Raw genomic sequence first — 72,089 nt, forward strand, 5'->3', positions numbered from 1 at the left:
AGATTCCGATGCTTCACTTGCGGTTTACTGTATCCCATGGACCTTCCTATTGACGATGAAACACAGAGCTTGCATCCCAATTTAATACAAAAGGCACAATGCCCACTTAAGTACATGAGGACTGACACTCTCACTTTCTATGATTTGAACCTCCCCTGTGAGTCCAGTTTTAGATTCCGATGCTTCACTTCAGGGTTACTGTATCGCTTGGACCTTCTTATTGACGATGAAACACAGAAATTGCATCCGAATTTAATACAAAAGGCACAATGCCGACTTAAGTACAAGAAGACTGTCACTCTCCCTTTCTATGATTCGAACCTCTCCTGTGAGTCCAGGTTTAATTTCCGATGCTTCTCTTCAGGTTTACTGTATCCCTTGGACCTTCTTATTGACGATGAAACACAGATATTGCATCCGAATTTAATAGAAAAGGCACCATGCCGATTTGAGTAAAAGAGGACTGGCACTCACCTTTCTATGATTTGAACCTCTTCTGTGAGTCCAGTTTTAGAGTCCGATGCTTCATTTCAGGTTTACTGTATCCCTTGGACCTTCTTATTGACGATGAAACACAGAAATAGCATTGCAATTTAATACAAAAGTCACAATGCCGACTTAAGTAAAAGAGGACTGACACTCTCTCTTTCTATGATTTGAACCTCTCCTGTGAGTCCAGTTGTAGATTCCGATCCTTCACTTCATGTTTACTGTATACCTTGCACCTTCCTATTCACGATGAAACACAGAAATTGCGTCGGAATTTAATACAAAAGGCACAATTCCGACTTAAGTACAAGAGGACTGACACTCTCACTTTCTATGATTTGAACCGCTCCTGTGAGTCCAGTTTAAGATTCCGATGCCTCACTTCAGGTTTACTGTATAACTTGGACCTTCTTATTGACGATGAAACACAGAAATTGCATCCGAATTTAATACAAAATGCACAATGCCCACTTAAGTAAAAGCGGACTGACACTCTCACTTTCTATGATTTGAACCTCTCCTATGAGTCCAGTTTTAGATTCCGATGCTTCACTTGCGGTTTACTGTATCCCATGGACCTTCCTATTGACGATGAAACACAGAGCTTGCATCCCAATTTAATACAAAAGGCACAATGCCCACTTAAGTACATGAGGACTGACACTCTCACTTTCTATGATTTGAACCTCCCCTGTGAGTCCAGTTTTAGATTCCGATGCTTCACTTCAGGGTTACTGTATCGCTTGGACCTTCTTATTGACGATGAAACACAGAAATTGCATCCGAATTTAATACAAAAGGCACAATGCCGACTTAAGTAGAAGAAGACTGTCACTCTCCCTTTCTATGATTCGAACCTCTCCTGTGAGTCCAGTTTTAATTTCCGATGCTTCTCTTCAGGTTTTCTGTATCCCTTGGACCTTCTTATTGACGATGAAACACAGATATTGCATCCGAATTTAATAGAAAAGGCACCATGCCGATTTAAGTAAAAGAGGACTGGCACTCACTCTTTCTATGATTTGAACCTCTTCTGTGAGTCCAGTTTTAGATTCCGATGCTTCACTTCAGGTTTACTGTATCCCTTGGACCTTCTTATTGACGATGAAACACAGAAATAGCATTGCAATTTAATACAAAAGTCACAATGCCGACTTAAGTAAAAGAGGACTGACACTCTCTCTTTCTATGATTTGAACCTCTCCTGTGAGTCCAGTTGTAGATTCCGATCCTTCACATCATGTTTACTGTATACCTTGCACCTTCTTATTCACGATGAAACACAGAAATTGCGTCGGAATTTAATACAAAAGGCACAATTCCGACTTAAGTACAAGAGGACTGACACTCTCACTTTCTATGATTTGAACCTCTCCTGTGAGTCCAGTTTTAGATTCCGATGCTTCACTTCAGGATTACTGTATCCCGTGGACCTTCTTATTGACGATTAAACACAGAAATTGCATCCGAATTTAATACAAAAGGCACAATGCTGACATAACTACAAGAGGACTGACACTCTCCCATTCTATGATTTGAACCTCTCCTGTGCGTCCAGTTTTAGATTCCGATGCTTCACTTCAGGTTAACTGTATCCCTTGGACATTCTTATTGACGATGAAACACAGAAATTGCATCTGAATTTAATACAAAAGGCACAATGCTGACATAAGTACAAGAGGACTGGCACTCTCACTTTCTATGATTTGAACCTCTCCTGTGAGTCCAGTATAAGATTCTGATGCTTCACTTCAGGTTTACTGTATCCCTTGGACCTTCTTATTGACGACGTAACACAGAGTTTGCACCCAAATTTAATACAAAATGCACAATGCCGACTTAAGTACAAGAGGACTGACACCCTAACTTTCTATCATTTGAACCACTCCTGTGAGTCCAATTTTAGTTTCCGATGCTTCCGATGCTTGTCAATCTCTTGGACCTTCTCATTGACGACGAAACACAGAAATTGCGTCCGAATTTAATACAAAACGCACAATCCCGACTAAAGCAAAAGACGACTGACACTCTCACTTCCTGTGATTTGAATCTCTCCTGTGAGTCCAGTTTTAGATTCCGATGCTTCACTTCAGGTTTACTGTATACCTTGCACCGTCTTATTGACGAAGAAACACAGAAATTTCATCGGAATTACATTCAAAAGGCACAATGCCGACTTAAGTACAAGAGGACTGACACTCCAACTCTCTATGCTTTGAACCTCTCCTGTGAGTCCAGTTTTAGATTGCGATGCTTCACTTCAGGTTTACTGTATCCCTTGGACCTTCTTATTGACGATGAAACACAGAGTTTGCATCCGAATTTAATACAAAAGGCACAATGCCGACTTAAGTAAAAGCGGACTGACACTCTCACTTTCTATGATTTGAACCTCTCCTATGAGTCCAGTTTTAGATTCCGATGCTTCACTTGCGGTTTACTGTATCCCATGGACCTTCCTATTGACGATGAAACACAGAGCTTGCATCCCAATTTAATACAAAAGGCACAGTGCCCACTTAAGTACATGAGGACTGACACTCTCACTTTCTATGATTTGAACCTCCCCTGTGAGTCCAGTTTTAGATTCCGATGCTTCACTTCAGGGTTACTGTATCGCTTAAACCTTCTTATTGACGATGAAACACAGAAATTGCATCCGAATTTAATACAAAAGGCACAATGACGACATAAGTACAAGAAGACTGTCACTATCCCTTTCTATGATTCGAAACTCTCCTGTGAGTCCAGTTTTAATTTCCGATGCTTCTCTTCAGGTTTACTGTATCCCTTGGACCTTCTTATTGACGATGAAACACAGATATTGCATCCGAATTTAATAGAAAAGGCACCATGCCGATTTAAGTAAAAGAGGACTGGCACTCACTCATTCTATGATTTGAACCTCTTCTGTGAGTCCAGTTTTAGATTCCGATGCTTCATTTCAGGTTTACTGTATCCCTTGGACCTTCTTATTGACGATGAAACACAGAAATAGCATTGCAATTTAATACAAAAGTCACAATGCCGACTTAAGTAATAGAGGACTGACACTCTCTCTTTCTATGATTTGAACCTCTCCTGTGAGTCCAGTTGTAGATTCCGATCCTTCACTTCATGTTTACTGTATACCTTGCACCTTCTTATTCACGATGAAACACAGAAATTGCGTCGGAATTTAATACAAAAGGCACAATTCCGACTTAAGTACAAGAGGATTGACACTCTCACTTTCTATGATTTGAACCTCTCCTGTGAGTCCAGTTTAAGATTCCTATGCTTCACTTCAGGTTTACTGTATACGTTGGACCTTCTTATTGACGATGAAACACAGAAACTGCATCCGAATTTAATACAAAATGCACAATGCCGACTTAAGTACAAGAGGACTGACACTCCAACTTTCTTTGATTTGAACCTCTCCTGTGAGTTCAGTTATAGATTCTGATATTTCACTTCAGGTTTACTGTATCCCTTGGACCTTCTTATTGACGATGAAACAAAGAAATTGCATCCGAATTTGAAACAAAAGGCAGAATGCCGACTTCAGTACATGACGACTGACACTCTCACTTTCTATGATTTCAACCTCTCCTGTTAGTCCAGTTTTAGATTCCGATGTTTCACTTCAGGTTTACTGTATGCTTTGCACCTTCTTATTGACGATGAAACACAGATATAGAATCGGAATTAAATTCAAAAGGGACAATTCCGACTTAAGTACAAGAGGACTGACGCTCTAACTCTCTATGATTTGAATCTCTCCTGTGAGTCCAGTTTTAGATTCCGATGCTTCACTTCAGGTTTACTGTATGCTTTGCACCTTCTTATTGACGATGAAACACAGACATTGCATCGGAATTAAATTCAAAAGACACAATGCCGACTTAAGTACAAGAGGACTGACACTCTAACTATCTATGGCTTGAACCTCTCCTGTGAGTCCAGTTTTAGATTCCGATGCTTTACTTCAGGTTTACTGTATCCCTTGGACCATCTTATTACCGATGAAACACAGAAATTGCATCCCAATTTAATACAAAAGGCACTATGCCGACTTAAGTACAAGAGGACTGACACTCTCACTTTCTATGATTTGAACCTCTCCTGTGAGTCCAGTTTTACATTCCGATGCTTCAATTCAGGTTTACTGTATACCTTGCAATTTCTTATAGACGATTAAACACAGAAATTGCATCTGAATTTAATACAAAAGGCACAATGCTGACATAAGTACAAGAGGACCGACACTCTCCCTTTCTATGATTTGAACCTCTCCTGTGCGTCCAGTTTTAGATTCCGATGCTTCACTTCAGGTTAACTGTATCCCTTGGACATTCTTATTGACGATGAAACACAGAAATTGCATCCGTATTTAATACAAAAGGCACAATGCCGACTTCAGTAAAAGAGGACTGTCACTCTCTCTTTCTATGATTTGAACCTCTCCAGTGAGTCCAGTTTTAGATTCCGATGCTTCACTTCAGGTTTCATGTATACCTTGCACCCTCGTATTGACAATGAAACACAGAAATTGCATCGGAATTTAATAAAAAAGGCACAATCCCGACATAAGTACAAAAGGACTTTCACTCTCACTTTCTATGATTTGAACCTCTCCTGTGAGTCCAGTATAAGGTTCCGATGCTTCACTTCAGGTTTACTGTATACCTTGCACCGTCTTATTGACGAAGAAACACAGAAATTTCATCGGAATTACATTCAAAAGGCACAATTCCGACTTAAGTACAAGAGGACTGACACTCTCACTTTCTATGATTTGAACCTCTCCTGTGAGTCCAGTTTTAGATTCCGATGCTTCACTTCAGGATTACTGTATCCCTTGGACCTTCTTATTGACGATTAAACACAGAAATTGCATGCGAATTTAATACAAAAGGCACGATGCCGACTTAAGTAAAAGAGGACTGACACTCTCTCTTTCTATGATTTGAACCTCTCCTGTGAGTCCAGTTTTAGATTCGGATGCTTCATTTCAGGTTTACTGTATCCCTTGGACCTTCTTATTGACGATGAAACACAGAAATTGCATCTGAATTTAATAGAAAAGGCACAATGCCGACTGAAGTAAAAGAGGACTGACACTCTCACTTTCTGTGATTTGTAACTCTCTTGTGAGTCCAGTTTTAGATTCCGATGCCTCACTTCGGGTTTACTGTATACCTTGCACCGTCTTAATGACGAAGAAACACAGAAATTTCATCGGATTTAAATTGAAAAGGCACAATGCCGACTTAAGTACAAGAGGACTGACACTCTAACTTTCTAAGATTTGAACCTCTCCTGTGAGTCCAGTTTAAGATTCCTATGCTTCACTTCAGGTTTACTGTATACGTTGGACCTTCTTATTGACGATGAAACACAGAAATTGCATCCGAATTTAATACAAAATGCACAATGCCGACTTAAGTACAAGAGGACTGACACTCCAACTTTCTTTGATTTGAACCTCTCCTGTGAGTTCAGTTATAGATTCTGATATTTCACTTCAGGTTTACTGTATCCCTTGGACCTTCTTATTGACGATGAAACAAAGAAATTGCATCCGAATTTAAAACAAAAGGCACAATGCCGACTTAAGTACATGACGACTGACACTCTCACTTTCTATGATTTCAACCTCTCCTGTTAGTCCAGTTTTAGATTCCGATGTTTCACTTCAGGTTTACTGTATGCTTTGCACCTTCTTATTGACGATGAAACACAGATATAGAATCGGAATTAAATTCAAAAGGGACAATGCCGACTTAAGTACAAGAGGACTGACGCTCTAACTCTCTATGATTTGAATCTCTCCTGTGAGTCCAGTTTTAGATTCCGATGCTTCACTTCAGGTTTACTGTATGCTTTGCACCTTCTTATTGACGATGAAACACAGATATTGCATCGGAATTAAATTCAAAAGACACAATGCCGACTTAAGTACAAGAGGACTGACACTCTAACTATCTATGATTTGAACCTCTCCTGTGAGTCCAGTTTTAGATTCCGATGCTTTACTTCAGGTTTACTGTATCCCTTGGACCATCTTATTACCGATGAAACACAGAAATTGCATCCCAATTTAATACAAAAGGCACTATGCCGACTTAAGTACAAGAGGACTGACACTCTCACTTTTTATGATTTGAACCTCTCCTGTGAGTCCAGTTTTACATTCCGATGCTTCAATTCAGGTTTACTGTATACCTTGCAATTTCTTATTGACGATTAAACACAGAAATTGCATCTGATTTTAATACAAAAGGCACAATGCTGACATAAGTACAAGAGGACTGACACTCTCCCTTTCTATGATTTGAACCTCTCCTGTGCGTCCAGTTTTAGATTCCGATGCTTCACTTCAGGTTAACTGTATCCCTTGGACATTCTTATTGACGATGAAACACAGAAATTGTATCCGTATTTAATACAAAAGGCACAATGCCGACTTCAGTAAAAGAGGACTGTCCCTCGCTCTCTTTCTATGATTTGAACCTCTCCAGTGAGTCCAGTTTTAGATTCCGATGCTTCACTTCAGGTTTAATGTATACCTTGCACCTTCGTATTGACAATGAAACACAGAAATTGCATCCGAATTTAATACAAAATGCACAATGCCGAATTAAGTACAAGAGGACTGACACCCTAACTTTCTATCATTTGAACCTCTCCTGTGAGTCCAATTTTAGTTTCCGATGCTTCCGATGCTTGTCAATCTCTTGGACCTTCTTATTGACGACGAAACACAGAAATTGCATCCGAATTTAATACAAAACGCACAATCCCGACTAAAGCAAAAGACGACTGACACTCTCACTTCCTGTGATTTGAATCTCTCCTGTGAGTCCAGTTTTAGATTCCGATGCTTCACTTCAGGTTTACTGTATACCTTGCACCGTCTTATTGACGAAGAAACACAGAAATTTCATCGGAATTACATTCAAAAGGCACAATGCCGACTTAAGTACAAGAGGACAGACACTCTAACTTTCTAAGATTTGATCCTCTCCTGTGAGTCCAGTTTAAGATTCCGATGCTTCACTTCAGGTTTACTGTATACCTTAGATCATCTTATTGACGATGATACACAGAAATTGCATCGGAATTTAATACAAAAGGCACAATGCCGACTTAAGTAAAAGAGGACTGACACTCTCACTTTCTATGATTTGAACCTCTTCTGTGAGTCCAGTTTTAGATTCCGATGCTTCACTTCACGTTTACTGTATACCTTGCACCTTCTTATAGACGATGAAACACAGAAATTGCATCGGAATTTAATACAAAAGGCACAATGCCGACTTAAGTACAAGAGGACTAACACTCGCACTTTCTACGATTTGAACCCCTCCTGTGAGTCCAGTTTTAGATTCCGATGTTTCACTTCAGGTTTACTGTATCCCTTGGACCTTCCTATTGACGATGAAACACAGAATTTGCATCCGAATTTAATACATAAGGCACAATGCCGACTTAAGTAAAAGAGGACTGACACCCTCACTTTCTATGATTTGAACTTCTCCTGTGAGTCCAGTTTTAGATTCCAATGTGTCACTTCAGGTTTACCGTATACCTTGCACCTTCTTATTGACGATGAAACACAGAAATTTCATCGGAATTAAATTCAAAAGGCACAATGCCGACTTAAGTAAAAGAGGACTGACACTCTAAATTTCTAAGATTTGAACCGCTCCTGTGAGTCCAGTATAAGATTCCGATGCTTCACTTCAGGTTTACTGTATACCTTGGACCTTCTTATTGACGATGAAACACAGAAATTGCATCCGAATTTAATACAAAATGCACAATGCCGACTTGAGTCAGGAGAACTGACACTCTAATTTTCTATGATTTGAACCTCTCCTGTGAGTCCAGTTTTAGATTCTGAAGCTTCACTTCAGGTTTACTGTATCCCTTGGACCTTCTTACTGACGATGAAACACAGAAATTGCATCCGAATTTAATACAATAGGCACACTGCCGAGTTAAGTACATGAGGACTGACACACTCACTTTCTTTGATTTCAACCTCTCCTGTGAGTCCAGTTTTAGATTCTGATGCTTCAGTTCAGGTTTACTGTATCCCTTGGACCTTCTTATTGACGATGAAGCACAGAAATTGCATCCGAATTTAATACAAAAGGCACAATGCTGACTTAAGTAAAAGCGGACTGACACTCTCTCTTTCTATGATTTCAACCTCTCCAGTGAGTCCAGTTTTAGATTCCGATGCTTCACTTCAGGTTTAATGTATACCTTGCACCTTCGTATTGACCGATGATACACAGAAATTGCATCGGAATTTATTACAAAAGGCACTATGCCGACGTAAGTACAAGAGGACTGGCAATCTCACTTTCTATGATTTGAACCTCACCTGTGAGTCCAGTTTTAGATTCCGATGCTTCACTTCAGGTTTACTGTATCCCTTGGACCTTCTTATTGACGATGAAACACAGAGTTTGCATCCGAATTCAATACAAAATGCACAATGCCGACATAAGTACAAGAGGACTGGCACTCTCACTTTCTATGAGTTGAACCTCACCTGTGAGTTCAGTTTTAGATTCCGATGCTTCACTTCACTTTTACTATATCCCTTGGACCTTCTTATTGACGATGAAACACAGAGTTTGCATCCGAATTCTATACAAGATGCACAAGGCCGACTTAAGTACAAGAGGACTGACACTCTAAATTTCTATGATTTGAACCTCTCATGTGAGTCCAGTTTTGGATTCCGATGCTTCACTTCAGGTTTACTGTATACCTAGCACCTTCTTATTGACGATGAAACACAGAAATAACATCGGAATTAAATACAAAAGGCACAAACCCGACTTAAGTAAAAGAGGACAGACACTGTCACTTTCTATGATTTGAACATCTCCTGTGAGTCCAGTTTTAGATTCCGATGATTCACTTCAGTTTTACTATATACCTTGCACCTTCTTATTGACGATGAAACACAGAAATTGCATCCGAATTTAATACAAAATGCACAATGCCGACTTAAGTCAGGAGAACTGACACTCTGATTTTCTATGATTTGAACCCCTCCTGTGAGTCCAGTTTTAGATTCTGATGCTTCACTTCAGGTTTACTGTATCCCTTGGACCTTCTTATTGACGATGAAACACAGAAATTGCATCCGAATTTAATACAATAGGCACACTGCCGAGTTAAGTACATGAGGACTGACACTCTCATTTTCTTTGATTTCAACCTCTCCTGTGAGTCCAGTTTTAGATTCCGATGCTTCACTTCAGGTTTACTGTATCCCTTGGACCTTCTTATTGACGATGAAACACAGAGTTTGCATCCGAATTCAATACAAAATGCACAATGCCGACATAAGTACAAGAGGACTGGCACTCTCACTTTCTATGATTTGAACCTCACCTGTGAGTCCAGTTTTAGATTCCGATGCTTCACTTCAGTTTTACTGTATCCCTTGGACCTTCTTATTGACGATGAAACACAGAGTTTGCATCCGAATTCTATACAAAATGCACAAGGCCGACTTAAGTACACGAGGACTGACACTCTAACTTTCTATGATTTGAACCTCTCATGTGAGTCCAGTTTTAGATTCCGATGCTTCACTTCAGGTTTACTGTATCCCTAGCACCTTCTTATTGACGATGAAACACAGAAATAACATCGGAATTAAATACAAAAGGCACAAACCCGACTTAAGTAAAAGAGGACAGACACTGTCACTTTCTATGATTTGAACATCTCCTGTGAGTCCAGTTTTAGATTCCGATGATTCACTTCAGTTTTACTATATACCTTGCACCTTCTTATTGTCGATGAAACACAGAAATTGCATCGGAACTAAATTCAAAAGGCACAATGCCGACTTAAGTACAAGAGGACTGACACTCTAACTCCCTATGATTGGAACCTCTCCTGTGAGTCCAGTTTTAGATTCCGATGCTTCACTTCAGGTTTACTGTATACCTTGCACCTTCTTATTGACGATGAAACACAGAAATTGCATACGAATGTGGTACAAAAGGCACAGTGCCGACTTAAGTACAAGAGGACTGACACTCACTCTTTCTATGATTTCAACCTCTCCTGTGAGTCCAGTTTTAGATTCCGATGCTTCACTTCTGGTTTACTGTATCCCTTGGACCTTCTTATTGACGATGAATCACAGAAATTGCATCCGAATTTAATACACAAGGCGCAATGCCGACTTAAGTAAAAGAGGACTGACACTCTCACTTTCTATGATTTGAACTTCTCCTGTGAGTCCAGTTTTAGATACCGATGCGTCACTTCAGGTTTACCGTATACCTTGCACCTTCTTATTGACGATAAAACACAGTAATTGCATCGGAATTTAATACAAAAGGCACAATGCCGACATAAGTACAAGAGGACTGTTACTCTAACTTTCTATGATTTCAACCTCTCCTGTGAGTTCAGTTTTAGCTTCCGATGCTTCACTTCAGGTTTACTGTATCCCTTGGACCTTATTGACGATGAATCACAGAGTTTGCATCCGAATTTAATACAAAAGGCACAATGCCGACTTCAGTACAAGAGGACCGACACTCTCACTTTCTATGACTTGAACCTCTCATGTGAGTCCAGTTTTAGATTCCGATGCTTCACTTCAGGTTTACTGTATACCTAGCACCTTCTTATTGACGATGAAACACAGAAATAACATCGGAATTAAATACAAAAGGCACAAACCCGACTTAAGTAAAAGAGGACAGACACTGTCTCCTTTCTATGATTTGAACATCTCCTGTGAGTCCAGTTTTAGATTCCGATGCTTCACTTCAGGTTTACTGTATCCCTTGGACCTTCTTATTAACGATGAATCACAGAGTTTGCATCCGAATTTAATACAAAAGGCACAATGCCGGCTGAAGTACAAGAGGACTGACACTCTAACTCTCAACAATTTGAACCTCTCCTGCGAGGCCAGTTTTAGTTTCCGATGTTTCACTTCTGGTTTACTGTATACCTTGCACCTTCTTATTGACGATGTAACACAGAAATTGCATCGGAATATAATACAAAATGCACAATGCCGACTTTAGTACAAGAGGACTGACACTCTAACAATCCATGATTTGAACCTCTCCTGTGAGGCCAGTTTTAGATTCCGATGCTTCACTTCTGATTTACTGTATACCTTGCACCTTCTTATTGACGATGAAACACAGAAATTGCATCGGAATTTAATACAAAAGGCACAATGCCGTTTTAAGTACAAGAGGACTGACACTCTCACTTTCTATGATTTGAACCTCTCCTGTGAGTCCAGTTTTAGATTCCGATGCTTCATTTCAGGTTTACTGTATCCCTTGGACATTCTTATTGACGATGAAATACAGAAATTGCATCCGAATTTAATACAAAGTGCACAATGCCGACTTAAGTAAAAGAGGACTGACACTCTCTCTTTCTATGATTTGAACCTCTCCTGTGGGTCCAGTTTTAGATTCCAATGCTTCACTTCAGGTTTACTGTATACCTTGCACCTTCTTATTGACGATGAAACACAGAAATTGCATCCGAATTTAATACAAAAGGCACAATGCCGACTGAAGTACAAGAGGACTGACAATCTTCCTTTCTATGATTTGAACCTTTCCTGTGAGTCCAGTTTAAGTTTCCGATGGTTCACTTCAGGTTTACTGTATCCCTTGCACCTTCTTATTGACGATGAAAAACAGTAATTGCATCCGAATTTAATACAAAAGGCACAATGCTGACTTAAGTAAAAGAGGACAGACACTCTCTCTTTCTATGATTTGAACCTCTCCTGTGGGTCCAGTTTTAGATTCCGATGCTTCACTTCAGGTTTACTGTATACCTTGCACCTTCTTATTGACGATGAAACACAGGTGTTGCATCCGAATTTAATACAAAAGGCACAACGCCGACTTAAGTACAAGAGGACTGACAATCTCCCTTTCTATGATTTGAACCTTTCCTGTGAGTCCAGTTTAAGTTTCCGATGGTTCACTTCAGGTTTACTGTATCCCTTGGACCTTCTTATTGACGATGAAACACAGTAATTGCATCCGAATTTAATACAAAAGGCACAATGCTGACTTAAGTAAAAGAGGACTGACACTCTCACTTTCTGTGATTTGAACCTCTCCTGTGAGTCCAGTTTTAGATTCCGATGCTTCACTTCAGGTTTACTGTATACCTTGCACCTTCTTATTGACGATGAAACACAGAAATTGCATCGGAATTAAATTCAAAAGGCACAATGCCGACTTAAGTACAAGAGGATTGACACTCTAACTTTCTAAGATTTGAACCTATCCTGTGAGTCCAGTTCTAGATTCCGATGCTTCACTTTAGGTTTACTGTATACCATGGACCTTCTTATTGACGATGAAACACAGAAATTGCATACGAATTTGGTACAAATGGCACAATGCCGACTTAAGTACAAGAGGAGAGACACTCTCACTTTCTATGATTTGAACTTCTCCTGTGAGTCCGGTTTTGGATTCCGAAGCTTCGCTTCAGGTTTACTGTATCGCGTGGACCTTCTTATTGACGATGAAATACAGTAATTGCATCCGAATTTAATACAAAAGGCACAATGCCGACTTAAGTAAAAGAGGACTGACACTCTCTCTTTCTATGATTTCAACCTCTCCTGTGAGTCCAGTTTTAGATTCCGATGATTCACTTCAGTTCTACTGTATACCTTGCACCTTCTTATTGACGATGAAACATAGAAATTGCATCGGAACTAAAATCAAAAGGCACAATGCCGACTTAAGTACAAGAGGACTGACACTCTAACTCTCTATGATTGGAACCTCTCCTGTGAGTCCAGTTTAAGATTCCGATGCTTCACTTCAGGTTTACTGTATACCTTGGACCTTCTTATTGACGATGAAACACAGAAATTGCATCCGAATTTAATACAAAGTGCACAATGCCGACTTGAGTACAAGAGGACTGACACTTTCACTTTCTATGATTTGAACCTCTCCTGTGAATCCAGTTTTAGAATCCAATGCTTCACTTCAGGTTTACTGTATCCCTTGGACCTTCTTATTGACGATGAAACACAGAAATTGCATCCGATGTAGTAATAAAGGCACAATGCCGACTTAAGTAGAAGAGGACTGTCACTCTCTCTTATTATGATTTGAACCTCTCCTGTGAGTCCAGTTTTAGATTCCGATGCTTCACTTCAGGTTTACTGTATCCCTTGGACCTTCTTATTGACGATGAAATACAGGTGTTGCATCCGAATTTAATACAAAAGGCACAACGCCGACTTAAGTACAAGAGGACTGACAATCTCCCTTTCTATGATTTGAACATCTCCTGTGAGTCCAGTTTAAGTTTTCGATGGTTCACTTCAGAATTACTGTATCCCTTGGACCTTCTTATTGACGATGAAACACAGTAATTGCATCCGAATTTAAGACAAAAGGCACAATGCTGACTTAGGTAAAAGAGGACCGACAATCTCAGTTTCTGAGATTTGAACCTCTCCTGTGAGTCCAGTTTTGGATTCCGATGCTTCACTTCAGGTTTACTGTATCCTTTGGACCTTCTTATTGACGATGAAACACAGAAATAGCATCCGAATTTAATACAAAATGCACAATGCCGACTTAAGTATAAGAGGACTGACACTCTCACTTTCTATGATTTGAAGTTCTCCTGTGAGTCCAGTTCTAAATTCCGATGATTCACTTCAGTTTTACTGTATACCTTGCACCTTCTTATTGACGATGAAACATAGAAATTGCATCGGAACTAAATTCAAAAGGCACAATGCCGACTTAAGTAAAAGAGGACTGACACTCACTCTTTCTTTGATTTGAACCTCTCCTGTGAGTCCAGTTTTAGATTCCGATGCTTCACTTCAGAGCTACTGTATCCCTTGCACCTTCTTATTGACGATGAAACACAGAAATTGCACCCGAATTTAATACATAAGGCTCAATGCCGACTTAAGTAAAAGAGGACTGACACTCTCACTTCCTATGATTTGAACTTCTCCTGTGAGCCCAGTTTTTGATTCCGATGCTTCACTCCAGGTTTACTGTATCCCTTGGACCTTCTTATTGACGATGAAATACAGAAATTGCATCCGAATTCAATACAAAAGGCACAATGCCGACTTAAGTCAAAGAGGACTGACACTCTCTCTTTCTATGATTTGAACCTCGCCTGTGGGTCCAGTTTTAGATTCCAATGCTTCACTTCAGGTTTACTGTATACCTTGCACCTTCTTATTGACGATGAAACACAGAAATTGCATCCGAATTTAATACAAAAGGCACAATGCCGACTTAAGCACAAGAGGACTGACAATCTCACTTTCTATGATTTGCACCTCTCCTGTGAGTCCAGTTTAAGTTTCCGATGGTTCACTTCAGGTTTACTGTATCGCTTGGACCTTCTTATTGACGATGAAACACAGTAATTGCATCCGAATTTAATACAAAAGGCACAATGCTGACTTAAGCAAAAGAGGACTGACACTCTCACTTTCTGTGATTTGAACCTCTCCCGTGAGTCCAGTTTTAGATTCCGATGCTTCACTTCAGGTTTACTGTATACCTTGGACCTTCTTATTGACGATGAAACACAGAATTTGCACCGGAATTAAATTCAAAAGGCACAATGCCGACTTAAGTACACGAGGACTGACACTCTAACTTTCTAAGATTTGAACCTATCCTGTGAGTCCCGTTCTAGATTCCGATGCTTCACTTTAGGTTTACTGTATACCATGGACCTTCTTATTGACGATGAAACACAGAAATTGCATACGAATTTGGTACAAAAGGCACAATGCCGACTTAAGTACAAGAGGACAGACACTCTCACTTTCTATGATTTGAACCTCTCCTGTGTGTCCGGTTTTAGATTCCGATGCTTCACTTCTGGTTTACTGTATCGCTTGGACCTTCTTATTGACGATGAAACACAGTAATTGCATCCGAATTTAATACAAAAGGCACAATGCTGACTTAAGTAAAAGAGGACAGACACTCTCACTTTCTGAGATTTGAACCTCTCCTGTGAGTCCAGTTTTGGATTCCGATGCTTCACTTCAGGTTTACTGTATCACTTGTACCTTCTTATTGACGATGAAACACAGAAATTGCATCCGAATTTAATACAAAATGCACAATGCCGACTTAAGTTAAAGAGGACAGACAATCTCACTTTCTATGATTTGAACTTCTCCTGTGAGTCCAGTTCTAAATTCCGATGATTCACTTCAGTTTTACAGTATACCTTGAACCTTCTTATTGACGATGAAACATAGAAATTGCATCGGAACTAAATTCAAAAGGCACAATGCCGACTTAAGTACAAGAGCACTGACACTCTAACTCTCTATGATTGGAGCCTCTCCTGTGAGTCCAGTTTTAGATTCCGATGCTTCACTTCAGGTCTACTGTATCCCTTGGACCTTCTTATTGCCGATGAAACACAGAAATTGCATCCGAATTTAATACATAAGACTCAAAGCCGACTTAAGTAAAAGAGGACTGACACTCTCACTTCCTATGATTTGAACTTCTCCTGTGAGTCCAGTTTTAGATTCCGATGCGTCACTTCAGGTTTACCGTATACCTTGCACCTTCTTATTGACGATGAAACACTGAAATTGCATCGGAATTTAATACAAAAGGCACAATGCCGACATAAGTATGAGAGGACTGACACTCTAACTTTCTATGATTTGAACCTCTCCTGTGAGTCCAGGTTAAGTTTCCGATGGTTCACTTCAGGTTTACTGTATCCCTTCGACCTTCTTATTGACGATGAAACACAGTAATTGCATCCGAATTTAATACAAAAGGCACAATGCTGACTTAAGTAAAGGAGGACTGACACACTCACTTTCTGTGATTTGAACCTCTCCTGTGAGTCCAGTTTTAGATTCCGATGCTTCACTTCAGGTTTACTGTATACCTTGCACCTTCTTATTGACGATGAAACACAGAAATTGCATCGGAATTAAATTCAAAAGGCACAATGCCGACTTAAGTACAAGAGGACTGACACTCTAACTTTCTAAGATTTGAACCTATCCTCTGAGTCCAGTTCTAGATTCCGATGCTTCACTTTAGGTTTACTGTATACCATGGACCTTCTTATTGACGATGAAACACAGAAATTGCATCCGAATTTAATACATAAGGCACAATGCCACTTAAGTAAAAGAGGACTGACACTCTCACTTTCTATGATTTGAACTTCTCTTTGTGAGTCCAGTTTTAGATTCCGATGCGTCACTTCAGGTTTACCGTATACCTTGCACCTTCTTATTGACGATGAAACACAGAAATTGCATCGGAATTTAATACATAATGCACAATGCCGACATAAGTACAAGAGGACTGACACTTTCACTTTCTATGATTTGAACCTCTCCTCTGAGTCCAGTTTTAGATTCCGATGCTTCACTTAAGGTTTACTGTATCCCTTGGACCTTCTTATTGACGATGAAATACAGAAATTGCATCCGAATTTAATACAAAAGGCACAATGCCGACTAAAATAGAAGAGGACTGTCACTCTCTCTTTCTATGATTTGAACCTCTCCTGTGAGTCCAGTTTTAGATTCCGATGCTTCACTTCAGGTTTACTGTATCCCTTGGACCTTCTTATTGACGATGAAATACAGGTGTTGCATCCGAATTTAATACAAAAGGCACAACGCCGACTTAAGTACAAGAGGACTGACACTCTCACTTTCTATGATTTGAACCTCTCCTGTGTGTCCGGTTTCAGATTCCGATGCTTCACTTCTGGTTTACTGTATCCCTTGGACCTTCGTATTGACGATGAAACGCAGTAATTGCATCCGAATTTAATACAAAAGGCACAATGCTGACTTAAGTAAAAGAGGACAGACACTCTCACTTTCTGAGATTTGAACCTCTCCTGTGAGTCCAGTTTTGGATTCCGATGCTTCACTTCAGGTTTACTGTATCCCTTGGACCTTCTTATTGACGATGAAACACAGAAATTGCATCGCAATTTAATACAAAAGGCACAATGCCGACTTAAGTACAAGAGGACTGACACTCTCACTTTCTATGATTTGAACCTCTCATGTGAGTCCAGTTTTAGATTCTGATGCTTCACTTCAGGTTTACTGTATACCTAGCACCTTCTTATTGACGATGAAACACAGAAATAACATCGGAATTTAATACTAAAGGCACAAACCCGACTTAAGCAAAAGAGGACAGACACTGTCACTTTCTATGATTTGAACATCTCCTGTGAGTCCAGTTTTAGATTCCGATGCTTCACTTCAGGTTTACTGTATCCCTTGGACCTTCTTATTGACGATGAATCACAGAGTTTGCATCCGAATTTAATACAAAAGGCACAATGCCGACTGAAGTACAAGAGGACTGACACTCTAACTCTCAACAATTTGAACCTCTCCTGTGAGGCCAGTTTTAGATTCCGATGCTTCACTTCTGGTTTACTGTATACCTTGCACCTTCTTATTGACGATGTAACACAGAAATTGCATCGGAATATAATACAAAATGCACAATGCCGACTTTAGTACAAGAGGACTGACACTCTAACAATCCATGATTTGAACCTCTCCAGTGAGGCCAGTTTTAGATTCCGATGCTTCACTTCTGGTTTACTGTATACCTTGCACCTTCTTATTGACGATGAAACACAGAAATTGCATCGGAATTTAATACAAAAGTCACAATGCCGACTTAAGTACAAGAGGACTGACACTCTCACTTTCTATGATTTGAACCTCTCCTGTGAGTCCAGTTTTAGATTCCGATTCTTCACTTCAGGTTTACTGTATCCCTTAGACATTCTTATGACGACGAAATACAGAAATTGCATCCGAATTTAATACAAAAGGCACAATGCCGACTTAAGTAAAAGAGGACTGACACTCTCCCTTTCTATGATTTGAACCTCTCCTGTGGGTCCAGTTTTAGATTCCAATGCTTCACTTCAGGTTTACTGTTTACCTTGCACCTTCTTATTGACGATGAAACACAGAAATTGCATCCGAATTTAATACAAAAGGCACAATGCCGACTTAAGTACAAGAGGACTGACAATCTCCCTTTTTATGATTTGAACATCTCCTGTGAGTCCAGTTTAAGTTTCCGATGGTTCACTTCAGGTTTACTGTATCCCTTGGACCTTCTTATTGACGATGAAACACAGTAATTGCATCCGAATTTAATACAAAAGGCACAATGCTGACTTAAGTAAAAGAGGACAGACACTCTCTCTTTCTATGATTTGAACCTCTCCTGTGGGTCCAGTTTTAGATTCCGATGCTTCACTTCAGGTTTACTGTATACCTTGCACCTTCTTATTGACGATGAAACACAGGTGTTGCATCCGAATTTAATACAAAAGGCACAACGCCGACTTAAGTACAAGAGGACTGACAATCTCCCTTTCTATGATTTGAACCTCTCCTGTGAGTCCAGTTTAAGTTTCCGATGGTTCACTTCAGGTTTACTGTATCCCTTGGACCTTCTTATTGACGATGAAACACAGTAATAGCATCCGAATTTAATACAAAAGGCACAATGCTGACTTAAGTAAAAGAGGACTGACACTCTCACTTTCTGTGATTTGAACTTCTCCTGTGAGTCCAGTTTTAGATCCGATGCTTCACTTCAGGTTTACTGAATACATTGCACCTTCTTATTGACGATGAAACACAGAAATTGCATCGGAATTAAATTAAAAGGCACAATGCCGACTTAAGTACAAGAGGATTGACACTCTAACTTTCTAAGATTTGAACCTATCCTGTGAGTCCAGTTCTAGATTCCGATGCTTCACTTTAGGTTTACTGTATACCATGGACCTTCGTATTGACGATGAAACACAGAGATTGCATACGAATTTGGTACAAATGGCACAATGCCGACTTAAGTACAAGAGGAGAGACACTCTCACTTTCTATGATTTGAACTTCTCCTGTGAGTCCGGTTTTGGATTCCGATGCTTCGCTTCAGGTTTACTGTATCGCGTGGACCTTCTTATTGACGATGAAATACAGAAATTGCATCCGAATTTAATACAAAAGGCACAATGCCGACTTAAGTAAAAGGCGACTGACACTCTCTCTTTCTATGATTTGAACCTCTCCTGTGAGTCCAGTTTTAGATTCCGATGATTCACTTCAGTTCTACTGTATACCTTGCACCTTCTTATTGACGATGAAACATAGAAATTGCATCGGAACTAAAATCAAAAGGCACAATGCCGACTTAAGTACAAGAGGACTGACACTCTAACTCTCTATGATTGGAACCTCTCCTGTGAGTCCAGTTTAAGATTCCGATGCTTCACTTCAGGTTTACTGTATACCTTGGACCTTCTTATTGACGATGAAACACAGAAATTGCATCCGAATTTAATACAAAGTGCACAATGCCGACTTGAGTACAAGAGGACTGACACTTTCACTTTCTATGATTTGAACCTCTCCTGTGAATCCAGTTTTAGATTCCAATGCTTCACTTCAGGTTTACTGTATCCTTTGGACCTTCTTATTGACGATGAAACACAGAAATTGCATCCGAATGTAGTACTAAAGGCACAATGCCGACTTAAGTAGAAGAGGACTGTCACTCTCTCTTTCTATGATTTGAACCTCTCCTGTGAGTCCAGTTTTAGATTCCGATGCTTCACTTCAGGTTTACTGTATCCCTTGGACCTTCTTATTGATGATGAAATACAGGTGTTGCATCCGAATTTAATACAAAAGGCACAACGCCGAATAAGTACAAGAGGACTGACAATCTCCCTTTCTATGATTTGAACATCTACTGTGAGTCCAGTTTAAGTTTCCGATGGTTCACTTCAGGTTTACTGTATCCCTTGGACCTTCTTATTGACGATGAAACACAGTAATTGCATCCGAATTTAAGACAAAAGGCACAATGCTGACTTCAGTAAAAGAGGACCGACAATCTCACTTTCTGAGATTTGAACCTCTCCTGTGAGTCCAGTTTTGGATTCCGATGCTTCACTTCAGCTTTACTGTATCCTTTGGACCTTCTTATTGACGATGAAACACAGAAATAGCATCCGAATTTAATACAAAAGGCACAATGCCGACTTAAGTAAAAGAGGACTGACACTCTCTCTTTCCATGATTTGAACCTCGCCTGTGGGTCCAGTTTTAGATTCCAATGGTTCACTTCAGGTTTACTGTATACCTTGCACCTTCTTATTGACGATGAGACACAGAAATTGCATCCGAATTTAATACAAAAGGCACAATGCCGACTTAAGTACAAGAGGACTGACAATCTCCCTTTCTATGATTTGAACCTCTCCTGTGAGTCCAGTTTAAGTTTCCGATGGTTCACTTCAGGTTTACTGTATCCCTTGGACCTTCTTACTGACGATGAAACACAGTAATTGCATCCGAATTTAATACAAAATGCACAATGCTGACTTAAGTAAAAGAGGACTGACACTCTCACTTTCTGTGATTTGAACCTCTCCTGTGAGTCCAGTTTTAGATTCCGATGCCTCACCTCAGGTTTACTGTATACCTTTGACCTTCTTATTGACGATGAGACACAGAATGTGCATCGGAATTAAATTCAAAAGGCACAATGCCGACTTAAGTACAAGAGGACTGACACTCTAACTTTCTAAGATTTGAACCTATCCTGTGAGTCCAGTTCTAGATTCCGATGCTTCACTTCAGGTTTACTGTATACCTTGCACCTTCTTATTGACGATGAAACAGAGAAATTGCATCGGAATTAAATTCAAAAGGCACATTGCCGACTTAAGTACAAGAGGACTGACACTCTAACTTTCTAAAATTTGAACCTATCCTGTGAGTCCAGTTCTAGATTCCGATGCTTCACTTTAGGTTTACTGTATACCATGGACCTTCTTATTGACGATGAAACACAGAAATTGCATACGAATTTGGTACAAAAGGCACAATGCCGACTTAAGTACAAGAGGACAGACACTCTCACTTTCTATGATTTGAACCTCTCCTGTGTGTCCAGTTTTAGATTCCGATGCTTCACTTCTGGTTTACTGTATACCTTGGACCTTCTTATTTACAATGAAACACAGAAATTGCATCCGAATTTAATACATAAGGCACAATGCTGACTTAAGTAAAAGAGGACTGACACTCTCACTTTCTATGATTTGAACTACTCTTTGTGAGTCCAGTTTTATATTCCGATGCGTCACTTCAGGTTTACCGTATACCTTGCACCTTCTTATTGACGATGAAACACAGAAATTGCATCGGAATTTAATACATAATGCACAATGCCGACATAAGTACAAGAGGAATGACACTTTCACTTTCTATGATTTGAACCTCTCCTCTGAGTCCAGTTTTAGATTCCGATGCTTCACTTCAGGTTTACTGTATCCCTTGGACCTTCTTATTGACGATGAAACACAGAAATTGCATCTGAATTTAGTACAAAAGGCACAATGCCGACTTAAGTAAAAGAGGACTGTCACTCTCTCTTTCTATGATTTGAACCTCTCCTGTGAGTCCAGTTTTAGATTCCGTTGCCTCACCTCAGGTTTACTGTATACCTTTGACCTTCTTATTGACGATGAGACACAGAATGTGCATCGGAATTAAATTCAAAAGGCACAATGCCGACTTAAGTACAAGAGGACTGACACTCTAACTTTCTAAGATTTGAACCTATCCTGTGAGTCCAGTTCTAGATTCCGATGCTTCACTTCAGGTTTACTGTATACCTTGCACCTTCTTATTGACGATGAAACAGAGAAATTGCATCGGAATTAAATTCAAAAGGCACATTGCCGACTTAAGTACAAGAGGACTGACACTCTAACTTTCTAAAATTTGAACCTATCCTGTGAGTCCAGTTCTAGATTCCGATGCTTCACTTTAGGTTTACTGTATACCATGGACCTTCTTATTGACGATGAAACACAGAAATTGCATACGAATTTGGTACAAAAGGCACAATGCCGACTTAAGTACAAGAGGACAGACACTCTCACTTTCTATGATTTGAACCTCTCCTGTGTGTCCAGTTTTAGATTCCGATGCTTCACTTCTGGTTTACTGTATACCTTGGACCTTCTTATTTACAATGAAACACAGAAATTGCATCCGAATTTAATACATAAGGCACAATGCTGACTTAAGTAAAAGAGGACTGACACTCTCACTTTCTATGATTTGAACTTCTCTTTGTGAGTCCAGTTTTAGATTCCGATGCGTCACTTCAGGTTTACCGTGTACCTTGCACCTTCTTATTGACGATGAAACACAGAAATTGCATCGGAATTTAATACATAATGCACAATGCCGACATAAGTACAAGAGGAATGACACTTCCACTTTCTATGATTTGAACCTCTCCTCTGAGTCCAGTTTTAGATTCCGATGCTTCACTTCAGGTTTACTGTATCCCTTGGACCTTCTTATTGACGATGAAACACAGAAATTGCATCCGAATTTAGTACAAAAGGCACAATGCCGACTTAAGTAAAAGAGGACTGTCACTCTCTCTTTCTATGATTTGAACCTCTCCTGTGAGTCCAGTTTTAGATTGCGATGCTTCACTTCAGGTTTACTGTATCCCTTGGACCTTCTTATTGACGATGAAATACAGAAATTGCATCCGAATTTAATACAAAAGGCACAATGCCGTCTTAAGTAGAAGAGGACTGTCACTCTCTCTTTCTATGATTTGAACCGCTCCTGTGAGTCCAGTTTTAGATTCCGATGCTTCACTTCAGGTGTACTGTATCCCTTGGACCTTCTTATTGACGATGAAATACAGGTGTTGCATCCGAATTTAATACAAAAGGCACAACGCCGACTTAAGTACAAGAGGACTGACAATCTCCCTTTCTATGATTTGAACATCTCCTGTGAGTCCAGTTTAAGTTTCCGATGGTTCACTTCAGGTTTACTGTATCCCTTTGACCTTCTTATTGACGATGAAACACAGTAATTCCATCCGAATTTAAGACAAAAGGCACAATGCTGACTTAAGTAAAAGAGGACCGACAATCTCACTTTCTGAAATTTGAACCTCTCCTGTGAGTCCAGTTTTGGATTCCGATGCTTCACTTCAGGTTTACTGTATCCTTTGGACCTTCTTATTGACGATGAAACACAGAAATAGCATCCGAATTTAATACAAAATGCACAATGCCGACTTAAGTATAAGAAGACTGACACTCTCACTTTCAATGATTTGAACTTCTCCTGTGAGTCCAGTTCTAAATTCCGATGATTCACTTCAGTTTTACTGTATACCTTGCACCTTCTTATTGACGATGAAACATAGAAATTGCATCGGAACTAAATTCAAAAGGCACAATACCGACTTAAGTACAAGAGGACTGACACTCTAACTTTCTATGATTTGAACCTCTCCTGTGAGTCCAGTTTTTGATTCCGATGCTTCACTCTAGGTTTACTGTATCCCTTGGACCTACTTATTGACGATGAAATACAGAAATTGCATCCGAATTCAATACAAAAGGCACAATGCCGACTTAAGTAAAAGAGGACTGACACTCTCTCTTTCTATGATTTGAACCTCGCCTGTGGGTCCAGTTTTAGATTCCAATGCTTCACTTCAGGTTTACTGTATACCTTGCACCTTCTTATTGACGATGAAACACAGAAATTGCATCCGAATTTAATACAAAAGGCACAATGCCGACTTAAGTACAAGAGGACTGACAATCTCCCTTTCTGTGATTTGAACCTCTCCTGTGAGTCCAGTTTAAGTTTCCGATGGTTCACTTCTGGTTTACTGTATCCCTTGGACCTTCTTATTGACGATGAAACACAGTAATTGCATCTGAATTTAATAAAAAAGGCACAATGCTGACTTAAGTAAAAGAGGACTGACACTCTCACTTTCTATGATTTGAACCTCACCTGTGAGTCCAGTTTTAGATTCCGATGCTTCACTTCAGGTTTACTGTATACCTTGGACCTTCTTATTGACGATGAAACACAGAATTTGCATCGGAATTAAATTCAAAAGGCACAATGCCGACTTAAGTACAAGAGGACTGACACTCTAACTTTCTAAGATTTGAACCTATCCTGTGAGTCCAGTTCTAGATTCCGATGCTTCACTTTAGGTTTACTGTATACCATGGACCTTCTTATTGACGATGAAACACAGAAATTGCATACGAATTTGGTACAAAAGGCACAATGCCGACTTAAGTACAAGAGGACAGACACTCTCACTTTCTATGATTTGAACGTCTCCTGTGTGTCCGGTTTTAGATTCCGATGCTTCACTTCTGGTTTACTGTATCCCTTGGACCTTCTTATTGACGATGAAACACAGTAATTGCATCCGAATTTAATACAAAAGGCACAATGCTGACTTAAGTAAAAGAGGACAGACACTCTCACTATCTGAGGTTTGAACTTCTCCTGTGAGTCCAGTTCTAAATTCCGCTGATTCACTTCAGTTTTACTGTATACCTTGAACCTTCTTATTGACGATGAAACATAGAAATTGAATCGGAACTAAATTCAAAAGGCACAATGCCGATTTGAGTACAAGAGCACTGATCTCTAACTCTCTATGATTGGAACCTCTCCTGTGAGTCCAGTTTTAGATTCCGATGCTTCACTTCAGGTCTACTGTATCCCTTGGACCTTCTTATTGACGATGAAACACAGAAATTGCATCCGAATTTAATACATAAGGCTCAATGCCGACTTAAGTAAAAGAGGACTGACACTCTCACTTCCTATGATTTGAACTTCTCCTGTGAGTCCAGTTTTAGATTCCGATGCGTCACTTCAGGTTTACCGTATACCTTGCACCTTCTTATTGACGATGAAACACTGAAATTGCATCGGAATTTAATACAAAAGGCACAATGCCGACATAAGTACAAGAGGACTGACACTCTAACTTTCTAAGATTTGAACCTATCCTGTGAGTCCAGTTCTAGATTCCGATGCTTCACTTTAGGTTTACTGTATACCATGGACCTTCTTATTGACGATGAAACACAGAAATTGCATACGAATTTGGTACAAAAGGCACAATGCCGACTTAAGTACAAGAGGACAGACACTCTCACTTTCTATGATTTGAACCTCTCCTGTGGGTCCAGTTTTAGATTCCAATGCTTCACTTCAGGTTTACTGTATACCTTGCACCTTCTTATTGACGATGAAACACAGAAATTGCATCCGAATTTAATACAAAAGGCACAATGCCGACTTAAGTACAAGAGGACTGACAATCTCCCTTTCTGTGATTTGAACCTCTCCTGTGAGTCCAGTTTAAGTTTCCGATGGTTCACTTCTGGTTTACTGTATCCCTTGGACCTTCTTATTGACGATGAAACACAGTAATTGCATCTGAATTTAATAAAAAAGGCACAATGCTGACTTAAGTAAAAGAGGACTGACACTCTCACTTTCTATGATTTGAACCTCACCTGTGAGTCCAGTTTTAGATTCCGATGCTTCACTTCAGGTTTACTGTATACCTTGGACCTTCTTATTGACGATGAAACACAGAATTTGCATCGGAATTAAATTCAAAAGGCACAATGCCGACTTAAGTACAAGAGGACTGACACTCTAACTTTCAAAGATTTGAACCTATCCTGTGAGTCCAGTTCTAGATTCCGATGCTTCACTTTAGGTTTACTGTATACCATGGACCTTCTTATTGACGATGAAACACAGAAATTGCATACGAATTTGGTACAAAAGGCACAATGCCGACTTAAGTACAAGAGGACAGACACTCTCACTTTCTATGATTTGAACCTCTCCTGTGTGTCCGGTTTTAGATTCCGATGCTTCACTTCTGGTTTACTGTATCCCTTGGACCTTCTTATTGACGATGAAACACAGTAATTGCATCCGAATTTAATACAAAAGGCACAATGCTGACTTAAGTAAAAGAGGACAGACACTCTCACTATCTGAGGTTTGAACCTCTCCTGTGGGTCCAGTTTTGGATTCCGATGCTTCACTTCAGGTTTACTGTATCCCTTGGACCTTCTTATTGACGATGAAACACAGAAATTGCATCCGAATTTAATACAAAATGCACAATGCCGACTAAAGTAAAAGGGGACTGACACTCTCACTTTCTATGATTTGAACTTCTCCTGTGAGTCCAGTTCTAAATTCCGATGATTCACTTCAGTTTTACTGTATACCTTGAACCTTCTTATTGACGATGAAACATAGAAATTGAATCGGAACTAAATTCAAAAGGCACAATGCCGACTTGAGTACAAGAGCACTGACACTCTAACTCTCTATGATTGGAACCTCTCCTGTGAGTCCAGTTTTAGATTCCGATGCTTCACTTCAGGTCTACTGTATCCCTTGGACCTTCTTATTGACGATGAAACACAGAAATTGCATCCGAATTTAATACATAAGGCTCAATGCCGACTTAAGTAAAAGAGGACTGACACTCTCACTTTCTATGATTTGAACTTCTCCTGTGAGTCCAGTTTTAGATTCCGATGCGTCACTTCAGGTTTACCGTATACCTTGCACCTTCTTATTGACGATGAAACACTGAAATTGCATCGGAATTTAATACAAAAGGCACAATGCCGACATAAGTACAAGAGGACTGACACTCTAACTTTCTAAGATTTGAACCTATCCTGTGAGTCCAGTTCTAGATTCCGATGCTTCACTTCAGGTTTACTGTATACCATGGACCTTCTTATTGACGATGAAACACAGAAATTGCATACGAATTTGGTACAAAAGGCACAATGCCGACTTACGTACAAGAGGACAGACACTCTAACTTTCTATGATTTGAACCTCTCCTGTGTGTCCAGTTTTAGATTCCGATGCTTCACTTCTGGTTTACTGTATCCCTTGGACCTTCTTATTTACAATGAAACACAGAAATTGCATCCGAATTTAATACATAAGGCACAATGCCGACTTAAGTAAAAGAGGACTGACACTCTCACTTTCTATGATTTGAACTTCTCTTTGTGAGTCCAGTTTTAGATTCCGATGCGTCACTTCAGGTTTACCGTATACCTTGCACTTTCTTATTGACGATGAAACACAGAAATTGCATCGGAATTTAATACATAATGCACAATGCCGACATAAGTACAAGAGGACTGACACTTTCACTTTCTATGATTTGAACCTCTCCTGTGAGTCCAGTTATAGATTCCGATGCTATACTTCAGGTTTACTGTATCCCTTGGACCCTCTTATTGACGATGAAACACAGAAATTGCATCCGAATGTAGTACAAAAGGCACAATGCCGACTTCAGTAAAAGAGGACTGTCACTCTCTCTTTCTAAGATTTGAACCTCTCCTGTGAGTCCAGTTTTAGATTCCGATGCTTCACTTCAGGTTTACTGTATCCCTTGGACCTTCTTATTGACGATGAAATACGAAATTGCATCCAAATTTAATACAAAAGACACAATGCCGACTTAAGTAAAAGAGGACAGACACTCTGTCATTCTATGATTTGAACCTCTCCTGTGGGTCCAGTTTTAGATTCTGATGATTCACTACAGGTTTACTGTATACCTTGCACCTTCTTATTGACGATGAAACACAGGTGTTGCATCCGAATTTATTACAAAAGGCACAATGCCGACTTAAGTACAAGAGGACTGACTATCTCCCTTTCTATGATTTGAACCTCTCCTGTGAGTCCGGTTTAAGTTTGCGATGGTTCACTTCAGGTTTACTGTATCCCTCGGACCTTCTTATTGACGATGAAACACAGAAATTGCATCCGAATTTAATACAAAAGGCATAATGCTGACTTAAGTAAAAGAGGACCGACACTCTCACTTTCTATGATTTGAACTTCTCCTGTGAGTCCAGTTGAAGATTCCGATGATTCACTTCAGTTTAACTGTATACCTTGCACCTTCTTATTGACGATGAAACACAGAAATTGCATCCGAATTTAATACAAAATGCACAATGCCGACTTAAGTATAAGTGGACTGTCACTCTCACTTTCTATGATTTTAACTTCTCCTGTGAGTCCAGTTTTAGATTCCGATGCTTCACCTCAGGTTTACCGTATACCTTGCACCTTCTTATTGACGATGAAACACAGAAATTGCATCCGAATTTAATACAAAAGGCACAATGCCGACTTAAGTACAAGAGGACTGAGAATCTCCCTTTCTATGATTTGAACCTCTCCTGTGAGTCCTGTTTAAGTTTCCGATGGTTCACTTCTGGTTTACTGTATCCCTTGAACATTCTTATTGACGATGAAACACAGTACTTGCATCCGAATTTATTATAAAAGGCACAATGCCGACTTAAGTAAAAGAGGACTGACACTCTCCCTTTCTATGATTTGAAGCTCTCCTGTGAGTCCAGTTTTGGATTCCGATGATTCACTTCAGTTCTACTGTATACTTTGCACCTTCTTATTGGCGATGAAACATAGAAATTGCATCGGAACTAAAATCAAAAGGCACAATGACGACTTAAGTACAAGAGGACTGACACTCTAACTCTCTATGATTGGAGCCTCTCCTGTGAGTCCAGTTTTAGATTCCGATGCTTCACTTCAGGTCTACTGTATCCCTTGGACCTTCTTATTGCCGATGAAACACAGAAATTGCATCCGAATTTAATACATAAGACTCAAAGCCGACTTAAGTAAAAGAGGACTGACACTCTCACTTCCTATGATTTGAACTTCTCCTGTGAGTCCAGTTTTAGATTCCGATGCGTCACTTCAGGTTTACCGTATACCTTGCACCTTCTTATTGACGATGAAACACAGAAATTGCATCCGAATTTAATACAAAATGCACAATGCCGACTTAAGTACAAGAGGACTGACACTCTAACTTTCTATGATTTGAACCTCTCCTGTGAGTCCAGGTTAAGTTTCCGATGGTTCACTTCAGGTTTACTGTATCCCTTGGACCCTCTTACTGACGATGAAACACAGAAATTGCATCCGAATTTAATACAAAATGCACAATGCCGACTTAAGTATAAGTGGACTGACACTCTAACTTTCTATGATTTGAACCTCTCCTGTGAGTCTAGTTTAAGATTCCGATGCTTCACTTCAGGTTTACTGTATCCCTTGGACCTTCTTATTGACGATGAAACACAGAAATTGCATCCGAATCTAATACAAAAGGCACATTGCCGACTTCTGTAAAAGAGGACTGTCACTCTCTCTTTCCATGATTTGAACCTCTCCTGTGAGTCCAGTTTTAGTTTCCGATGCTTCACTTCAGGTTTACTCTATACCTTGCACCTTCATATTGACGATGAAACACAGAAATTGCATCAGAATTAAATTCAAAAGGCACAATGCCGACTTAAGTCCAAGAGGACTGACACTCTAACTTTCTAAGATTTGATCCTCTCCTGTGAGTCCATTTCTAGATTTTGATGCTTCACTTCAGGTTTACTGTATACCATGGACCTTCTTATTGACGATGACACACAGAAATTGCATCGGAATTTAATACAAAAGGCACAATGCAGACATAAGTACAAGAGGACTGACACTCTAACTTTCTAAGATTTCTACCTCTCCTGTGAGTTTAGTTTTAGATTCCGATGCTTCACTTCAGGTTTACTTTATACCTTGCACCTTCTTATTGACGATGAAACACAGACATTGCATCGGAATTAAATTCAAAAGGCACAACGCCGACTTAAGTACAAGAGGACTGACACTCTAACTTTCTAAGATTTGAACCTCTCCTGTGAGTTTAGTTCTAGATTCCGATGATTGACTTCAGTTTTGCTGTATACCTAGCACTTTCTTATTGACGATGAAACATAGAAATTGCATCGGAACTAAATTCAAAAGGCATAATGCCGACTTAAGTACAAGAGGACTGACACTCTCACTTCCTATGATTTGAACTTGTCCTGTGAGTCCAGTTATAAATTCTGATGCGTCACTTCAGGTTTACTGTATACCTTGCACCTTCTTATTGACGATGAAACACAGATATTGCATCGGAATTTAATACAAAAGGCACAATGCCGACATAAGTACAAGAGGACTGACACTCTAACATTCTACGATTTGAACCTCTCCTTTGAGTCCAGTTTTATATTCCGATGCTTCAATTCAGGTTTACTGTATCCCTTGGACCTTCTTATTGACGACGAAATACAGAAATTGCAGCGGAATTTAATACAAAAGGCACAATGCCGACTTAATTAAAGAGGACTGACACTCTCTCTTTCAATGATTTGATCCTCTCCTGTGAGTCCAGTTTTAGATTCCGATGCTTCACTTCAGGTTTACTCCATACCTTGCACCTTCTTATTGACGATGCAACATAGAAATTGCATCGGAGTTAAATTCAAAAGGCACAATGCCGACTAAAGTACAAGAGGACTGACACACTAACTTTTTATGGTTTGAACCCCTCCTGTGAGTCCAGTTAAAGATTCCGATGCTTCACGTCAGTTTTACTGTATACCGGGCACGTTCTTATTGACGATGAAACACAGAAATTGCATCGGAAATAAATTCAAAAGGCACAATGCCGAATTAAGTACAAGATTACTGACACTCTAACTCTCTATGATTGGAACCTCTCCTGTGAGTTCAGTTTAAGATTCCGATGCTTCACTTCAGGTTTACTGTATACCTTGCACCTTCTTATTGACGATGAAACACAAAAATTGCATCCGAATTTAATACAAAAGGGACAATGCCGACTTAAGTACAAGAGGACTGACAATCCCCCTTTCTATGATTTGAACCTCTCCTGTGAGTCCAGTTTAAGTTTCCGATGGTTCACTTTAGGTTTACTGTATCCCTTGAACCTTCTCATTGACGATGAAACACAGTACTTGCATCCGAATTTAATACAAAAGGCACAATGCTGACTTAAGTAAAAGAGGACTGACACTCTCACTTTCTGAGATTTGAACCTCTCCTGTGAGTCCAGTTTTAGATTGCGATGCTTCACTTCAGGTTTACTGTATACCTTGCACCTTCTTATTGACGATGAAACACAGAAATTGCATCGGAATTAAACTCAAAAGGCACAATGCCGACTTAACTACAAGAGGACTGACACTATCACTTTCTATGATTTGAACCTCCCCTGTGAGTCCAGTTCTAGATTCCGATGCTTCACTTCTGGTTTACTGTATCCCTTGGACCTTCTTATTGACGTTGAAATACAGAAATTGCATCCGAATTTAATACAAGAGGCACAATGCCGACTTAAGTAAAAGAGGACTGACACTCTCACTTTCTGAGATTTGAACCTCTCATGTGAGTCCAGTTTTAGATTCCGATGCGTCACTTCAGGTTTACAGTATACCTTGCACCTTCTTATTGACGATGACACACAGAAATTGCATCGGAATTTAATACAAAAGGCACAATTCCGACATAAGTACAAGAGGACTGACACTCAAATTTTCTATGATTTCAACCTCTCCTGTGAGTCCAGTTTTAGATTCCGATGCTTCACTTCAGGTTTACTGTATACCTTGCACCTTCTTATTGACGATGAAACACAGAAATTACATGGGAATTAAATTCAAAAGACACAATGCCGACTTAAGTAGAAGAGGACTGACACTCTAACTTTCTAAGATTTGAACCTCTCCTGTGAGTCCAGTTCTAGATACCGATGATTGACTTCAGTTTTACTGTATACCTTGCACCTTCTTATTGACGATGAAACATAGAAATTGCATCGGAACTAAATTCAAAAGGCACAATGCCGACTTAAGTGCAAGAGGACTGACACTCTCACTTCCTATGATTTTAACTTGTCCTGTGAGTCCAGTTATAAATTCCGATGCGTCACTTCAGGTTTACCGTATACCTTGCACCTTCTTATTGACGATGAAACACAGAAATTGCATCGGAATTTAATACAAAAGGCACAATGCCGACATAAGTACAAGAGGACTGACACTCTAACTTTCTATGATTTGAACCTCTCCTTTGAGTCCAGTTTTAGATTCCGATGCTTCATTTCAGGTTTACTGTATCCCTTGGACCTTTTTATTGACGATGAAATACAGAAATTGCATCCGAGTTTAATACAAAAGGCACAATGCCGTCTTAATTAAAGAGGACTGACACTCTCTCTTTCAATGATTTGATCCTCTCCTGTGAGTCCAGTTTTAGATTCCGATGCTTCACTTGGGGTTTACTCTATACCTTGCACCTTCTTATTGACGATGCAACATAGAAATTGCATCGGAGTTAAATTCAAAAGGCACAATGCCGACTAAAGTACAAGAGGACTGACACTCTAACTTTCTATGGTTTGAACCTCTCCTGTGAGTCCAGTTAATGATTCCGATGCTTCACGGCAGGTTTACTGTATACCTTGCACCTTCTTGTTGACGATGAAACACAGAAATTGCATCGGAAATAAATTCAAAAGGCACAATGCCGACTTAAGTACAAGATTACTGACACTCTAACTTTCTATGATTTGAACCTCTCCTGTGGGTCCAGTTTTAGATTCCGTTGCTTCACTTCAGGTTTACTGTATACCTTGCACCTTCTTATTGACGATGAAACACAGAAATTGCATCCGAATTTAATACAAAAGAGACAATGCCGACTTAAGTACAAGAGGACTGACAATCTCCCTTTCTATGATTTGAACCTCTCCTGTGAGTCCAGTTTAAGTTTCCGATGGGTCACTTTAGGTCTACTGTATCCCTTGAACCTGCTTATTGACGATGAAACACAGTACTTGCATCCGAATTTAATACAAAAGGCACAATGCTGAATTAAGTAAAAGAGGACTGACACTCTTACTTTCTGAGATTCGAACCTCTCCTGTGAGTCCAGTTTTAGATTCCGATGCTTCACTTCAGGTTTACTGTATACCTTGCACCTTCTTATTGACGATGAAACACAGAAATTGCATCGGAATTAAATTCAAAAGGAACAATGCCGACTTAAGTACAAGAGGACTGACACTCTAACTTTCTAAGATTTGAACCTCTCCTGTGTGTCCAGTTCTTGATTCCGATTCTTCACTTCAGGTTTACTGTATACCTTGGACCTTCGTATTGACGATGAAACACAGAAATTGCATCTGAATTTAGTACAAAAGGCACAATGCCGACTTAACTAGAAGAGGACTGACACTCTCACTTTCTATGATTTGAACCTCCCCTGTGAGTCCGGTTCTAGATTGCGATGCTTCACTTCTGGTTTACTGTATCCCTTGGACCTTCTTATTGACGTTGAAACACAGAAAATGCATCCGAATTTAATACAAAAGGCACAATGCCGACTTAAGTAAAAGAGGACTGACACTATCACTTTCTGAGATTTGAACCTCTCATGTGAGTCCAGTTTTAGATTCCGATGCGTCACTTCAGGTTTACAGTATACCTTGCACCTTCTTATTGACGATGACACACAGAAATTGCATCGGAATTTAATACAAAAGGCACAATGCCGACATAAGTACAAGAGGACTGACACTCAAATTTTCTATGATTTCAACCTCTCCTGTGAGTCCAGTTTTAGATTCCGATGCTTTACTTCAGGTTTACTGTATACCTTGCACCTTCCTATTGACGATGAAACACAGAAATTACATGGGAATTAAATTCAAAAGGCACAATGCCGACTTAAGTACAAGAGGACTGACACTCTAACTTTCTAAGATTTGAACCTCTCCTGTGAGTCCAGTTCTAGATTCCGATGATTGACTTCAGTTTTACTGTATACCTTGCACCTTCTTATTGACGATGAAACATAGAAATTGCATCGGAACTAAATTCAAAAGGCACAATGCCGACTTAAGTACAAGGGGACTGACACCCTAACTTTCTATGATTTGAACCTCTCCTGTGAGTCCAGTTTAAGATTCCGATGCTTCACTTCAGGTTTACTGTATCCCTTGGACCTTCTTATTGACGATGAAACACAGAAATTGCATCCGAATTTAATACAAAAGGCACAATGCCGACTTAAGTACAAGAGGACTGACAATCTCCCTTTCTATGATTTGAACCTCTCCTGTGAGTCCATTTTAAGTTTCCGATGGTTCACTTCAGGTTTACTGTATCCCTTGGACCTATTTATTGACGATGAAACACAGTAATTGCATCCGAATTTAATACAAAAGGCACAATGCTGACTTAAGTAAAAAAAGGACCGACACTCTCACTTTCTATGATTTGAACTTCTCCTGTGAGTCCAGTTCTAGATTCCGATGATTCACTTTAGTTTAACTGTATACCTTGCACCTTATTATTGACGATGAAACATAGAAATTGCATCGGAACTAAATTCAAAAGGCACAATGCCGACTTAAGTACAAGAGGACTGACACCCTAACTCTCTATAATTGGAACCTCTCCTGTGAGTCCAGTTTTAGATTCCGATGCTTCACTTCAGGTCTACTGTATCCCTTGGACCTTCTTATTGACGATGAAACACAGAAATTGCATCCGAATTTAATACAAAATGCACAATGCCGACTTAAGTATAAGTGGACTGACACTCTCACTTTCTATGATTTGAACTTCTCCTGTGAGTCCAGTTTTAGATTCCGATGCGTCACCTCAGGTTTACCGTATACCTTGCACCTTCTTATTGATGATGAAACACAGAAATTGCATCCGAATTTAATACAAAAGGCACAATGCCGACTTAAGTACAAGAGGACTTACACTCTAACATTCTATGATTTCAACATCTCCTGTGAGTCCAGATTTAGATTCCGATGCTTCACTTCAGGTTTACTGTATCCCTTGGACCATCATATTGACGATGAAATACAGAAATTGCATCCGCATTTAATACAAAACGCACAATGCCGACTTAAGTAAAAGAGGACTGACACTCTCCCATTCTATGATTTAAAGCTCTCCTGTGAGTCCAGTTTTGGATTCCGATGATTCACTTCAGTTCTACTGTATACCTTGCACCTTCTTATTGACGATGAAACATAGAAATTGCATCGGAACTAAAATCAAAAGGCACAATGCCGACTTAAGTACAAGAGGACTGACACTCTAACTCTCTATGATTGGAACCTCTCCTGTGAGTTCAGTTTAAGATTCCGATGCTTCACTTCAGGTTTACTGTATCCCTTGAACCTTCTTATTGACGATGAAACACAGAAATTGCATCCGAATTTAATACAAAATGCACAATGCCGACTTAAGTACAAGAGGACTGACACTCTAACTTTCTATGATTTGAACCTCTCCTGTGAGTCCAGTTTAAGATTCCGATGCTTCACTTCAGGTTTACTGTATACCTTGGACCTTCTTATTGACGATGAAACACAGAAATTTCATCCGAATTTAATACAAAGTGCACAATGCCGACTTACGTACAAGAGGACTGACACTTACACTTTCTATGATTTGAACCTCTCCTGTGAGTCCAGTTTTAGATTCCAATGCTTCACTTCAGGTTTACTGTATCCCTTGGACCTTCTTATTGACGATGAAACACAGAAATTGCATCCGAATTTAATACAAAACGCACATTGCCGACTTCTGTAAAAGAGGACTGTCACTCTCTCTTTCTATGATTTGAACCTCTCCTGTGAGTCCAGTTTTAGTTTCCGATGCTTCACTTCAGGTTTACTCTATACCTTGCACCTTCATATTGACGATGAAACACAGAAATTGCATCAGAATTAAATTCAAAAGGCACAATGCCGACTTAAGTCCAGGAGGACTGACACTCTAACTTTCTAAGATTTGATCCTCTCCTGTGAGTCCAGTTCTAGATTTTGATGCTTCACTTCAGGTTTACTGTATACCATGGACCTTCTTATTGACGATGACACACAGAAATTGCATCGGAATTTAATACAAAAGGCACAATACAGACATAAGTACAAGAGGACTGACACTCTAACTTTCTAAGATTTCTACCTCTCCTGTGAGTTTAGTTTTAGATTCCGATGCTTCACTTCAGGTTTACTTTATACCTTGCACCTTCTTATTGACGATGAAACACAGACATTGCATCGGAATTAAATTCAAAAGGCACAACGCCGACTTAAGTACAAGAGGACTGACACTCTAACTTTCTAAGATTTGAACCTCTCCTGTGAGTTTAGTTCTAGATTCCGATGATTGACTTCAGTTTTGCTGTATACCTAGCACTTTCTTATTGACGATGAAACATAGAAATTGCATCGGAACTAAATTCAAAAGGCATAATGCCGACTTAAGTACAAGAGGACTGACACTCTCACTTCCTATGATTTGAACTTGTCCTGTGAGTCCAGTTATAAATTCCGATGCGTCACTTCAGGTTTACCGTATACTTTGCACCTTCTTATTGACGATGAAACACAGATATTGCATCGGAATTTAATACAAAAGGCACAATGCCGACATAAGTACAAGAGGACTGACACTCTAACTTTCTACGATTTGAACCTCTCCTTTAAGTCCAGTTTTATATTCCGATGCTTCAATTCAGGTTTACTGTATCCCTTGGACCTTCTTATTGACGACGAAATACAGAAATTGCAGCGGAATTTAATACAAAGGGCACAATGCCGACTTAATTAAAGAGGACTGACACTCTCTCTTTCAATGATTTGATCCTCTCCTGTGAGTCCAGTTTTAGATTCCGATGCTTCACTTCAGGTTTACTCCATACCTTGCACCTTCTTATTGACGATGCAACATAGAAATTGCATCGGAGTTAAATTCAATAGGCACAATGCCGACTAAAGTACAAGAGGACTGACACTCTAACTTTCTATGGTTTGAACCTCTCCTGTGAGTCCAGTTAAAGATTCCGATGCTTCACGTCAGTTTTACTGTATACCGGGCACGTTCTTATTGACGATGAAACACAGAAATTGCATCGGAAATAAATTCAAAAGGCACAATGCCGAATTAAGTACAAGATTACTGACACTCTAACTCTCTATGATTGGAACCTCTCCTGTGAGTTCAGTTTAAGATTCCGATGCTTCACTTCAGGTTTACTGTATACCTTGCACCTTCTTATTGACGATGAAACACAAAAATTGCATCCGAATTTAATACAAAAGGGACAATGCCGACTTAAGTACAAGAGGACTGACAATCCCCCTTTCTATGATTTGAACCTCTCCTGTGAGTCCAGTTTAAGTTTCCGATGGTTCACTTTAGGTTTACTGTATCCCTTGAACCTTCTCATTGACGATGAAACACAGTACTTGCATCCGAATTTAATACAAAAGGCACAATGCTGACTTAAGTAAAAGAGGACTGACACTCTCACTTTCTGAGATTTGAACCTCTCCTGTGAGTCCAGTTTTAGATTCCGATGCTTCACTTCAGGTTTACTGTATACCTTGCACCTTCTTATTGACGATGAAACACAGATATTGCATCGGAATTAAACTCAAAAGGCACAATGCCGACTTAACTACAAGAGGACTGACACTATCACTTTCTATGATTTGAACCTCCCCTGTGAGTCCAGTTCTAGATTCCGATGCTTCACTTCTGGTTTACTGTATCCCTTGGACCTTCTTATTGACGTTGAAATACAGAAATTGCATCCGAATTTAATACAAGAGGCACAATGCCGACTTAAGTGAAAGAGGACTGACACTCTCACTTTCTGAGATTTGAACCTCTCATGTGAGTCCAGTTTTAGATTCCGATGCGTCACTTCAGGTTTAAAGTATACCTTGCACCTTCTTATTGACGATGACACACAGAAATTGCATCGGAATTTAATACAAAAGGCACAATGCCGACATAAGTACAAGAGGACTGACACTCAAATTTTCTATGATTTCAACCTCTCCTGTGAGTCCAGTTTTAGATTCCGATGCTTCACTTCAGGTTTACTGTATACCTTGCCCCTTCTTATTGACGATGAAACACAGAAATTACATGGGAATTAAATTCAAAAGGCACAATGCCGACTTAAGTACAAGAGGACTGACACTCTAACTTTCTAAGATTTGAACCTCTCCTGTGAGTCCAGTTCTAGATTCCGATGTTTGACTTCAGTTTTACTGTATACCTTGCACCTTCTTATTGACGATGAAACATAGAAATTGCATCGGAACTAAATTCAAAAGGCACAATGCCGACTTAAGTACAAGAGGACTGACACTCTCACTTCCTATGATTTTAACTTGTCCTGTGAGTCCAGTTATAAATTCCGATGCGTCACTTCAGGTTTACCGTATACCTTGCACCTTCTTATTGACGATGAAACACAGAAATTGCATCGGAATTTAATACAAAAGGCACAATGTCGACATAAGTACAAGAGGACTGACACTCTAACTTTCTATGATTTGAACCTCTCCTTTGAGTCCAGTTTTAGATTCCGATGCTTCATTTCAGGTTTACTGTATCCCTTGGACCTTTTTATTGACGATGAAATACAGAAATTGCATCCGAGTTTAATACAAAAGGCACAATGCCGACTTAATTAAAGAGGACTGACACTCTCTCTTTCAATGATTTGATCCTCTCCTGTGAGTCCAGTTTTAGATTCCGATGCTTCACTTGGGGTTTACTCTATACCTTGCACCTTCTTATTGACGATGCAGCATAGAAATTGCATCGGAGTTACATTCAAAAGGCACAATGCCGACTAAAGTACAAGAGGACTGACACTCTAACTTTCTATGGTTTGAACCTCTCCTGTGAGTCCAGTTAATGATTCCGATGCTTCACGGCAGGTTTACTGTATACCTTGCACCTTCTTACTGACGATGAAACAGAGAAATTGCATCGGAAATAAATTCAAAAGGCACAATGCCGACTTAAGTACAAGATTACTGACACTCTAACTTTCTATGATTTGAACCTCTCCTGTGGGTCCAGTTTTAGATTCCGTTGCTTCACTTCAGGTTTACTGTATACCTTGCACCTTCTTATTGACGATGAAACACAGAAATTGCATCCGAATTTAATACAAAAGAGACAATGCCGACTTAAGTACAAGAGGACTGACAATCTCCCTTTCTATGATTTGAACCTCTCCTGTGAGTCCAGTTTAAGTGTCCGATGGGTCACTTTAGGTCTACTGTATCCCTTGAACCTGCTTATTGACGATGAAACACAGTACTTGCATCCGAATTTAATACAAAAGGCACAATGCTGACTTAAGTAAAAGAGGACTGACACCCTAACTTTCTGAGATTTGAACCTCTCCTGTGAGTCCAGTTTTAGATTCCGATGCTTCACTTCAGGTTTACTGTATACCTTGCACCTTCTTATTGACGATGAAACACAGAAATTACATCGGAATTAAATTCAAAAGGAACAATGCCGACTTAAGTACAAGAGGACTGACACTCTAACTTTCTAAGTTTTGAACCTCTCCTGTGTGTCCAGTTCTTGATTCCGATTCTTCACTTCAGGTTTACTGTATACCTTGGACCTTCGTATTGACGATGAAACACAGAAATTGCATCTGAATTTAGTACAAAAGGCACAATGCCGACTTAACTACAAGAGGACTGACACTCTCAATTTCTATGATTTGAACCTCCCCTGTGAGTCCGGTTCTAGATTGCGATGCTTCACTTCTGGTTTACTGTATCCCTTGGACCTTCTTATTGACGTTGAAACACAGAAATTGCATCCGAATTTAATACAAAAGGCACAATGCCGACTTAAGTAAAAGAGGACTGACACTCTCACTTTCTGAGATTTGAACCTCTCATGTGAGTCCAGTTTTAGATTCCGATGCGTCACTTCAGGTTTACAGTATACCTTGCACCTTCTTATTGACGATGACACACAGAAATTGCATCGGAATTTAATACAAAAGGCACAATGCCGACATAAGTACAAGAGGACTGACACTCAAATTTTCTATGATTTCAACCTCTCCTGTGAGTCCAGTTTTAGATTAAGATGCTTCACTTCAGGTTTACTGTATACCTTGCACCTTCTTATTGACGATGAAACACAGAAATTACATTGGAATTAAATTCAAAAGGCACAATGCCGACTTAAGTACAAGAGGACTGACACTCTAACTTTCTAAGATTTGAACCTCTCCTGTGAGTCCAGTTCTAGATTCCGATGATTGACTTCAGTTTTACTGTATACCTTGCACCTTCTTATTGACGATGAAACATAGAAATTGCATCGGAACTAAATTGAAAAGGCACAATGCCGACTTAATTACAAGAGGACTGACACTCTCACTTCCTATGATTTTAATGTGTCCTGTGAGTCCAGTTATATATTCCGATGCGTCACTTCAGGTTTACCGTATACCTTGCACCTTCTTGTTGACGATGAAATACAGAAATTGCATCCGAGTTTAATACAAAAGGCACAATGCCGACTTAATTAAAGAGGACTGACGCTCTCTCTTTCAATGATTTGATCCTCTCCTGTGAGTCCAGTTTTAGATTCCGATGCTTCACTTGGGGTTTACTCTATACCTTGCACCTTCTTATTGACGATGCAACATAGAAATTGCATCGGAGTTAAATTCAAAAGGCACAATGCCGACTAAAGTACAAGAGGACTGACACTCTAACTTTCTATGGTTTGAACCTCTCCTGTGGGTCCAGTTAATGATTCCGATGCTTCACGGCAGGTTTACTGTATACCTTGCACCTTCTTATTGACGATGAAACACAGAAATTGCATCGGAAATAAATTCAAAAAGCACAATGCCGACTTAAGTACAAGATTACTGACACTCTAACTTTCTATGATTTGAACCTCTCCTGTGGGTCCAGTTTTAGATTCCGTTGCTTCACTTCAGGTTTACTGTATACCTTGCACCTTCTTATTGACGATGAAACACAGAAATTGCATCCGAATTTAATACAAAAGAGACAATGCCGACTTAAGTACAAGAGGACTGACAATCTCCCTTTCTATGATTTGAACCTCTCCTGTGAGTCCAGTTTAAGTTTCCGATGGGTCACTTTAGTTCTACTGTATCCCTTGAACCTGCTTATTGACGATGAAACACAGTACTTGCATCCGATTTTAATACAAAAGGCACAATGCTGACTTAAGTAAAAGAGGACTGACACTCTCACTTTCTGAGATTTGAACCTCTCCTGTGAGTCCAGTTTTAGATTCCGATGCTTCACTTCAGGTTTACTGTATACCTTGCACCTTCTTATTGACGATGAAACACAGAAATTGCATCGGAATTAAATTCAAAAGGAACAATGCCGACTTAAGTACAAGAGGACTGACACTCTAACTTTCTAAGATTTGAACCTCTCCTGTGTGTCCAGTTCTTGATTCCGATCCTTTACTTCAGGTTTACTGTATACCTTGGACCTTCGTATTGACGATGAAACACAGAAATTGCATCTGAATTTAGTACAAAAGGCACAATGCCGACTTAACTACAAGAGGACTGACACTCTCACTTTCTATGATTTGAACCTCCCCTGTGAGTCCGGTTCAGATTGCGATGCTTCACTTCTGGTTTACTGTATCCCTTGGACCTTCTTATTGACGTTGAAACACAGAAATTGCATCCGAATTTAATACAAAAGGCGCAATGCCGACTTAAGTAAAAGAGGACTGACACTCTCACTTTCTATGATTTGAACTTCTCCTGTGAGTTCAGTTTTGAATCCGATGCGTCACTTCAGGTTTACCGTATACCTTGCACCTTCTAATTGACGATGACACACAGAAATTGCATCGGAATTTAATACAAAAGGCAAATTGCCGACATAAGTACAAAAGGACTGACACTCTAACTTTCTATGATTTCAACCTCTCCTGTGAGTCCAGTTTTAGATTCCGATGCTTCACTTCAGGTTTACTGTATCCCTTGGACCTTCGTATTGACGATGAAATACAGAAATTGCATCCGAATTTAATACAAAAGGCACAATGCCGACTTAAGTAAAAGAGGACTGACACTCTCACTTTCTATGATTTGAACCTCTCATGTGAGTCCAGTTTTAGATTCCGATGCTTCACTTCAGGTTTACTGTATACCTAGCACCTTCGTATTGACAATGAAACACAGAAATTGCATCGGAATTTAATACAAAAGGCACAATGCCGACTTAAGTAAAAGAGGACAGACACTCTCACTTTCTATGATTTGAACCTCTCCTGTGAGTCCAGTTGTAGATTCCGATGCTTCACTTCAGGTTTACTGTTTCCCTTGGACCTTCTTATAGACGATGAAACACAGAGTTTGCCTCCGAATTTAATACAAACGGCACAATGCCGACTGAAGTACAAGAGGGCATGCACTCTAACTTTGTATGATTTGAACCTCTCCTGTGAGTCCAGTTTTAGATTCCAATGCTTCATTTCAGGTTTACTGTATCCCTTGGACTTTCTTATCGACGATGAAACCCAGAAATTGCATCCGAATTTAATACTAAAGCCACAATGCCGACTTAAGTACAAGAGGACTGATACTCTCACTTTCTAGGTTTTAAACATCTCCTGTGAGTCCAGTTTTAGATTCCGATGCTTCACTTCAGGTTTACTGTATCCCTATGACCTTCTTATTGACGATGGAATACTGAAATTGCATCCGAATTTAATACAAAAGGCACATTGCCGACTTAAGTAAAAGAGGACTGACACTCTCTCTTTCTATGATTTGAACCTGTCCTGTGAGTCCAGTTTTAGATTCCGATGCTTCATTTCAGGTTTACTGAATCTCTTGGACCTTCTTATTGACGATGAAACACAGAAATTGCATCGGAATTAGATTCAAAAGACGCAATGCCGACTTAAGTACAAGAGGACTGACACTCTAACTCTCTACAATTTGAACCACTCCTGTGAGTCCAGTTTTAGATTCCGATGCTTCACCTCAGGTTTACTGTATCCCTTCGACCTTCTTATTGACGATGAAATACAGAAATTGCATCCGAATTTAATACAAAAGGCACAATGCCGACTTAAGTAAAAGAGGACTGACACTCTCACTTTCTGTGATTTGAACCTCTCCTGTGAGTCCAGTTTTAGATTCCGATGCTTCACTTCAGGTTTACTGTATACCTTGCACCTTCTTATTAACGATGAAACACAGAAATTGCATCGGAATTAAATTCAAAAGGCACAATGCCGTTTTAAGTACAAGAGGACTGACACTCTAACCCTTTATGATTTGAACCTCTCCTGTGAGTCCAGTTTTAGATTCCGATGCTTCACTTCAGGTTTACTGTATACCTTGGATCTTCTTATTGAAGATGAAACACACTAACTGCATCCGAATTTAATACAAAAGGCACAACGCCGACTTAAGTAAAAGAGGACTGACGCTCTCACTTTCTATGATATGAACTTCTCCTGTGAGTCCAGTTTTAGATTCCGATGCGTCACTTCAGGTTTACCGTATACCTTGCACCTTCTTATTGACGATGAAATACAGAAATTGCATCCGAATTTAATACAAAAGGCACAATGCCGACTTAAGTAAAAGAGGACTGACACTCTCACTTTCTGTGATTTGAACCTCTCCTGTGAGTCCAGTTTTAGATTCCGATGCTTCAATTCAGGTTTACTGTATACCTTGCACCTTCTTATTGACGATGAAACACAGAAATTGCATTGGAATTAAATTCAAAAGGCACAATGCCGACTTAAGTACAAGAGGACTGACACTCTAACTTTCTAAGATTTGAACCTCTCCTGTGAGTCCAGTTCTAGATTCCGATGCTTCACTTCAGGTTTACTGTATACCATGGACCTTCTTATTGACGATGAAACACAGAAATTGCATACGAATTTGGTACAAAAGGCACAATGCCGACTTAAGTACAAGAGGACAGACACTCTCCCTTACTATGATTTGAACCTCTCCTTTGAGTCCAGTTTTAGATTCCGATGCATCAATTCAGGTTTACTGTATCCCTTGCACCTTCTTATTGAAATACAGAAATTGCATCCGATTTAATACAAAAAGCACAATGCTGACTTAATTAAAGAGGACTGACACTCTCTCCTTCAATGATTTGAACCTCTCCTGTGAGTCCAGTTTTAGATTCCGATGCTTCACACAGCTTTACTGTATACCTTGCACCTTCTTATTGACGATGAAACACAGAAATTGCATCGGAATTAAATTCAAAAGGCACAATGCCGACTTAAGTACAAGAGGCCTGACACTCTAACTTTCTAAGATTTGAACCTCTCCTGTGAGTGCAGTTCTAGATTCCGATGATTGACTTCAGTTTTACTGTATACCTTGCACCTTCTTATTGACGATGAAACATAGAAATTGCATCAGAACTAAATTCAAAAGTCACAATGCCGACTTAAGTATAAGAGGACTGACACTCTCACTTCCTATGATTTGAACTTGTCCTGTGAGTCCAGTTATAAATTCCGATGCGTCACTTCAGGTTTACCGTATACCTTGCACCTTATTATTGACGATGAAACACAGAAATTGCATCGGTATTTAATACAAAATGCACAATGCCGACATGAGTACAAGAGGACTGACACTCTAATTTTCTATGATTTGAACCTGTCCTTTGAGTCCAGTTTTTGATTCCGATGCTTCAATTCAAGTTTACTGTATCCCTTGGACCTATTTATTGACGATGAAATACAGAAATTGCATCCGAATTTAATACAAAAGGCACAATGCTGACTTAATTAAAGAGGACCGACACTCTCTCTTTCAATGATTTGAACCCCTCCTGTGAGTCCAGTTTTAGATTCCGATGCTTCACTTCAGGTTTACTCTATACCTTGCACCTTCTTATTGACGATGAAACATAGAAATTGCATCGGAGTTAAATTCAAAAGGCACAATGCCGACATAAGTACAAGAGGACAGACACTCTCACTTTCTGTAATATGAACCTCTCCTGTGAGTCCAGTTTTAGATTCCGATGCTCCACTTCAGGTTTACTGAATGCCTTGCACCTTCTTATTGACAATGAAACACAGAAATTGCATCGGAATTAAATTCAAAAGGCACAATGCCGACTTAAGTACAAGAAGACTGACACTCTAACTTTCTAAGATTTGAACCTCTCCTGTGAGTCCAGTTCTAGATTCCGATGCTTCACTTCAGGTTTACTGTATACCAGGGACCTTCTTATTGACGATGAAACACAGAAATTGCATACGAATTTATTACAAAAGGCACAATGCCGACTTAAGTACAAGAGGGCTGACACTCTCACTTTATATGATTTGAGCTTCTCCTGTGAGTCCAGTTTTAGATTCCGATGCGTCACTTCAGGTTTACCGTATTTCCTGCACCTTCTTATTGACGATGAAACACAGAAATTGCATCGGAATTTAATTCAAAAGGCACAATGCCGAAATAAGTACAGGAGGACTGACACTCTAACTTTCTATGATTTCAACCTCTCCTGTGAGTCCAGTTTCAGATTCCGATGCTTCACTTCAGGTTCACTGTATCCCTTGGACCTTCTTATAGACGATGAAATACAGAAATTGCATCCGAATTAAATACAAAAGGCACAATGCCGACTTAAGTAAAAGAGGACAGATACTCTCACTTTCTAGGATTTAAACCTCTCCTGTGAGTCCAGTTTTAGATTCCGATGCTTCACTTCAGGTTTACTGTATCCCTTTGACCTTCTTATTGACGATGGAATACGGAAATTGCATCCGAATTTAATACAAAAGGCACAATGCCGACTTAAGTAAAAGAGGACTGACACTCTCTCTTTCTATGATTTGAACCTCTCCTATGAGTCCAGTTTTAGATTCCGATGCTTCATTTCAGGTTTACTGAATCCCTTGGACCTTCTTATTGACGATGAAACACAGAAATTGCATCGGAATTAGATTCAAAAGACACAATGCCGACTTAAGTACAAGAGGACTGACACTCTAACTCTATACAATTTGAACCTCTCCTGTGAGTCCTGTTTTTGATTCCGATGCTTCACTTCAGGTGTACTGTATTCCTTGGACCTTCTTATTGACGATGAAACACAGAAATTGCATCCGAATTTAATACAAAAGGCACAATGCCGACTTAAGTAAAAGAGGATTGACACTCTCACTTTCTATGATTTGAACCTCACATGTGAGTCCAGTTTTAGATTCCGATGCTTCACTTCAGGTTTACTGTATACCTTGCACCTTCTTATTGACGATGAAACAAAGAAATTGCATCCGAATTTAATACAAAAGGCACTATGCCGACTTAAGTACAAGAGGACTGACACTCTCCCTTTCTATGATTTGAACCTCTCCTGTGAGTCCAGTTTTAGATTCCGATGCTTCACTTATGGTTTACTGTATCCCTTGGTCCTTCTTATTGACGATGAAAGACAGAAATTTCATCGGAATTTAATTCAAAAGGCACAATGCCGACTTAAGTAAAAGAGGACTGTCACTCTCTCCTTGTATGATTTGGACCTCTCCTGTGAGTCCAGTTTTGGATTCCGATGCTTCACTTCAGGTTTACTGTATCCCTTGGACCTTCTCATTGACGATGAAACACAGAAATTGCATCGGAATTAAATTCAAAAGGCACAATGCCGACTTAAGTACAAGAGGACTGACACTCTAACTTTCTAAGATTTGAACCTCTCCTGTGAGTCCAGTTCTAGATTCCGATGCTTCACTTCAGGTTTACTGTATACCAGGGACCTTCTTATTGTCGATGAAACACAGAAATTGCATACGAATTTATTACAAAAGGCGCAATGCCGACTTAAGTACAAGAGGGCTCACACTCTCACTTTATATGATTTGAATCTCTCCTGTGAGTCCAGTTTTAGATTCCGATGCTTCACTTCTGGTTTACTGTATCCCTTGGACCTTCTTATTGACGATGAAACACAGAAACTGCATCCGAATTTAATACATAAGGCACAATGCCGACTTAAGTACAAGATGACTGACACTCTCACTTTCTATGATTTGAGCTTCTCCTGTGAGTCCAGTTTTAGATTCCGATGCGTCACTTCAGGTTTACCGTATTTCCTGCACCTTCTTATTGACGATGAAACACTGAAATTGCATCGGAATTTAATACAAAAGGCACAAGGCCGAAATAAGTACAAGAGGACTGACACTCTAACTTTCTATGATTTCAACCTCTCCTGTGAGTCCAGTTTTAGATTAGGATGCTTCACTTCAGGTTCACTGTATCCCTTGGACCTTCTTATAGACGATGAAATACAGAAATTGCATCCGAATTAAATACAAAAGGCACAATGCCGACTTAAGTAAAAGAGGACAGATACTCTCACTTTCTAGGATTTAAACCTCTCCTGTGAGTCCAGTTTTAGATTCCGATGCTTCACTTCAGGTTTACTGTATCCCTTTGACCTTCTTATTGACGATGGAATACGGAAATTGCATCCGAATTTAATACAAAAGGCACAATGCCGACTTAAGTAAAAGAGGACTGACACTCTCTCTTTCTATGATTTGAACCTCTCCTATGAGTCCAGTTTTAGATTCCGATGCTTCATTTCAGGTTTACTGAATCCCTTGGACCTTCTTATTGACGATGAAACACAGAAATTGCATCGGAATTAGATTCAAAAGACACAATGCCGACTTAAGTACAAGAGGACTGACACTCTAACTCTCTACAATTTGAACCTCTCCTGTGAGTCCAGTTTTAGATTCCGATGCTTCACTTCAGGTGTACTGTATTCCTTGGACCTTCTTATTGACGATGAAACACAGAAATTGCATCCGAATTTAATACAAAAGGCACAATGCCGACTTAAGTAAAAGAGGATTGACACACTCACTTTCTATGATTTGAACCTCACATGTGAGTCCAGTTTTAGATTCCGATGCTTCACTTCAGGTTTACTGTATACCTTGCACCTTCTTATTGACGATGAAACACAGAAATTGCATCCGAATTTAATACAAAAGGCACTATGCCGACTTAAGTACAAGAGGACTGACACTCTCCCTTTCTGTGATTTGAACCTCTCCTGTGAGTCCAGTGTTAGATTCCGATGCTTCACTTATGGTTTACTGTATCCCTTGGTCCTTCTTATTGACGATGAAAGACAGAAATTTCATCGGAATTTAATTCAAAAGGCACAATGCCGACTTAAGTAAAAGAGGACTGTCACTCTCTCCTTGTATGATTTGGACCTCTCCTGTGAGTCCAGTTTTGGATTCCGATGCTTCACTTCAGGTTTACTGTATCCCTTGGACCTTCTCATTGACGATGAAACACAGAAATCGCATCCGAATATAATACATAAGGCACAATGCCGACTTAAGTAAAAGAGGACTGACACACTCACTTTCTATGATTTGAAATTCTCCTGTGAGTCCACTTTTAGATTCCGATGCGTCACTTCAGGTTTGCCGTATACCTTTCACCTTCTTATTGACGATGAAACACAGAAATTGCATCGGAAATTAATACAAAAGGCACAATGCCGACATAAGTACAAGAGGACTGACACTCTAACTTTCTATGATTTGAACCTCTACTGTGAGTCCAGTTTTAGATTCCGATGCTTCACCTCAGGTTTACTGTATCCCTTGGACCTTCTTATTGACGATGAAATACAGAAATTGCATCCGAATTTAATACAAAAGGCACAATGCCGCCTTAAGTAAAAGAGGACTGACACTCTCTCTTTCTATGATTTGAACCCCTCCTGTGAGTCCAGTTTTAGATTCCGATGATTCACTTCAGGTTTACTGTATACCTTGCACCTTCTTATTGACGATGAAACATAGAAATTGCATCGGAATTAAATTCAGAATGCACAATGCCGTTTTAAGTACAAGAGGACTGACACTCTAACCCTCTATGATTTGAACCACTCCTGTGAGTCCAGTTTTAGATTCCGCTGCCTCACTTCAGGTTTACTGTATCCCTTGGATCTTCTTATTGACGATGAAACACACTAATTGCATCCGAATTTAATACAAAAGGCACAACGCCGACTTAAGTAAAAGAGGACTGACGCTCTCACTTTCTATGGTATGAACTTCTCCTGTGAGTCCAGTTTTAGATTCCGATGCATCACTTCAGGTTTACCGTATACCTTGCACCTTCTTATTGACGATGAAATACAGAAATTGCATCCGAATTTAATGCAAAAGGCACACTGCCGACTTAAGTAAAAGAAGACTGACACTCTCACTTACTGTGATTTGAGCCTCTCCTGTGAGTCCAGTTTTAGATTAAGATGCTTCACTTCAGGTTTACTGTATACCTTGCACCTTCGTATTGACGATGAAACACAGAAATTGCATTGGAATTAAATTCAAAAGGCACAATGCCGACTTAAGTACAAGAGGACTGACCCTCTAACTTTCTAAGATTTGAACCTCTCCTGTGAGTCCAGTTCTAGATTCCGATGATTGACTTCAGTTTTACTGTATACCTTCCACATTCTTATTGACGATGAAACATAGAAATTGCATCGGAACTAATTTCAAAAGGCACAATGTCGACTTAAGTACAAGAGGACTGACACTCTCACTTCCTATGATTTGAACTTGTCCTGTGAGTCCAGTTATAAATTCCGATGCGTCACTTCAGGTTTACCGTATACCTAACACCTTCTTATTGACGATGAAACACAGAAATTGCATCGGAATGAAATTCAAAAGGCACAATGCCGACTTAAGTACAAGATTACTGACACTCTAACTTTCTATGATTTGAACCTCACCTGTGGGTCCAGTTTTAGATTGCGTTGCTTGACATCAGGTTTACTGTATACCTTGCACCTCCTTATTGACGATGAAACACAGAAATTGCATCCGAATTTAATACAAAAGGCACAATGCCGACTTAAGTACAAGAGGACTGACAATCTCCCTTTCTATTATTTGAACCTCTCCTGTGAGTCCAGTTTAAGTTTCCGATGGTTCACTTCAGGTTTACTGTATCCCTTGAACCTTCTTATTGACGATAATACACAGTAATTGCTCCGAATTTAATACAAAAGGCACAATGCTGACTTAAGTAAAAGAGGACTGACACTTTCACTTTCTGTGATTTGAAACTCTCCTGTGAGTCCAGTTTTAGATTCCGATGCTTCACTTCAGGTTTACTGTATGCCTTGCACCTTCTTATTGACGATGAAACACAGAAATTGCATCGGAATTAAATTCAAAAGGCACAATGCCGACTTAAGTACAAGAGGACTGACACTCTAACTTTCTAAGAATTGAACCTCTCCTGTAAGACCAGTTCTAGATTCCGATGCATCACTTCAGGTTTACTGTATACCATGGACCTTCTTATTGACGATGAAACACAGAAATTGCATACGAACTTATTACAAAAGGCACAATGCCGACTTAAGTACAAGAGGACTGACACTCTCACTTTCTATGATTTGAATCTCTCCTGTGAGTCCAGTTTTAGATTCCGATGCTTCACTTCTGGTTTACTGTATCCCTTGGACCTTCTTATTGACGATGAAACACAGAAATTGCATCCGAATTTAATACATAAGGCACAATGCCGACTTAAGTAAAAGAGGACTGACACTCTCACTTTCTATGATTTGAACCTCTCCTGTGAGTCCAGTTTTAGATTCCGAAGCTCCACTTCAGGTTTACTGTGTACCTTGGACCTTCTTATTGACGATGAAATACAGAAATTGCATCCGAATTTAATACAAAAGGTACAATGCCGACTTAATTAAAAGAGGACTGACACTCTCTCTTTCTATGATTTGAACCTCTCCTGTGGGTCCAGTTTTAGATTCCGATGCTTCACTTCAGGTTTGCTGTATACCTTGCACCCTCTTATTGACGATGAAACACAGATGTTGCATCCGAATTTAATACAAAAGGCACAATGCCGACTTAAGTAAAAGAGGACTGACACTTTCACTTTCTAGGATTTAAACCTCTCCTGTGAGTCCAGTTTTAGATTCCGATGCTTCACTTCAGGTTTACTGTATCCCTTTGACCTTCTTATTGACGATGGAATACAGAAATTGCATCCGAATTTAATACAAAAGGCACAATGCCGACTTAAGTAAAAGAGAACTGACACTCTAACTCTCTACAATTTGAACCTCTAATGTGAGTCCAGTTTTAGATTCCGATGCTTCACTTCTGGTTTACTGTATATCTTGCAACTTCCTATTGACGATGAAACACAGAAATTGCATCGGAATTTAATACAAAAGGCACCATGCCGACTTAAGTACAAGAGGACTGAAAATTTAACTATGATTTGAACATCTCCTGTGAGTCCAGTTTTAGATTCCGATGCTTCACTTCAGGTGTACTGTATTCCTTGGACCTTCTTATTGACGATGAAACTAAGAAATTGCATCCGAATTTAATACAAAAGGCACAATGCCGACTTAAGTAAAAGAGGATTGACACTCTCACTTTCTATGATTTGAACCTCACATGTGAGTCCAGTTTTAGATTCCGATGCTTCACTTCAGGTTTACTGTATACCTTGCACCTTCTTATTGACGATGAAACACAGAAATTGCATCCGAATTTAATACAAAAGGCACTATGCCGACTTAAGTACAAGAGGACTGACACTCTCCCTTTCTATGATTTGAACCTCTCCTGGGAGTCCAGTTTTAGATTCCGATGCTTCACATATGGTTTCATGTATCCCTTGGTCCTTCTTATTGACGATGAAAGACAGAATTTTCATCGGAATTTAATTCAAAAGGCACAATGCCGACTTATGTAAAATAGGACTGTCACTCTCTCTTTCTATGATTCGAACCTCTCCTGTGATTCCAGTTTTGGATTCCGATGCTTCACTTCGGGTTTACTGTATCCCTTGGACCTTCTCATTGACGATGAAACACAGAAATTGCATCCGAATTTAATACATAAGGCACAATGCCGACTTAAGTAAAAGAGGACAGACACTCTCACTTTCTATGATTTGAAATTCTCCTGTGAGTCCACTTTTAGATTCCGATGCGTCACTTGAAGTTTACCGTATACCTTGCACCTTCTTATTGACGATGAAACACAGAAATTGCATCGGAATTTAATACAAAAGGCAAAATGCCGACATAAGTACAAGAGGACTGACACTCTAACTTTCTATGATTTGAACCTCTCCTGTGAGTCCAGTTTTAGATTCCGATGCTTCACCTCAGGTTTACTGTATCCCTTGGACCTTCTTATTGACGAGGAAATACAAAAATTGCATCCGAATTTACTACAAAATGCGCAATGCCGACTTAAGTAAAAGAGGACTGACACTCTCTCTTTCTATGATTTGAACCTCTCCTGTGAGTCCAGTTTTAGATTCCGATGATTCACTTCAGGTTTACTGTATCCCTTGGATCTTCTTATTGACGATGAAACACACTAATTGCATCCGAATTTAATACAAAAGGCACAACGCCGACTTAAGTAAAAGAGGCCTGACGCTCTCCGTTTCTATGATATGAACTTCTCCTGTGAGTCCAGTTTTAGATTCCGATGCGTCACTTCAGGTTTACCGTATACCTTGCACCTTCTTATTGACGATGAAATACAGAAATTGCATCCGAATTTAATACAAAAGGCACAATGCCGACTTAAGTAAAAGAGGAATGACACTCTCACTTACTGTGATTTGAACCTCTCCTGTGAGTCCAGTTTTACATTCCGATGCTTCACATCAGGTTTACTGTACACCTTGCACCTTGTTATTGACGATGAAATACAGAAATTGCATTGGAATTAAATTCAAAAGGCACAATGCCGACTTAAGTACAAGAGGACTGACACTCTTACTTTCTAAGATTTGAACCTCTCCTGTGAGTCCAGTTCTAGATTCCGGTGCTTCACTTCAGGTTTACTGTATACCATGGACCATCTTATTGACGATGAAACACAGAAATTGCATACGAATTTGGTACAAAAGGCACAATGCCGACTTAAGTACGAGAGGACAGACACTCTCACTTTCTATGATTTGAACCTCTCCTGTGAGTCCAGTTTTAGATTCCGATGCTTCACTTCAGGTTTACTGTATACCTTGCACCTTCTTATTGACGATGAAACACAGAAATTGCATCCGAATTTAATACATAAGGCACAATGCCGACTTAAGTAAAAGAGGACTGACACTCTCACTTTCTATGATTTGAACTTCTCCTGTGAGTCCAGTTTTACATTCCGATGCGTCACTTCAGGTTTACCGTATACCTTGCACCTTCTTATTGACGATGAAACACAGAAATTGCATCGGAATTTAATACAAAAGGCACAATGCCGACATAAGTACAAGTGGACTGGCACTCTAGCTTTCCATGATTTCAAACTCTCCTGTGAGTCCAGTTTTAGATTCAGATGCTTCACTTCAGGTTTACTGTATCCCTTGGACCTTCTTATTGACGATGAAATGCAGAAATCGCATCCGGATTTAATACTAAAGGCACAATGCCGACTTAAGTACAAGAGGACTGACAATCTCCCTTTCTATGATTTGAAACTCTCCTGTGAGTCCAGTTTAAGTTTCCGATGGTTCACTTCAGGTTTACTGTATCCCTTGGACCTTCTTATTGACGATGAAACACAGTAATTGCATCCGAATGTAATACATGAGGCACAATGCCGACTTAAGTAAAAGAGGACTGACACTCTCACTTTCTGGGATTTGAACTTCTCATGTGAGTCCAGTTTAGATTCCGATGCGTCACTTCAGGTTTACCGTATACCTTGCACCTTCTTATTGACGATGACACACAGAAATTGCATCGGAATTTAATACAAACGGCACAATGCCGACATAAGTACAAGAGGACTGACACTCTAACTTTCTATGATTTCAACCTCTCCTGTGAGTCCAGTTTTAGATTCCGATGGTTCACTTCAGGTTTACTGTATCCCTTGGACCTTCTTATTGATGATGAAACACAGAAATTGCATCCGAATTTAATACAAATGGCACAATGCCGACTTAAGTAAAAGAGGACTGTCACTCTCTCTTTATATGATTTGAACCTCTCCTGTGAGTCCAGTTTTAGATTCCGAAGCTCCACTTCAGGTTTACTGTATACCTTGGACCTTCTTATTGACGATGAAATACAGAAATTGCATCCGAATTTAATACAAAAGGTACAATGCCGACTTAAGTAAAAGAGGACTGACACTCTCTCTTTCTATGATTTGAACCTCTCCTGTGGGTCCAGTTTTAGATTCCGATGCTTCACTTCAGGTTTACTGTATACCTTGCACCCTCTTATTGACGATGAAACACAGATGTTACATCCGAATTTAATACAAAAGGCACAATGCCGACTTAAGTACAAGAGGACCGACAATCTCCCTTAATATGATTTGTACCTCTCCTGTGAGTCCAGTTTAAGTTTCCGATGGTTCACTTCAGGTTTACTGTATACCTTGGACCTTCTTATTGACGATAAAACACAGAAATTGCATCCGAATTTAATACATAAGGCACAATGCCGACTTAAGTAAAAGAGGACTGACACTCTTTACTTTCTATGATTTGAACTTCTCCTATGAGTCCAGTTTTGGATTCCGATGCGTCACTTCAGGTTCTCCGTTACCTTGCACCTTCTTATTGACGATGACACACAGAAATTGCATCGGAATTTAATACAAATGGCAAATTGCCGACATAAGTACAAGAGGTCTGACACTCTAACTTTCTATGATTTCAACCTCTCCTGCGAGTCCAGTTTTAGATTCCGATGCTTCACTTCAGGTTTACTGTATCCCTTGGACCTTCGTATTGACGATGAAATACAGAAATTGCATCCGAATTAAATACAAAAGGCAAAATGCCGACTTAAGTAAAAGAGGACTGACACTCTCACTTTCTATGATTTGAACCTCTCATGTGAGTCCAGTTTTAGATTCCGATGCTTCACTTCAGGTTTACTGTATACCTTACACCTTCGTATTGACGATGAAACACAGAAATTGCATCGGAATTTAATACAAAAGGCACAATGCCGACTTAAGTAAAAGCGGACAGAGACTCTCACTTTCTACGATTTGAACCTCTCCTGTGAGTCCAGTTGTAGATTCCGATGCTTTACTTCAGGTTTACTGTATACCTTGCAACTTCTTGTTGACGATGAAACACAGGAATTGCATACGAATTTAATACAAAAGCCACAATGGCGACTTAAGTAAAAGAGGACTGACACTCTCACTTTATAGGATTTAAACCTCTCCTGTGGGTCCAGTTTTAGATTCCGATGCTTCACTTCAGGTTTACTGTATCCCTTTGACCTTCTTATTGACGATGGAATACAGAAATTGCATCCGAATTTAATACAAAAGGCACAATGCCGACTTAAGTAAAAGAGAACTGACACTCTAACTCTCTACAATTTGAACCTCTAATATGAGTCCAGTTTTAGATTCCGATGCTTCACTTCTGGTTTACTGTATACCTTGCACCTTCCTATTGACGATGAAACACAGAAATTGCATCGGAATTTAATACAAAAGGCAAAATGCCGACTTAAGTACAAGAGGACTGAAAATTTAAGTATGATTTGAACATCTCCTGTGAGTCCAGTTTTAGATTCCGATGCTTCACTTCAGGTGTACTGTGTTCCTTGGACCTTCTTATTGACGATGAAACTAAGAAATTGCATCCGAATTTAATACAAAAGGCACAATGCCGACTTAAGTAAAAGAGGATTGACACTCTCACTTTCTATGATTTGAACCTCACATGTGAGTCCAGTTTTAGATTCCGATGCTTCACTTCAGGTTTACTGTATACCTTGCACCTTCTTATTGACGATGAAACACAGAAATTGCATCCGAATTTAATACAAAAGGCACTATGCCGACTTAAGTACAAGAGGACTGACACTCTCCCTTTCTATGATTTGAACCTCTCCTGTGAGTCCAGTTTTAGATTCCGATGCTTCACATATGGTTCACTGTATCCCTTGGTCCTTCTTATTGACGATGAAAGACATAAATTTCATCGGAATTTAATTCAAAAGGCACAATGCCGACTTAAGTATAAGGGGACTGTCACTCTCTCTTTCTATGATTTGAACCTCTCCTGTGAGTCCAGTTTTGGATTCCGATGCTTCACTTCAGGTTTACTGTATCCCTTGGACCTTCTCATTGACGATGAAACACAGTAATTGCTTCCGAATTTAATACATAAGGCACAATGCCGACTTAAGTAAAAGGGGACTGACACTCTCACTTTCTATGATTTGAAATTCTCCTGTGAGTCCACTTTTAGATTCCGATGCGTCACTTGAGGTTTACCGTATACCTTGCACCTTCTTATTGACGATGAAACACAGAAATTGCATCGGAATTTAATACAAAAGGCAAAATGCCGACATAAGTGCAAGAGGACTGACACTCTAACTTTCTATGATTTGAACCTCTCCTGTGAGTCCAGTTTTAGATTCCGATGCTTCACCTCAGGTTTACTGTATCCCTTGGACCTTCTTATTGACGAGGAAATACAAAAATTGCATCCGAATTTAATACAAAATGCGCAATGCCGACTTAAGTAAAAGAGGACTGACACTCTCTCTTTCTATGATTTGAACCTCTCCCTTGAGTCCAGTTTTAGATTCCGATGATTCACTTCAGGTTTACTGTATACCTTGCACCTTCTTATTGACGATGAAACATAGAAATTGCATCGGAATTAAATTCAAAAGGCACAATGCCTTTTTAAGTACAAGAGGACTGACACTCTAACCCTCTATGATTTGAACCTCTCCTGTGAGTCCAGTTTTAGATTCCGATGCTTCACTTCAGGTTTACTGTATCCCTTGGATCTTCTTATTGACGATAAAACACACTAATTGCATCCGAATTTAATACAAAAGGCACAACGCCGACTTAAGTAAAAGAGGCCTGACGCTCTCACTTTCTATGATATGAACTTCTCGTGTGAGTCCAGTTTTAGATTCCGATGCTTCACTTCAGGTTTACTGTATACCTTGCACCTTGTTATTGACGATGAAACACAGAAATTGCATTGGAATTAAATTCAAAAGGCACAATGCCGACTTAGGTACATGAGGACTGACAATCTTACTCTCTATGATTTGAACCTCTCCTGTGAGTCCAGTTCTAGATTCCGATGCTTCACTTCAGGTTTACTGTATACCATGGACCATCTTATTGACGATGAAACACAGAAATTGCATACGAATTTGGTACAAAAGGCACAATGCCGACTTAAGTACAAGAAGACAGACACTCTCACTTTCTATGATTTGAACCTCTCCTGTGAGTCCAGTTTTAGATTCCGATGCTTCACTTCAGGTTTACTGTATACCTTGCACCTTCTTATTGACGATGAAACACAGAAATTGCATCCGAATTTAATACATAAGGCACAATGCCGACTTAAGTAAAAGAGGACTGACACTCTCACTTTCTATGATTTGAACTTCTCCTGTGAGTCCAGTTTTAGATTCCGATGCGTCACTTCAGGTTTACCGTATACCTTGCACCTTCTTATTGACGATGAAACACAGAAATTGTATCTGAATTTAATACAAAAGGCACAATGCCGACATAAGTACAAGAGGACTGACACTATAGCTTTCCATGATTTCAACCTCTCCTGTGAGTCCAGTTTTAGATTCCGATGCTTCACTTCAGGTTTACTGTATCCCTTGGACCTTCTTATTGACGACGAAATGCAGAAATTGCATCCGGATTTAATACTAAAGGCACAATGCCGACTTAAGTACAAGAGGACTGACAATCTCCCTTCCTATGATTTGAAACTCTCCTGTGAGTCCAGTTTAAGTTTCCGATGGTTCACTTCAGGTTTACTGTATCCCTTGGACCTTCTTATTGACGATGAAACACAGTAATTGCATCCGAATTTAATACATAAGGCACAATGCCACTTAAGTAAAAGAGGACTGACACTCTCACTTTCTATGATTTGAACTTCTCATGTGAGTCCAGTTTAGATTCCGATGCGTCACTTCAGGTTTACCGTATACCTTGCACCTTCTTATTGACGATGACACACAGAAATTGCATCGGAATTTAATACAAAAGGTACAATGCCGACATAAGTACAAGAGGACTGACACTCTAATTTTCTATGATTTGAACCTCTCCTTTGAGTCCGGTTTTAGATTCCGATGCTTCAATTCAAGTTTACTGTAACCCTTGGACCTTCTTATTGACGATGAAATACAGAAATTGCATCCGAATTTAATACAAAAGGCACAATGCCGACTTAATTAAAGTGGACTGACACTCTCTCTTTCAATGAGTTGAACCTCTCCTGTGAGTCCAGTTTAAGTTTCCGATGGTTCATTTCAGGTTTACTGTATACCTTGCACCTTCTTATTGACGATGACACACAGAAATTGCATCGGAATTTTATACAAAAGGCAAATTGCCGACATAAGTGCAAGAGGACTCACACTCTAACTTTCTATGATTTCAACCTCTCCTGTGAGTCCAGTTTTAGATTTTGATGCTTCACTTCAGGTTTACTGTATCCCTTGGACCTTCTTATTGACGATGAAATACAGAAATTGCATCCGAATTTAATACAAAAGGTACAATGCAGACTTAAGTAAAAGAGGACTGACACTCCCACTTTCTATGATTTGAACCTCTAGTGTGAGTCCAGTTTTAGATTCCGATGCTTCACTTCAGGTTTACTGTATCCCGTGGACCTTCTTATTGATGATGAAACACAGAGTTTGCATCCGAATTTAATACAAAAGGCACAATGCCGACTGAAGTACAAGAGGACTGACAATCTCCCTTTCTATTATTTGAACCTCTCCTGTGAGTCCAGTTTAAGTTTCCGATTGTTCACTTCAGGTTTACTGTATCCCTTGAATTTTCTTACTGACGATGAAACACAGTAATTTCATCCGAATTTAATACAAAAGGCACAATGCTGACTTAAGTAAAAGAGGACTGACACTCTAACTATCTATGATTTCAACCTCTCCTGTGAGTCCAGTTTTAGATTCCGATGCTTCACTTCAGGTTTACTGTATCCCTTGGACCTTCTTATTGACGATGAAACACAGATATTGCATCCGAATTTAATACCAAAAGCACAATGCCGACTTAAGTAAAAGAGGACTGTCACTCTCTCTTTATATGATTTGAACCACACCTATGAGTCCAGTTTTAGATTCCGAAGCTCCACTTCAGGTTTACTGTATCCCTTGGACCTTCTTATTGACGATGAAATACAGAAATTGCATCCGAATTTAATACGAAAGGCACAATGAAGACTTAAGTAAAAGAGGACTGACACTCTCTCTTTCTATGATTTGAACCTCTCCTGTGGGTCCAGTTTTAGATTCCGATGCTTCACTTCAGGTTTACTGTATACCTTGCACCTTCTTATTGACGATGAAACACAGATGTTGCATCCGAATTTAATACAAAAGGCACAATGCCGACTTAAGTACAAGAGGACCGACAATCTCCCTTTCTATGATTTGAACCTCTCCTGTGAGTCCAGTTGAACTTTCCGATGGTTCACTTCAGGTTTACTGTATACCTTGGACCATCTCATTGACGATGAAACACAGAAATTTCATCCGAATGTAGTACAAAAGGCACAATGCCGACTTAAGTACAAGAGGACTTACACTCTAACTTTCTATGATTTCAACCTCTCCTGTGAGTCCAGTTTTAGATTCCGATGCTACACTTCTGGTTTACTGTATCCCTTGGACCTTCTTATTGACGATAAAACACAGAAATTGCATCCGAATTTAATACATAAGACACAATGCCGACTTAAGTAAAAGAGGACTGACACTCTCACTTTCTATGATTTGAACTTCTCCTGTGAGTTCAGTTTTGAATCCGATGCGTCACTTCAGGTTTACCGTATACCTTGCACCTTCTAATTGACGATGACACACAGAAATTGCATCGGAATTTAATACAAAAGGCAAATTGCCGACATAAGTGCAAGAGGACAGACACTCTAACTTTCTATGATTTGAACCTCTCCTGTGAGTCCAGTTTTAGATTCCGATGCTTCACCTCAGGTTTACTGTATCCCTTGGACCTTCTTATTGACGAGGAAATACAAAAATTGCATCCGAATTTAATACATAAGGCACAATGCCGACTTAAGTAAAAGAGGACTGACACTCTCACTTTCTATGATTTGAAATTCTCCTGTGAGTCCACTTTTAGATTCCGATGCGTCACTTGAGGTTTACCGTATACCTTGCACCTTCTTATTGACGATGAAACACAGAAATTGCATCGGAATTTAATACAAAAGGCAAAATGCCGACATAAGTGCAAGAGGACTGACACTCTAACTTTCTATGATTTGAACCTCTCCTGTGAGTCCAGTTTCAGATTCCGATGCTTCACCTCAGGTTTACTGTATCCCTTGGACCTTCTTATTGACGAGGAAATACAAAAATTGCATCCGAATTTAATACAAAATGCGCAATGCCGACTTAAGTAAAAGAGGACTGACACTCTCTCTTTCTATGATTTGAACCTCTCCTGTGAGTCCAGTTTTAGATTCCGATGATTCACTTCAGGTTTACTGTATACCTTGCACCTTCTTATTGACGATGAAACATAGAAATTGCATCGGAATTAAATTCAAAAGGCACAATGCCTTTTTAAGTACAAGAGGACTGACACTCTAACCCTCTATGATTTGAACCTCTCCTGTGAGTCCAGTTTTAGATTCCGATGCTTCACTTCAGGTTTACTGTATCCCTTTGACCTTCTTATTGACGATGGAATACGGAAATTGCATCCGAATTTAATACAAAAGGCACAATGCCGACTTAAGTAAAAGAGGACTGACACTCTCTCTTTCTATGATTTGAACCTCTCCTATGAGTCCAGTTTTAGATTCCGATGCTTCATTTCAGGTTTACTGAATCCCTTGGACCTTCCTATTGACGATGAAACACAGAAATTGCATCGGAATTAGATTCAAAAGACACAATGCCGACTTAAGTACAAGAGGACTGACACTCTAACTCTCTACAATTTGAACCTCTCCTGTGAGTCCAGTTTTAGATTCCGATGCTTCACTTCAGGTGTACTGTATTCCTTGGACCTTCTTATTGACGATGAAACACAGAAATTGCATCCGAATTTAATACAAAAGGCACAATGCCGACTTAAGTAAAAGAGGATTGACACTCTCACTTTCTATGATTTGAACCTCACATGTGAGTCCAGTTTTAGATTCCGATGCTTCACTTCACGTTTACTGAATGCCTTGCACCTTCTTATTGACAATGAAACACAGAAATTGCATCGGAATTAAATTCAAAAGGCACAATGCCGACTTCAGTACAAGAGGACTGACACTCTAACTTTCTAAGATTTGAACCTCTCCTGTGAGTCCAGTTCTAGATTCCGATGCTTCACTTCAGGTTTACTGTATACCAGGGACCTTCTTATTGACGATGAAACACAGAAATTGCATACGAATTTATTACAAAAGGCACAATGCCGACTTAAGTACAAGAGGGCTGACACTCTCACTTTATATGATTTGAATCTCTCCTGTGAGTCCAGTTTTAGATTCCGATGCGTCACTTCAGGTTTACCGTATTTCTTGCACCTTCTTATTGACGACGAAACACATAAATTGCATCGGAATTTAATACAAAAGGCACAATGCCGAAATAAGTACAAGATTACTGACACTCTAACATTCTATGATTTCAACCTCTCCTGTGAGTCCAGTTTTAGTTTCCGATGCTTCACTTCAGGTTCACTGTATCCCTTGGACCTTCTTATAGACGATGAAATACAGAAATTGCATCCGAATTAAATACAAAAGGCACAATGCCGACTTAAGTAAAAGAGGACAGATACTCTCATTTTCTAGGATTTAAACCTCTCCTGTGAGTCCAGTTTTAGATTCCGATGCTTCACTTCAGGTTTACTGTATCCCTTTGACCTTCTTATTGACGATGGAATACGGAAATTGCATCCGAATTTAATACAAAAGGCACAATGCCGACTTAAGTAAAAGAGGACTGTCACTCTCTCCTTGTATGATTTGGACCTCTCCTGTGAGTCCAGTTTTGGATTCCGATGCTTCACTTCAGGTTTACTGTATCCCTTGGACCTTCTCATCGACGATGAAACACAGAAATTGCATCGGAATTAAATTCAAAAGGCACAATGCCGACTTAAGTACAAGAGGACTGACACTCTAACTTTCTAAGATTTGAACCTCTCCTGTGAGTCCAGTTCTAGATTCCGATGCTTCACTTCAGGTTTACTGTATACCAGGGACCTTCTTATTGACGATGAAACACAGTAATTGCATACGAATTTATTACAAAAGGCACAATGCCGACTTAAGTACAAGAGGGCTGACACTCTCACTTTATATGATTTGAATCTCTCCTGTGAGTCCAGTTTTAGATTCCGATGCTTCACTTCTGGTTTACTGTATCCCTTGGACCTTCTTATTGACGATGAAACACAGAAATTGCATCCGAATTTAATACATAAGGCACAATGCCGACTTAAGTACAAGAGGACTGACACTCTCACTTTCTATGATTTGAGCTTCTCCTGTGAGTCCAGTTTTAGATTCCGATGCGTCACTTCAGGTTTACCGTATTTCTTGCACCTTCTTATTGACGATGAAACACAGAAATTGCATCGGAATTTAATACAAAAGGCACAATGCCGAAATAAGTACAAGAGGACTGACACCCTAACTTTCTATGATTTCAACCTCTCCTGTGAGTCCAGTTTTAGATTCCGATGCTTCACTTCAGGTTCACTGTATCCCTTGGACCTTCTTATAGACGATGAAATACAGAAATTGCATCCGAATTAAATACAAAAGGCACAATGCCGACTTAAGTAAAAGAGGACAGATACTCTCACTTTCTAGGATTTAAACCTCTCCTGTGAGTCCAGTTTTAGATTCCGATGCTTCACTTCAGGTTTACTGTATCCCTTTGACCTTCTTATTGACGATGGAATACGGAAATTGCATCCGAATTTAATACAAAAGGCACAATGCCGACTTAAGTAAAAGAGGACTGACACTCTCTCTTTCTCTGATTTGAACCTCTCCTATGAGTCCAGTTCTAGATTCCGATGCTTCATTTCAGGTTTACTGAATCCCTTGGACCTTCTTATTGACGATGAAACACAGAAATTGCATCGGAATTAGATTCAAAAGACACAATGCCGACTTAAGTACAAGAGGACTGACACTCTAACTCTCTACAATTTGAACCTCTCCTGTGAGTCCAGTTTTAGATTCCGATGCTTCACTTCAGGTGTACTGTATTCCTTGGACCTTCTTATTGACGATGAAACACAGAAATTGCATCCGAATTTAATACAAAAGGCACAATGCCGACTTAAGTAAAAGAGGATTGACAGTCTCACTTTCTATGATTTGAACCTCACATGTGAGTCCAGTTTTAGATTCCGATGCTTCACTTCAGGTTTACTGTATACCTTGCACCTTCTTATTGACGATGAAACACAGAAATTGCATCCGAATTTAATACAAAAGGCACTATGCCGACTTAAGTAAAAGAGGACTGTCACTCTCTCCTTGTATGATTTGGACCTCTCCTGTGAGTCCAGTTTTGAATTCCGATGCTTCACTTCAGGTTTACTGTATCCCTTGGACCTTCTCATTGACGATGAAACACAGAAATTGCATCCGAATATAATACATGAGGCACAACGCCGACTTAAGTAAAAGAGGACTGACACACTCACTTTCTATGATTTGAAATTCTCCTGTGAGTCCACTTTTAGATTCCGATGCGTCACTTCAGGTTTGCCGTATACCTTTCACCTTCTTAATGACGATGAAACACAGAAATTGCATCGGAATTTAATACAAAAGGCACAATGCCGACATAAGTACAATAGGACTGACACTCTAACTTTCTATGATTTGAACCTCTCCTGTGAGTCCAGTTTTAGATTCCGATGCTTCACTTCAGGTTTACTGTATCCCGTGGACCTTCTTATTGATGATGAAACACAGAGTTTGCATCCGAATTTAATACAAAAGGCACAATGCCGACTGAAGTACAAGAGGACTGACAATCTCCCTTTCTATTATTTGAACCTCTCCTGTGAGTCCAGTTTAAGTTTCCGATTGTTCACTTCAGGTTTACTGTATCCCTTGAATTTTCTTACTGACGATGAAACACAGTAATTTCATCCGAATTTAATACAAAAGGCACAATGCTGACTTAAGTAAAAGAGGACTGACACTCTAACTATCTATGATTTCAACCTCTCCTGTGAGTCCAGTTTTAGATTCCGATGCTTCACTTCAGGTTTACTGTATCCCTTGGACCTTCTTATTGACGATGAAACACAGATATTGCATCCGAATTTAATACCAAAAGCACAATGCCGACTTAAGTAAAAGAGGACTGTCACTCTCTCTTTATATGATTTGAACCACACCTATGAGTCCAGTTTTAGATTCCGAAGCTCCACTTCAGGTTTACTGTATCCCTTGGACCTTCTCATTGACGATGAAATACAGAAATTGCATCCGAATTTAATACGAAAGGCACAATGAAGACTTAAGTAAAAGAGGACTGACACTCTCTCTTTCTATGATTTGAACCTCTCCTGTGGGTCCAGTTTTAGATTCCGATGCTTCACTTCAGGTTTACTGTATACCTTGCACCTTCTTATTGACGATGAAACACAGATGTTGCATCCGAATTTAATACAAAAGGCACAATGCCGACTTAAGTACAAGAGGACCGACAATCTCCCTTTCTATGATTTGAACCTCTCCTGTGAGTCCAGTTGAACTTTCCGATGGTTCACTTCAGGTTTACTGTATACCTTGGACCATCTCATTGACGATGAAACACAGAAATTTCATCCGAATGTAGTACAAAAGGCACAATGCCGACTTAAGTACAAGAGGACTTACACTCTAACTTTCTATGATTTCAACCTCTCCTGTGAGTCCAGTTTTAGATTCCGATGCTACACTTCTGGTTTACTGTATCCCTTGGACCTTCTTATTGACGATAAAACACAGAAATTGCATCCGAATTTAATACATAAGACACAATGCCGACTTAAGTAAAAGAGGACTGACACTCTCACTTTCTATGATTTGAACTTCTCCTGTGAGTTCAGTTTTGAATCCGATGCGTCACTTCAGGTTTACCGTATACCTTGCACCTTCTAATTGACGATGACACACAGAAATTGCATCGGAATTTAATACAAAAGGCAAATTGCCGACATAAGTGCAAGAGGACAGACACTCTAACTTTCTATGATTTGAACCTCTCCTGTGAGTCCAGTTTTAGATTCCGATGCTTCACCTCAGGTTTACTGTATCCCTTGGACCTTCTTATTGACGAGGAAATACAAAAATTGCATCCGAATTTAATACATAAGGCACAATGCCGACTTAAGTAAAAGAGGACTGACACTCTCACTTTCTATGATTTGAAATTCTCCTGTGAGTCCACTTTTAGATTCCGATGCGTCACTTGAGGTTTACCGTATACCTTGCACCTTCTTATTGACGATGAAACACAGAAATTGCATCGGAATTTAATACAAAAGGCAAAATGCCGACATAAGTGCAAGAGGACTGACACTCTAACTTTCTATGATTTGAACCTCTCCTGTGAGTCCAGTTTCAGATTCCGATGCTTCACCTCAGGTTTACTGTATCCCTTGGACCTTCTTATTGACGAGGAAATACAAAAATTGCATCCGAATTTAATACAAAATGCGCAATGCCGACTTAAGTAAAAGAGGACTGACACTCTCTCTTTCTATGATTTGAACCTCTCCTGTGAGTCCAGTTTTAGATTCCGATGATTCACTTCAGGTTTACTGTATACCTTGCACCTTCTTATTGACGATGAAACATAGAAATTGCATCGGAATTAAATTCAAAAGGCACAATGCCTTTTTAAGTACAAGAGGACTGACACTCTAACCCTCTATGATTTGAACCTCTCCTGTGAGTCCAGTTTTAGATTCCGATGCTTCACTTCAGGTTTACTGTATCCCTTTGACCTTCTTATTGACGATGGAATACGGAAATTGCATCCGAATTTAATACAAAAGGCACAATGCCGACTTAAGTAAAAGAGGACTGACACTCTCTCTTTCTATGATTTGAACCTCTCCTATGAGTCCAGTTTTAGATTCCGATGCTTCATTTCAGGTTTACTGAATCCCTTGGACCTTCCTATTGACGATGAAACACAGAAATTGCATCGGAATTAGATTCAAAAGACACAATGCCGACTTAAGTACAAGAGGACTGACACTCTAACTCTCTACAATTTGAACCTCTCCTGTGAGTCCAGTTTTAGATTCCGATGCTTCACTTCAGGTGTACTGTATTCCTTGGACCTTCTTATTGACGATGAAACACAGAAATTGCATCCGAATTTAATACAAAAGGCACAATGCCGACTTAAGTAAAAGAGGATTGACACTCTCACTTTCTATGATTTGAACCTCACATGTGAGTCCAGTTTTAGATTCCGATGCTTCACTTCACGTTTACTGAATGCCTTGCACCTTCTTATTGACAATGAAACACAGAAATTGCATCGGAATTAAATTCAAAAGGCACAATGCCGACTTCAGTACAAGAGGACTGACACTCTAACTTTCTAAGATTTGAACCTCTCCTGTGAGTCCAGTTCTAGATTCCGATGCTTCACTTCAGGTTTACTGTATACCAGGGACCTTCTTATTGACGATGAAACACAGAAATTGCATACGAATTTATTACAAAAGGCACAATGCCGACTTAAGTACAAGAGGGCTGACACTCTCACTTTATATGATTTGAATCTCTCCTGTGAGTCCAGTTTTAGATTCCGATGCGTCACTTCAGGTTTACCGTATTTCTTGCACCTTCTTATTGACGACGAAACACATAAATTGCATCGGAATTTAATACAAAAGGCACAATGCCGAAATAAGTACAAGATTACTGACACTCTAACATTCTATGATTTCAACCTCTCCTGTGAGTCCAGTTTTAGTTTCCGATGCTTCACTTCAGGTTCACTGTATCCCTTGGACCTTCTTATAGACGATGAAATACAGAAATTGCATCCGAATTAAATACAAAAGGCACAATGCCGACTTAAGTAAAAGAGGACAGATACTCTCATTTTCTAGGATTTAAACCTCTCCTGTGAGTCCAGTTTTAGATTCCGATGCTTCACTTCAGGTTTACTGTATCCCTTTGACCTTCTTATTGACGATGGAATACGGAAATTGCATCCGAATTTAATACAAAAGGCACAATGCCGACTTAAGTAAAAGAGGACTGTCACTCTCTCCTTGTATGATTTGGACCTCTCCTGTGAGTCCAGTTTTGGATTCCGATGCTTCACTTCAGGTTTACTGTATCCCTTGGACCTTCTCATCGACGATGAAACACAGAAATTGCATCGGAATTAAATTCAAAAGGCACAATGCCGACTTAAGTACAAGAGGACTGACACTCTAACTTTCTAAGATTTGAACCTCTCCTGTGAGTCCAGTTCTAGATTCCGATGCTTCACTTCAGGTTTACTGTATACCAGGGACCTTCTTATTGACGATGAAACACAGTAATTGCATACGAATTTATTACAAAAGGCACAATGCCGACTTAAGTACAAGAGGGCTGACACTCTCACTTTATATGATTTGAATCTCTCCTGTGAGTCCAGTTTTAGATTCCGATGCTTCACTTCTGGTTTACTGTATCCCTTGGACCTTCTTATTGACGATGAAACACAGAAATTGCATCCGAATTTAATACATAAGGCACAATGCCGACTTAAGTACAAGAGGACTGACACTCTCACTTTCTATGATTTGAGCTTCTCCTGTGAGTCCAGTTTTAGATTCCGATGCGTCACTTCAGGTTTACCGTATTTCTTGCACCTTCTTATTGACGATGAAACACAGAAATTGCATCGGAATTTAATACAAAAGGCACAATGCCGAAATAAGTACAAGAGGACTGACACCCTAACTTTCTATGATTTCAACCTCTCCTGTGAGTCCAGTTTTAGATTCCGATGCTTCACTTCAGGTTCACTGTATCCCTTGGACCTTCTTATAGACGATGAAATACAGAAATTGCATCCGAATTAAATACAAAAGGCACAATGCCGACTTAAGTAAAAGAGGACAGATACTCTCACTTTCTAGGATTTAAACCTCTCCTGTGAGTCCAGTTTTAGATTCCGATGCTTCACTTCAGGTTTACTGTATCCCTTTGACCTTCTTATTGACGATGGAATACGGAAATTGCATCCGAATTTAATACAAAAGGCACAATGCCGACTTAAGTAAAAGAGGACTGACACTCTCTCTTTCTCTGATTTGAACCTCTCCTATGAGTCCAGTTCTAGATTCCGATGCTTCATTTCAGGTTTACTGAATCCCTTGGACCTTCTTATTGACGATGAAACACAGAAATTGCATCGGAATTAGATTCAAAAGACACAATGCCGACTTAAGTACAAGAGGACTGACACTCTAACTCTCTACAATTTGAACCTCTCCTGTGAGTCCAGTTTTAGATTCCGATGCTTCACTTCAGGTGTACTGTATTCCTTGGACCTTCTTATTGACGATGAAACACAGAAATTGCATCCGAATTTAATACAAAAGGCACAATGCCGACTTAAGTAAAAGAGGATTGACAGTCTCACTTTCTATGATTTGAACCTCACATGTGAGTCCAGTTTTAGATTCCGATGCTTCACTTCAGGTTTACTGTATACCTTGCACCTTCTTATTGACGATGAAACACAGAAATTGCATCCGAATTTAATACAAAAGGCACTATGCCGACTTAAGTAAAAGAGGACTGTCACTCTCTCCTTGTATGATTTGGACCTCTCCTGTGAGTCCAGTTTTGGATTCCGATGCTTCACTTCAGGTTTACTGTATCCCTTGGACCTTCTCATTGACGATGAAACACAGAAATTGCATCCGAATATAATACATGAGGCACAACGCCGACTTAAGTAAAAGAGGACTGACACACTCACTTTCTATGATTTGAAATTCTCCTGTGAGTCCACTTTTAGATTCCGATGCGTCACTCCAGGTTTGCCGTATACCTTTCACCTTCTTAATGACGATGAAACACAGAAATTGCATCGGAATTTAATACAAAAGGCACAATGCCGACATAAGTACAATAGGACTGACACTCTAACTTTCTATGATTTGAACCTCTCCTGTGAGTCCAGTTTTAGATTCCGATGCTTCACCTCAGGTTTACTGTATCCCTTGGACCTTCTTATTGACGATGAAGGACAGAAATTTCATCGGAATTTAATACAAAAGGCACAATGCCGAAATAAGTACAAGAGGACTGACACTCTAACCCTCTATGATTTGAACCACTCCTGTGAGTCCAGTTTTAGATTCCGCTGCCTCACTTCAGGTTTACTGTATCCCTTGGATCTTCTTATTGACGATGAAACACACTAATTGCATCCGAATTTAATACAAAAGGCACAACGCCGACTTAAGTAAAAGAGGACTGACGCTCTCACTTTCTATGGTATGAAATTCTCCTGTGAGTCCAGTTTTAGATTCCGATGCGTCACTTCAGGTTTACCGTATACCTTGCACCTTCTTATTGACGATGAAATACAGAAATTGCATCCGAATTTAATGCAAAAGGCACACTGCCGACTTAAGTAAAAGAAGACTGACACTCTCACTTACTGTGATTTGAGCCTCTCCTGTGAGTCCAGTTTTCGATTAAGATGCTTCACTTCAGGTTTACTGTATACCTTGCACCTTCTTATTGACGATGAAACACAGAAATTGCATTGGAATTAAATTCAAAAGGCACAATGCCGACTTAAGTACAAGAGGACTGAACCTCTAACTTTCTAAGATTTGAACCTCTCCTGTGAGTCCAGTTCTAGATTCCGATGATTGACTTAAGTTTTACTGTATACCTTCCACATTCTTATTGACGATGAAACATAGAAATTGCATCGGAACTAATTTCAAAAGGCACAATGTCGACTTAAGTACAAGAGGACTGACACTCTCACTTCCTATGATTTGAACTTGTCCTGTGAGTCCAGTTATAAATTCCGATGCGTCACTTCAGGTTTACCGTATACCTAACACCTTCGTATTGACGATGAAACATAGAAATTGCATCGGAGTTAAATTCAAAAGGCACAATGCCGACTTACGTACAAGAGGACTGACACTCTAACTTTCTATGGTTGGAACCTCTCCTGTGAGTCCAGTTAAATATTCCGAAGCTTCACGTCAGGTTTACTGTATACCTTTGACCTTCTTATTGACGATGGAATACAGAAATTGCATCCGAATTTAATACAAAAGGCACAATGCCGACTTAAGTACAAGAGGACTGACAATCTCCCTTTCTATTATTTGAACCTCTCCTGTGAGTCCAGTTTAAGTTTCCGATGGTTCACTTCAGGTTTACTGTATCCCTTGAACCTTCTTATTGACGATAATACACAGTAATTGCATCCGAATTTAATACAAAAGGCACAATGCTGACTAAAGTAAAAGAGGACTGACACTTTCACTTTCTGTGATTTGAAACGCTCCTGTGAGTCCAGTTTTAGATTCCGATGCTTCACTTCAGGTTTACTGTATGCCTTGCACCTTCTTTTTACGATGAAACACAGAAATTGCATCGGAATTAAATTCAAAAGGCACAATGCCGACTTAAGTACAAGAGGACTGACACTCAAACTTTCTAAGATTTGAACCTCTCCTGTGAGACCAGTTCTAGATTCCGATGCATCACTTCAGGTTTACTGTATACCATGGACCTTCTTATTGACGATGAAACACAGAAATTGCATACGAACTTATTACAAAAGGCACAATGCCGACTTAAGTACAAGAGGACTGACACTCTCACTTTCTGTGATTTGAATCTCTCCTGTGAGTCCAGTTTTAGATTCCGATGCTTCACTTCTGGTTTACTGTATCCCTTGGACCTTCTTATTGACGATGAAACACAGAAATTGCATCCGAATTTAATACATAAGGCACAATGCCGACTTAAGTAAAAGAGGACTGACACTCTCACTTTCTATGATTTGAACCTCTCCTGTGAGTCCAGTTTTAGATTCTGAAGCTCCACTTCAGGTTTACTGTATACCTTGGACCTTCTTATTTACGATGAAATACAGAAATTGCATCCGAATTTAATACAAAAGGTACAATGCCGACTTAAGTAAAAGAGGACTGACACTCTCTCTTTCTATGATTTGAACCTCCCCTGTGGGTCCAGTTTTAGATTCCGATGCTTCACTTCAGGTTTGCTGTATACCTTGCACCCTCTTTTTGACGATGAATTACAGATGTTGCATCCGAATTTAATACAAAAGGCACAATGCCGACTTAAGTAAAAGAGGACTGACACTCTCACTTTCTAGGATTTAAACTTCTCCTGTGAGTCCAGTTTTAGATTCCGATGCTTCACTTCAGGTTTACTGTATCCCTTTGACCTTCTTATTGACGATGGAATACAGAAATTGCATCCGAATTTAATACAAAAGGCACAATGCCGACTTAAGTAAAAGAGAACTGACACTCTAACTCTCTACAATTTGAACCTCTAATGTGAGTCCACTTTTAGATTCCGATGCTTCACTTCTGGTTTACTGTATATCTTGTAACTTCCTATTGACGATGAAACACAGAAATTGCATCGGAATTTAATACAAAAGGCACCATGCCGACTTAAGTACAAGAGGACTGAAAATTTAACTATGATTTGA

The sequence above is a fragment of the Schistocerca americana genome, chromosome 10, assembly GCF_021461395.2.
Source record: "Schistocerca americana isolate TAMUIC-IGC-003095 chromosome 10, iqSchAmer2.1, whole genome shotgun sequence".
Taxonomy (NCBI): domain Eukaryota; kingdom Metazoa; phylum Arthropoda; class Insecta; order Orthoptera; family Acrididae; genus Schistocerca; species Schistocerca americana.